At 46.8% G+C, this 71,733-nt stretch overlaps 1 protein-coding gene and 1 long non-coding RNA gene across 3 annotated transcripts; both read right to left on the bottom strand.

Annotated features, from left to right (window-relative positions):
• Positions 1 to 21,130: 21,130 nt before the first annotated feature.
• Positions 21,131 to 28,663, bottom strand: LOC101967701 (bone morphogenetic protein 15). Its single transcript, XM_005337499.3, has 2 exons — positions 28,336 to 28,663; positions 21,131 to 23,100 (listed from the first exon to the last, which is right to left on the bottom strand). The coding sequence occupies exons 1-2, from the start codon at positions 28,661 to 28,663 to the stop codon at positions 22,235 to 22,237; spliced, it is 1,194 nt and encodes a 397-aa protein (XP_005337556.2). The 3' UTR covers positions 21,131 to 22,234.
• A 16,975-nt stretch (positions 28,664 to 45,638) lies between these two features.
• Positions 45,639 to 64,231, bottom strand: LOC144371730 (uncharacterized). Of its 2 annotated transcripts, none has more exons than XR_013431815.1 (3): positions 63,626 to 64,231; positions 58,604 to 58,710; positions 45,639 to 46,579 (listed from the first exon to the last, which is right to left on the bottom strand). It is a non-coding gene; the product is annotated as an uncharacterized LOC144371730 (long non-coding RNA). The 2 variants fall into 2 exon arrangements; XR_013431814.1 differs by having other exon boundaries at positions 45,639 to 47,326.
• Positions 64,232 to 71,733: the final 7,502 nt, after the last annotated feature.

The following is a 71,733-nucleotide window of genomic DNA, read 5'->3' on the forward strand; positions in this document are numbered from 1 at the left end:
CATCCAGCTTTGGGTGGCTGCTGACATTTCTAAGCTTGTGGCCAGATGACTCCAATCTCTGCCATCATCTTCATATGGCCTTCTTCTCTTCTGTGTGTCCAATATTCATTCTCCTCCTCCTCCTCCTCCTCCTCCTCCTCCTTCTCTCTCTCTCTCTCTCTCTCTCTCTTCTGTCTCTGTCTCTGTCTCTGTCTCTGTCTCTGTCTCTCTCTCTCTCTCTCTCTCTCTCTCTCTCTCTCTCCCTCCCTCCCTCCAGGGATTGAACTCAAGAACACTTAACCACTGAACCACATCCCCAGCCCTTTTTTAATGCTTTATTTAGAGACAGGGTCTTGCTGAGTTGCTTAGGGCCTCACTAAGTTGCTGAGACTGGCTTTGAATTTGTGATCCTCCTGCCTCAGCCTCCTGAGCTGCTGGATTTTCTCTTACAAGGACACTAGTTTTGGTGATAATGGAGATAAGAAGGAAAAGAAAAAAATGGGAGAAAGCACTCTCAAGTAAGACAGTGGGTCCTCTCAGAGAGGAGAGCAAAGACTCACTTATTCATGTCCCCATTTTTATTGGCTTAAGAGGGAGAGTGTTAGAAAGTCCTGCCCAAGTATCACCTCTTGACTCTGATTTGACAGACTACATTAGCTAAAAACCTAAGGGCTACTCTTAGTTATCTTGGCCTTGCTGACAGGTCCAAGTTGGAACTGGTTTCACAGAATTTATGGTTTGTGGGCTCCAGTCTTAATCATCTTGTTTACCTAGGTCTGAGAATCTCTTGTCTGTTGCTTGTATAGAGTCTTGCTTAAGATGTTTTAGCAATTAGGCCTTTCTTGAGCAAATGTATCTTTGCTCTTTGATTCTTACCTTCTGAATTTATCTATCTTCCTTCTGTTGTAAGAGGAGTAGTTTATAGGGCTGAGATCAGGCAAGGGTCCTGAAATAGCTATTTTATCAGACCTCATGGTGCCACTGAGGCAGGGCTGTTCTTTAACTGATTTGTTCTGTCTGTGCTAAGTGTTTTCTTAAACTCCTCTTTGCTACCTAACATTGACATTTAGGGTCTGTTATGGTTTGGATCTGGGATATCCTTTAAAGTTTCATGTGTTCAGAGGTGGGGCATTTGGGAAGAGATTGGACCATGAGATCTCTGACCTCATCAGTGTATTTAATCCATGGATGGCTGAATGGACTAGTGGGAGGTCTGTGGACCATCACCCCTTCCTGGATGCCATTTGTGCCCTGATGTTCTGACTCACCTCAGGCCCAGAGTAATAGAGTTGGCTGACTATGGACTGGGTCCTCCGAAAATGTGAGCACAAATAAACTTTTCTTTCTTGTTTATGTCAGGTTATTTTGTCAGGTATTTTGGTCACAGTGACACAAACCTAACTAATATAGTCTACTCAGAAAATTCAGATTTTTGCCTATGATAAGATACTTAATCAACATTTGCAAAGATCCTTTTTCCAAACAGGGTGATATTCATTAGTACCAGAAATTTGATGTAGATATCTTCTGGGACCTACTATTGTCTCTGTTCTTTATTATCCTTTAATTGTTGGTCATTAGCATGTGATTGGATTGCCAACCAGTGTAGACTGAATGGATAGGATGCAGGAGTTGAGTTTTGAATTTGGGTGTGAGAGGGTGATAGGAAAGGAAAGTCTATAGAGTATCAACTTTTTTTAGGGATGGCTGGTTAGGGTGGGGTAGTACAGTAGGAGACCCTGGGCAGTCATGAGGCAACACAGAGGACCCTGGAGACATGGAGGGGAGGAGAGGAAAGGGCAAGAAAGAGGTGGGAAGCCAAGATAAACTTTTGCCTATTTAACAAACTGAATGTGAATGGTCTTCAACCTCAAAACCCTTTATGCAAATAAGAAAATAAGGAAATGTGCACTCTCAAACATTCCTAGCAAGATTGGGAGTTGAGAGTGCACAATTATATATGAACAATTCTTCATATATATCATACACTTGTATTCAGTAATTCTACCTCTGGAAATCTATTTTTAAGGAATAATTCAAATACAAAAAGTTTCATTCACATAGAAGTTCCTCACAGACTTTTTAAATAGTGCTATAGTTTGTTGAAAACAAGTCAAATGTCTATTTAATATTTGTTGAGTGAATTATGGTTCATCTATATGATAAAATATTTTTTAATATTAATTTTTTGGTTATAGGTGGACACAATGTCCCCATTTTACATTTATGTGGTGCTGAGGATTGAACCCAATGCCTTGTACATGCTAGGCAAGCGCTCTACCACTGAGCCACGACCCCAGCCCTGATAGAATATTTTATAGTCATGAAAAAGTACATTTATGATGAGTATACAATAAAATGAAAAATGCTTTTATGTGAGATGTTAAGTGAAAAATGGGAATTAGAAATAAAAATATATAGACCTTCACAAATATTTATTCTAAGTTAATTTAAAATATATGACAGGCATAGTGGCACATAGTGGCACATGTCTATAATCATAGTGTCTCAGGAGGCTGGATTTTGAAACAGTGAAATCCTGTCTCAAAATAAAAAGGGCTGGGGATGCAGCTCAGTGGTAAAGTGCCCCTAGCTTCAATCCACAGTACTAAAAAAAGAAAAAAAAGGAACACTAATACACACGAATGAATGAATTAACTAATGAAAATAAAAATGTATATGTATGACTTCTTTATATCCATAAATGTAAAATGAGCTCTTACTATTTGTGCATATGTGTTTCTAGCATAAAACTTCTTGCAGAGCATAAATACTTTCATATTTCTTTATCTTTGATTTCACCTATCTCTGTAAAATCTTGTCTCCTAAAGGGGAATATTGTTTCCATCTTTCTTTTTTGGGGGGTACTGGGGATTGAATTCAGGGGCACTCAACCACTGAGCCACATCCCCAGCCTTATTTTGTATTTTATTTAGAAACAGGGTCTCACTGAGTTGCTTAGTGCCCCACCTTTGCTGAGCCTGGCTTTGAACTCATGATCCTCCTGCCTCAGCCTCAAAGCCACTGGGATTACAGGCGTGTGCCACCGCACTATTATTTCCATCTTAATTCATCTTTTGCTCCCAAGTAGTTATGCTTAAAGACTAGTAGATATTCAATGAATCTGTGATACACACTGGATTACTATAGGACTTGTAGCTGTGACTTGAGCAAATGTTTTAATGGCATCGGGCTTAGAGGCTATGAAAGGATTTGGAGAGAATTTGATAGAGTAGCAGCTCTGTAATTGATCCTGGAGCTCTTTTAGTTCAGAAAGATGAGCCTTCCCAATGAAACATTTTGTTTACTACTCTGAAGGGCTTAAAATGAATTAACAGTGGAAACCTCATGAAAAGGTCAACATAGATGTTTGATATGATATGAATATGTCTCCCCAAAGTTCATATTGTAGGTGGGGCTTTAGGGAAGTAATTAGCATTAGGTGAAGTCATGAGGGTGGGGTCCACTGTGATGGCATTGGTAGGTTTATCAGAGGAGCTTTATCAGAAGAAGAGAGACCTGAATTAGCAGGATTGTTCTGTCTGGCTTTGCGATTCCCTCTGCCATGTTATGATGGCAAGAAGACCCTCTCCAGATGCTCAGTACATGCTGATGCCTTGATCTTGGACTTCCCACCCTTCAGAACTGTGAGCCAAATAAGCTTCTATTCTTTATAAATTATCCATTCTTGGGTGTTCTGTTATAGCAACAGAAAATAGACTAAGACAATATTCTTGTATATTTTTCCCTTTGCAATTGCAGGATATTTGTTTCAGGACCTAGCAGATACCAAAGCCTGTGGAGATGCTGAAATTTCTTATATAAAATCGTGTGGATAAAATGTGGTAGAGAATTTGCCTAACAAGGCAAGGCTCTGGGTCACTGGAATTATAACCATGTGCTACTATACCCAACTTCTCATAGATTTTTACCTGATTAAGTCAGGTCAACCCAATATAATCATCCCTTTGATTAACTCCAAATGATTAATTTGAGACCTTAAGTACATCTTCAAAATCCCTTTACCTTTACCATACACCTAACTTAATCATGGGTATCACATTCTATCACCCATGCCATATTCTAAGAGCTAGAAGCAAGGTACAGGTCCGATCCACACACATGGTCATAAATATCAGGGGTGGGGGAGCGGTGGGTCATTAGGTCTGTTCTCCATATTACCTATAGTAGTCCATTTTTTTTCTTTTAAAAAATGGATTTTTTTCTCACATATTCATACTTTATATAACAACGAGGGTCTCCTTCCACCATCCATGCAATTCTTTCTCCCTCCCTTTCCCTTCCACCCCTCTTCCCTATGTAGAGGTAATCTTCTTCCCATGTTCTTCCTCTCTTCCCCATTTAAGTAGAGAGAAGTGGTGGGAGGGGAGGGAAGGGGTTGGGGAGATAGGAAGGATAGTAGAATGAAACAGACATTATTATTAGTGTGTGTATATATGTGACTGCATGACCAATGTGATTCTGCAACCTGTATACTCAGAAAATGAGAAATTATATCCCATCTGATTTAAATGTATGATATGTCAAGGTCATTGTACTGTCATGTGTAACCAAGTAAAACAAAAAAAAGGTATTGTGTCCAACTACATCTAAAAAATAAATATATTTTTAAAAATCCATAAAAATCACTTAACGTTTGGAGAGCATGCAAGTATCCATGTGTCAGGAATGTCAGGAATGTAGTGTGTCCTAAATCATGGTGTCAAAAGCTCTTGTGTTTAGGACTCTTCCATAATTTATCCTATGTACCTCATCTGGCTGCTTATTAGTAAGTAACCTTTAAAATAAACTAGTGATAGCAAGTAAAAAAATGGAATTTTAAGTCAGATGTGGTGGCACATGGAACAATTGGGGATGTGGCTCATCAGTAAAGCACCCCTGGGTTCAATCCTTAGTAACACAAAACAAACAAACAAACAAACAAAAGTCCATGAGAAGACTGAAGTGAAGAGACTCTGTTAATTTCTTCCTCTGAAGAAGTGAGTTGCCATGTTGTGAGAGTGCCACATGGCAGGGAACTGCAAGGGGCCTCTGGTAACTGAGTGACTTCCCAGCCCACAGCCAGAAATAAACAGGGGCCTCAGTTTTATAAATGAAATAAGATGAATTCTACCAACATCTCGGGAAAGCTTCCAAGTAGATATCTCCCCAGCTGAACGTCTGATGAGACTACAGTCCTGGCTGACATCCAGATTACAGTGTGTTAAGATTTTGAAGTAGACAATACAACTAAACTGTGCCTGATCTTCTTACCTATAGAAACTGTGAGTTAATCCACATATGTTTGAGATAATGCATATTTTTAAAAATATTTTTTTTTCAATTGTAGATGGATACAATACCTTTATTTGATTTGCTGATTTTTATGTGGTGCCAGGAATTGAACCTAGAGCCTCAGGTATGCTAGGCAAGCACTCTGCCACTGAGCTACAGCTACAGCCCTAATAAGTGTTGTTTTAAACTGTTAAATTTGTGGTAACTTGTTAGGCAGCATAGAAAACTAATACAGACCTAATTACAAAAATGTGTGAGGATTTGTAATTGTTAATAGGAGTCATCTTGGGAGGTAAGAATTCAGGGTTCTACTTTTTGCAATCTACGTTTCTGTTATTTAAAAAAAACATTTTAGTGATAGAGTGCTTGCCTAATATGTATGAGGCCTGGGTTCAATATCCAGTACTATTAAAAAAAGGCTCCTAAAACACATCTATAAAGGGTTTGCTATCCTTCCACAGAGGTAGAAGAGGAAAATAACCTTAGAATCCTTTAGCTGGCCTTGAAACGTTGAAGAATAAACTAGTATCTTCACAGATTAACCTGTAGCAAATATTGCTTCTGTAATCAGTATATAAAATATACAAATAAATATACATACAAAAAAAGAGAAGTAAGAGCTTGAAATCTGGACCATTATGCAGTTACCTGTTTCCTTTTGAAGGCCCATTATCACAGTAACTGCAACCTCACAGCCAGGTTGGGCTGCTGGGAAAGTCTTTCCACAGGGCAACTTGGCACCAGTATAAATTCCTGGTCACCAACCTCAACTGGGTCTTAACTCTACTCAACAATCATAACTTCTTTCTTTGGTTAATTCATTCTTTAATATCTCACAAATTCTTTTCACTTTCCTCAAATAGCTAATCCTGCCATTTTCCCCATTGCCACCCTCAGTAAATGACTTATTTTGCAGAGTAAATATCAATTGAGCATTATTTCAACTTTGTCCTACCATGCAATGTACAAATCTACACCCATCCTCACCTCCCTCCATCCTATTAAAATAGAGGTAGTTGCTCCTTCTTTGGCGAGCTTGTGTTATACCATTCAATAAATATCAATTAGGAAGCTTAGCTGAGCTGGGAGTTTGTAGTGGTTCTTCTGGGTTTTCATTCAATCTGTGTTTGTCTCAAGAAATATCAGAGGAGGAAGAGGCAATACCAAACAGCCACTAGACTAAGTTATTTTTAAGGCAGGGACTACTTTTAATTCGTCTTGGTATCCTTCCCCAGCCCTGCACTGTGCTTGGTAACTGTTCAAACAAGAAGGCATAAAACAGGCTGGGGTTGTGGCTCAGTGGTAGAGCACTCACCTCTCACATGTGAGACCCTGGATTGGATTCTCAGCACCACATAAAAAGAAATAAACAAAATAAAGGTATTGTTCCCATGTATAACTAAAAAGACTATTTAAAAAGGCATAAAACAATGAAGGACTACCACATAACCTGTGTTTTGCTGCTGCTGCCAAATCCATATGGCTTGAGAATCTTTGTTATGTCAAAAAGAAGTCTCACAAGGCAAATTACCTCATCTTTTCTCATTTTCACAAGGAGCACAAGATTGGTTCTGTTGCCACATGAATGATTAAAACCTGGAGGCCACCAGCTACAACAAGATCAGCTCTGTGCTTCTTTTGAGAGAGGAGAGCACATGTGCCTGTACCCCCACCACACCCCTATTACCACCACCACCAATAACCCTACCTCACAATGCTAAGGAGGAAAATGGGATGTTGTGAAAATTTAACAGGGAAAGCAAACTGCCCTCCTATCTCTTGTGGAAAGATCAAGTTGTGGGCATTGAAAAAAGGACATGAGGGGGAAGGGCGAAAGATCATATCTATTCCTCTGTTGTTAGGGAATCATTTACCAAATGTTCTCTTTCGCTCCAACACAAGTCTTTCTTCTCCTTCTCCTTAGTACTTAGGATTGAACCCAGGAGCATTGTAACACTACATCCCCAGCCTATTTATTTTTTATTTTGAGACAGGGTCTCACTAAGTTGCTTAGGACCTTGCTAAGTTGCTGAGGTTGCCCTCAAACTTGCCATCCTCCTGCCTCAGCTTCCTAAGTCTCTGGGATTATAGGCATGTGCCACTGTGCCTGGTTCGACACAGGTATTTTCTAAAAGACATGGCTCTGCTGTCTCAAAAATGGAACAGAGTATAAATGAATATTTTTAGTTGGTAAGAAAAATACAACTAGTAAGAGCAGAAAAATTAGCAGAAGGTGTGAAAAGGCTTGTGACAAAACCACAAATGCAAAGGCTCAGTAATTGCACATGAAAATATTTTACTCAAATACTCTTGTAAATAAAAATAAAAATGAGATATAATTTTTTGGGCAGCAGAGAATGATCCCAAGGGTGCTTAATCACTGAGCCACACCCCCAGTACTTTGATTTTTTAAAATTTTTTTACTTTGAGACAGGGTCTCACTGAGTTGCTTAGGAGCTTGCTAAGTTGCTAAGACTGGCTTTGAATTCATGATCCTCCTGCCTCAGCTTTACAAGCCACTAGGATCATAGGCATGCGCCACCTCATCCAAAGAAATTTTTAAATTTTATTGTGGAAATATACATAATGCAAAATTTACTATTTTTAATCATTTATTTATTTTCTTTTTTTCTGATTGTGAATGATTTGTTAGGATCCAATTATAAGGGTAACTGCTGAGGTTGAGGCAAAGAAATATTAGAGTCCTCTTTCTAAATGACTGCAGCAAATATGAGATTTATTACCTTCATCATATCTGTCATTTAATAGTTTAATGAAACCCAGGCAGTCCATTCAAACTAAGATGGACTGATTTGGTTACTTTACTTACAGTCTACTCATTTTACCTCTTTATATTCCTGCATTAACAGGAGCTTTTGGGGAACACCTCATATCCAAATCATAGCAAACACTATGAAAATATAGGCTGGCTTTTATTATTGTTTTCTGTAGCAGCATCCTAGGCTGAGCCCTCTGCAAAGTCTGAACTCAGCAAGTTTGTATTCAAGGACGTTTTTGATATTTGCCTGTTTTGTGAGCTCCAGTGGTCTACAGGCAGCTTGTAGGGCCTTAGCTCCACTCTGTCATATCAACATCAGCCACCCCCGATAAGTATATCAGCATAATGAGATCAGGGTGGTGGCCACATTAAAACAGTACAAGAATTTTCCCTAGCTTCTTCCTATCTCCTTGTGCTCCTTCTACCACATTACCAGCCTCTTATAAAGTCTGGAGTCTCTAAAGCTGGCCTCCCAATGTCTGTACATTACTTGCATTAACAGGACCTCTCCTCATAAAAGCTCCGTGATTAACACTATCCCCAGAAAATGGAGGCCCAGAGAGTTAGAGATTTGCCCAAAGGCACATAATTAATAAAGAAGAACAGGGACTTGAACCCAGATATATAGGATTCTGAGCTCATATTCCATCCAGTATACAAGGTGAACTCATCCTAAGGTGCTCATAGTTTCAAATGTTTTAACTTTTCTTTCTTAAAGAATTTGCATTTCAAAAGGGGAATCATGTGGATGCAAAAAGCATGACTCTAAAGAAAGGGATTCCTTTTCCTTAAAAGGTGACTTGACAAGGATATGGAAAGAAGCATGATGAAGATAGATTTAAGAAACTGAAAAAAAGGATGCCTTGAAGAATTTGACATTTGTCCTTATCTTTATCATTAAACAATTTTAGCATATGTTCTTGGGTAACATTATACAGAAATTGATTCATAAAGGTGGAATGTTTAGGCCATGTGGCAAGGCAGTGGAGAAGAGCTTTGGAAGCAGGAGGTCTTTCAGGACACCCTAGGAGGATACCATTGTATAAAGTCTAGGCCTTTAATTTAAGGTGGTCATCTTAATGACAAGCCAACTCGGATGGAAGCAGAACATGAGGGAAGTGGTAGCAAAGACTGCTGGAAAGCCTAGTGTCAAGTTTGGTTCTGTTATGTTCTCTTATCTTCAGGCATGCCCTCTGCCAGCCTGCAAAGAACTTGAGAGCACTTGGATTACTTTGGGGCTTGTCATATCTCAGCTAAGCTGTCAATGTGGAAAATCACAAAGTGATTACAAGTGCTTTCACTGTCCTTCTAAATTAGGCAATAAATAGGATGAGTCACTGAATGAGACATCAGTCATTTCCAAGCTGTGTAGTATGCTGAAAAAGGAAATTATTGAGTGAAAATCAAGAGCCACCCAAGCAGAGGTAGCCTCAAGGAATGTGTCCAAAAGGGGGGAGTTTTATGATACATACTACTTTCAATTTGTGGTCATTTTACAGTTCAAGAAAGGTTGCAATAAATTCTAATTTAATGACTGCAAATACAACGATTAAAAAGTGTCTCAAAACTACCCTTTGTTGCCTTCCTCAAACACAACTTCTTGGGGAGCCTTTGAAGATATTGAGTGTTCCAAAAAGAACCTACCTACTTGTCTTAGTCACCTCTGACTGCCATAAAAAATAACATAGACTAGAGGCTAACACATCAGACGTCCATTTTCTTACAGTTGTGGAAGCTGGAAATCTGAGAACAGAATTTCTAGATGGTTGAATTCGTGGTGAGGACTCTCTTTCTGGCTTGCAGGTGGCCTGTCTTCTGTGTTTTTTTCTGTCTTTTTCTGTCCCTCTGTCCCCTCTTCTCATAAAATCACTAATCCCACAATGATTTCTCTACCCCCCATGACCTATTCTAACTTCTCAAAGGCTCCATCTCCAAATACCATCACAATGGGGTTTAGGTCTTCAACATATGAATTTGGGAACAACAAAATATTCACTTCATAACATTATTTTTCTCACTTATCAGAACAAAAGCACTACCCAAAATGACAGTGTTGAACAGGTGGGTGTTTCCCTTTGCAGTGAAAAATATATGTGTGTGCAAACATCATTTTTTCATACTCTCTTCCTGCTCATAAACTTAAAATGGCTCCCTTTGCTGGCTAACTCAAGTCTAAGTTCTACAATTCCTCAACTTTGGTAATGAGATGTTTCATGATCTTTTCCAGTCCTGTTTCCTATCTGAAAAAAGTCTCTTTAGGGGATTCATTATCTTTCTATGGAGTTGAAACTTAACACTTTTGGATTCAACACTTGCAATTTTAACTGTATAAGTACAATGCCAATGTTCTACTTCAGGTGATATTTTGCAATTTTGCTCAATCACAGATTTCAATTAGCATCACTGTGGAAGCTGTTGTGCTGTCCCCAGATTCATAGCTAGTCAGATATCTCATTTGCCCTCTAGCATCCACACCATGATATAGCTCTACTGCTCTCCCCAAAATGACATAAATATTGCCATCCCTGTGTTACTAATGAGGCAATTGAAGAAATTAAATGTGATGCATTCATTTAACAACCATTTACAGAGTCCCTGTCCTGGAAATTGAGGATATAGACAGGAATAAAACACCAATTCTGGAGCTTGCATTCTCTAAGGGAAAGGATGACAATAATCAAGTAATCTAATAAGCCAGATGTTTGCAGTGAAGAAGTGCTTATGAAGATAATATATAAAAATTTTAAAAGAAACAAAAGAATGAGAAAATGGCAAGGCAAATCAAGACAAAACTATAATTTCAGCACAAAGCAAATCAGACGTCAGAGGAACTACCAGAAGGGAGACCCCTCCAACCTGGGTGTCAGGGGGGGAGCTCCCCATACCACCACACCCAGGGTAGAGGGCACTCCCCCTTCTAGGGAGGAAACCCCTCCAACGTGGGTGTCAGGGGGAAGATCCATATACCACCACACCCAGGTTCGAGGGGACTCTACCCTCTGTGAGGGAGGCCCCTCAAACCTGGGTGTTGGGGGGAGCTCCAGATACCACTGCACCCAGGACAGAGGGGACTACAATCTCCAGGGGAGGCGACCCCTCAAACATGGGTGTCGGGGGAGCTCCCCATACCATGGCACCCAGGGCAGAGTGGACTCCCCCTTGGGGGGTGCGATGCCTGGAACCTGGGTGTCGGGGGAGCTCCACATAACACTGCACCCAGGGCAGAGGGGACTCCCCGCTCTGGGAGTGGGGGCAACGCCTCTAACCTGGGTTTTGAGGGGAGCTCTGTATACTACCGCACCCAGGGCAGATTGACTACCTGCTCGGGGGGCGGGGGCGAGCCATGGAAACTCACGTCGGGGAAGCTCCCAATACCACAGCACCCAGGCCAGAATGGACTCTCCCCTCTGGGGGTGGGGGGCGGCGATGACTCTAACCCTCGAACCTGGGTGTCGGGAGAGCTTCTTATAGCACAGTACCCAGGGTAGAGGGGACTCCCCACGATGAGGGGGTGGGCGATGACTCTAACCTGGGTTTTGAAGGGAGCTCTGCATACCACTGCACCCAGGGCAGACGGGACTACCTCCTGGGGGGTGGGCGACCACTCGAACATGGTTGTTGTGGGGAGCTCAACATACCACCACACCAAGGGCAGAGGGAACTCCTCTCTGAGAGGAGGCGAACCCACGAACCTGGATGTCAGGGGAAGCACCGCATAACACAGCAACCAGGGCAGAAGGAACTCCCCCCTCCGGGGAGGGGCGATCCCTAGAACCACACCCGGCATAGGAGGGACTTTCCCCTCCTGGGGGGAGTCCTCTCTAACCTGGGTGCCGGGGGAGCCCCGTGCACCACCGCACTCAGGGTAGAAGGGACTCGCCCCTCCAGGGTGGAGACCCATCTAACCTGGGTGCCGGGGAGAGCCCCGGTACTCTCCTCTCCAGGGCAGAGACCCCTCTGACCTGGGTACCAGGGGGAGCCCTGTACACCACTGGTACTCCCTTCTCCATGGCGGAGACCCTCTGACCTGGGTCTTGGGAGGAGCCCAGTACTCCACTGCACTCAGGGTGGAGGGGACTCTCCCCCCCAGGGGCAAGACGCCTCGAGCCCGGGTGTCAGGAGAGGGGGAGCTCTGTACACCGTCACACCCAGGGTAGAGGGGACTCCCCCACCCTGACACCCAGGGCGGAGACCCCTCTAACCTGGGTGTCAGGGAAAGCTTTCCACCACACCCAGGGAAGATGGGACTCCCCCCTCCAAGGGCGAGAAGCCTCGAATCCTGGTGTTGGGGGGGGGGTCTGTACACCACAGTACCCAGGGTAGAAGGGACTCCTCCCTCCAGGCACAAGACGCCTCGAGCCCGGGGGTCAGGGGGGAGCTTGTTCACCATTGCACCCAGGGCAGAGGGGACTCCCCCATCGGGGGGGTGAGACACCTCGAGCCCAGGTGTCTGGGGAGCTCTGTACACCATCGCACTGAGGGCAGAGGGGACTCCCCCGTTAAGAGGATAGACACCTCAAGCCCAGATGTGTGTATATGGGAGCTCCGTACAGCGTTGCACACAGGGTAGAGTGGACTCCCCCCTCTAGGGGCAAAACACCTCGAGACCGGATGTTGTGGGGAAGCTCTGTACACCATCGCAGCCAGGGTAGAGGGGACTCCCCCAACCAGGGGGGAGACACATCGAGCCTGGGTGTCCAGAGGGGAGCTCTGTACACCACAGCACTGAGGGCAGACGGGACTCTCCCCTCAGTGAGCCAGACGCCTCCAGATCGGGTGTGTGGTGGGAGCTCTGTACACAACCGCACCAGAGCAGAGGGGACTCACCGCTCTGGGGTCGAGACGCCTTGAGCCCAGGTGTCAGGGGGGAACTCTGTATACCACCGCACCCAGGGCAGAGGGAACTGCCCCCTCCAGGGGCGAGATGCCTCAAGCCCCGGTGTCAGGGGAGCTCTGTATACCACTGCACAAAGGGCAGAGGGGACTCCCCCCCTCTGGGGGCAAGACGCCTTGAGACCGGGTGTCTGGAGGGACCTCTGTACACCACCTGACCAATGGCAGAGAAGACTCCCACCTCAGGGGGGCGAGATACCTGGATCCCGGGTGTCGGGGGGAGCTCTGTACACCATCACACCTAGGGTAGGTGGGACTCCCCTCTCCAGGGGTGAGATGCCTCAAGTCCTGTTGGTGGGGGGAGCTTTGTACACCACCACATCCAGGGCAGAGGGGACTCCCCTCCCCACCTGGGGTGAGACGCCTGGAGTCCGAGTCTGGGTGTCTGGGAGGAGCTCTGTACAAAACTGCACCGAGGGCAGAGGGGCCTCTCCCCTCAGGGTGCGAAATGCCTCGAGCCTGGGGGGAGCTCTGTACACCATGGCACCCAGGGTAGAGGGGTTGCCCCCTCAAGGTGCAAGATGCCTTGAGCCTGAGTGTCGGGGGGAGCTCTGTACACCATTGCACCCAGGGTAGAGGGGACTCCCCCATCCAGGGGGGAGAAGTCTCAAGCTCAGGTGTCAGGGGGGAGCTCTGTACAACCTTGCATCCAGGGTAGAGGGGACTTTCTCCTCCAGGGCCAGATGTCAGGAGCCCAGGTGTCAGGGGGGAGCTTTGCACACCGTGGTACCCAGTGTAGAGGGGACTCTTTCTAACAGAGGCAAGAATCCTTAAGCCCTGGTGTTGGGGAGAGCTCGGTACACCATAGCACTCAGGGTAGAGGGGAATCCCCCTCCATGGGCCAGATGCCTCCAGCGCAGTGTTGGGAGGGGGAGCTCTGTACACAATCACACCCAGGGTAGAGGGGACTCACCCCTCCTGGGGCAAGACACCTGGAACCCAGGTGTCTGGAGAAAGGTCTCTACACCAACGCACTCAGGATAGAGGGGACTCACCCCACCAGGGGAGGAGAAGCCTCGAGCCCCAGTGTGTGTATGGGGGAGGGACTCTGTACACCATCTCACCCAGGGTAGAGGGGATGACCCTATCCAGGGGCGAGATATCTGGAACCCTGATGTCCAGGGGGGGCTCTGTATACCATTGCAACCCGGGGTAGAGGGGACTCCCCACTCCGGGGGCGAGACACCTCGAGCCCAGGTGTGTGGGGGGGAGCATTGTACACCAACGCACTCAAGGTAGTGGGGACTCCCACCTCCGGGGGCTAGATGTCTGGAGCCCAGGTGTCAGTGGGGAGCTCTGTACACCATGGCACCCAGGGTAGAGGGGACTCCCCCCTCCGGGGGAGAGATGCCTGGAGCCCAGTGTCTGGAGAAAGCTCTGTACACCATCACACCCAGGGTAGAGGGGTTCCCCCAATGGGGGGGGGGAGAGACGCCTCAAGCCCGAGTGTGTGTGTGTGGGTGTCTCTGTACACCATAGCTCCCAAGGTAGAGTTTACTCCCACCTCCAGGGGCGAGATGCCTCGAGCTAGGGTGTGTGTGTGTGGGGGGGGTAGCAGGACTCCTGGAACCCAGATGTCTGGGTGGGGGAGCTCTGTACACCATCTCACCCAGGATAAAGGGGACTACCCCTTACAGTGGGGAGATGCATGGAATCAGGTGTTGGGTGGGAGCTCTGTACACCATTGCACCCAGGGTATAGGGGACTCTCCCCTCCTGGGGCTAGACGCCTCAAGCTTGGCATATCATCACACTTAGTGTAGAGGGGACTGCTCCCTCCGTGGGGGATACCTTGCGAACCAGGGTGTCAGGGAGAGCTCCTCATACCTCTGCAACCAGGGTAGAGGGGACTCCCCTCTCCAGGGAGAGACCCCTCACACGTGGGTATCAGGTGGAGCTCTGTATACCATCGCCCCCCAGGGTAGAGGGGACTCCCCCCTCTTGGGGGAAGACCCCTTGAACCTGGTTGTCAGGTGGAGCTCTGGATATCATCACCCCCAGGGTAGAGGGGACTCCCATCTCCAGAGGGAGACCCCTCGAACCTGGTTGTCGGGGGTGGGGAGCTCTGTATACCATTTCTCATTTTTCTGGTTTTACATGATGTAGAATCTCACCGTTTTGTTTTTATATATTTTCATAGGGGTAGTAAATGTCTGATTCATTCTACTATTCCTCCTACCCCATTGCCCCTCCCCTCCCTTTTCTCCCCTCTACCAAATCTAAAGTAACAGTAACTATTCTTCTGTAGCTCCCGGCATTGTAAATTAGCATGGGTATATCAAAGAAAAGATTGTACCTGTTTTTAAAGTCATAAATGATTACTTTATAACTCTTCAGTTATAACAATATAGTTGACACCCTAAATATATGTGACTAAGTGTATGTATGCATCTGAGAAGTATATCTGTCTAAGCCTTGTCTATGTGTTATGTAAAAGTTTACAAAATGAAAGTTTTTGCAAGTTTACCAGCAAGATAACCAATAAGTGCTCTTTTATACATTGTATCTTACATAGAAGGGCCACACTGTCATTTGAGGACCTGTCTTATATCTGTTTGCTGTAACTAAGTCAATTTCTGATCATTAACAGTGTTTCCTAAGTGTATAAGATTTCAGGCTATCCTTTGAGTTTTGTTAATCCATGCAGACCTGTGATTCTTGTTACCATACACTCTGAACTCTAAATTGTACTTAAAAAAGTTAAACTTAGGTAAAGTAAAGCTTAGGGCAGCCCTTTGCAAAGATGGTGCCATCTAAACTAAAATTATTTATAGAAAAATCTTGGATTTGAATAGAAATAACAAATTTGATTGGTATCTATTCATGTTGTTTGATGTTTTATAGCTGGATGAAGTTACTTGTTGTCAATAATTATATATAAAATTTTGTGTTACTCTTCATACTGGAATTGGAATTAAAATCCATTTTTGGAAGATAATGATTGTCTGATCTGTTTAAAGGTGACACTGTAAACATGGAAGCATTCTGTACTTTTTCCACAAAAAGAAAGTGAAAAGCTCTTAGCCTGTCCTTGATTCATGTGTCAGATGTAATATTGTATTGTTATATGTGAAGAGCCATGCCTTAACCTGAGCAAAAACTCTGCCTTTGACCTTACTACATGTTAGAATGGCTCCAAACTAGGCTAGACTTCAGCCCATTTAAAGTTGTGCCCAAAATATTAATTTTTTGTTGTAAAGATTACTGTGATCTCAAACAGGGGATATAATATATAACTAAGTCAAGGTTCAAGATTATAAAACAGTAATTTTTCTTGGTTCATAGCTATTATACAAACTGAATGTGTTTTTGCTTTTAATTTCATTTTGTATTTTCCTTGTAAAATTTATAATTGTTGCTCATTAGTGCTTTTCAGGGGGCACTTCTTAAAACAACAACAACAACACAATTTGAGATATAAGCCATCCATTACAAGACAGAAAGTATAAAATGTTGACTTCTGGTACTAAATACTAACTCCAATTAAATAAAAGGTGTAACTGTAAAATTATAGATATTGAAGTTATAACCTGTAACTCCCTCTAAGATTGGTGAAACTGGCTTGCTGGGTGTTTTAAACCAAAAACTTGGAGACCAATGTCAGGAATAAAAGTGCCAAGGAAAAAGCAGCCAACATTTCGACCCTTGTCCTCTAAGGTCATCCAGGACCCAGAGAATGATGGGACCTCTCTCTGGGCCCTGCAACTCTGATAAGTCACCAAAGCTGCTGATTGTGAGATCCAGGGGACCCTAAGAACAGGAAGCCAACCAGTGCAAATTCTGCCAAGAGGAGCAGCATTGGAGACCAAAATGTCCCTGATGCTGCCAAGAGAAGCCATATATGGTCAGCCAGACCCCAACCCATCCTGGCAGGTGGTACCACTGGTAAAGGAAAGCTGAAGGAGCCAGGAGGCTTCACACATGTCCCCAAGAGTGATCTGAGGAATCTCAGCTGACTCTTGATAGGAAAAAGGTCAGTTTTGACCAACTTGGTCCTAAATACCTGGTGCGAAAGTATAGCTTAAGCATAGTCTTACATTTACTAAATATTTTTTTAATGTAACTTAAGATGTACACGTGTGTCAGCCCTACCAAAAGTAAAGCTGGAGGCTCTAAAGGAAGGTCCTTGTGAGAGTGCCTGATAATGATCATAAAGGACTCTAGAGTCGCAATTTTGTCCTGAGTTAATTTGAGCCTGATCTCATAGACCTACAAACCTTCCTAACCTCCTACATTGGCAAACTTGATCTGTTTCCCTCTGATATGAATTACTGTCTTCATGGTTTTCAGAGATTGGCTGAAACACTAATTGCATTTGTGCCAATTGTTTATATAAAAAAAGTAATGCTTTGCTGTCTCATTATTGTTGTCTTAGCATGATCCCTGCCTTATGTATGTCTTGTCCAGTCAACTGCTATCTGCCACCATTGACCTCTGGACTGCTCTGATGCTGAATACCTTTAAGTTTCCACACCCCACCTGTAGAGAACAAGGGCTTTGGTTTATTCCCTCAACTTTGCCCCCTTTTAGCTAGAATCAGTTTGGAGATGTTGTCACCCATTTTTCCATAGAAACGGAATGTAGAAGTTGACTGTGGGGAAATGTAGCAGTTGCCCACTTTATGCTTTGAATGTAGCCCTTGCTGCTCTGCCACTGCAAATGATTTTTAAAATGGACCTGTTTCTCTCTCTTACTCTCTCCCTGTTCCTCCCTAATCTCTTCCCCTCTCTAATCTCAGGGGAAACAGGATTACTTTTCTTCCCCATTTTTGGCAGAATTATGTGTCCCTCAGCACCCACCCACTATAGGAATGAAGTATTCCAGACTTTGGGGATGGTACCTGAAGATCTCAAAAATGACTATCTCGCAAATTAACAAGTGAATTACACCTCCAATGGAGAACAGGTAGAATGCAGCCTTTGAATCACCTCTTTAAAATCTCCCTCCTATTCCTGCTGATGGGCAGAATCATAGCCTTTGGTACAGGAGTCCCCTGTGTTTTTCCTTTGCTAGCAAAGCAAGTAATCTTTCTCCTTTTTCTCAAAACCATGTCCTCATTATTGGATTGGCATCACAGACAAGGACTGATCTTTCAGGAACATCCATACTACCCAAAACATAGATTCAATGCAATATCTGTCAAAATTCTAATGGCATTATTTCACAAAAATATAAAAATAGTCATAATTTTTTTATGGAACAAAAGGCCCTAAATAAATAGATTGTCATTATACAAAAGGAACAAAGCTAAGGGCATCACATTTCTGACTTTGAAATATACGACAAAGCTATAGGAACCAAAACAATATGGTGCTGGTATAAAAACAGACACACAGATCAATACAACAGAATAGAGAGCCTCTCTATCCACATGTTTAGAGAAAACTGCTTTTTGACAAAGGTGCCCCAAACACCCAAAGATAAAAGGATAGTCTCCTCAAGAAGTTGTGTCAGGATAAGTGAATAATCACACACTTAAGAATAAAACTAGAATCTTATCGCATACCATACTAAAGTCCTAAGGCCTGAAACTAAAATTACCATGAGAAACTCTGGGTAAAGCTCCATGATATTCATCTGGATAATGAATTCTTGGATATGATCCCCAAAGCACAGACTACAAAAACAAAAATTGATAAATGAGGTTACATTAAAAAGTTCCTGTTCAGGGCTGGGGTTGTGGCTCAGTGGTAGAGAACTCACCTGGCACACATGAGACACTGGGTTTGATCTTCAGCACCACATAAAAATAAAGGTATCATGTCCACCTAAACTAAAAAAGTATATTAAAAAAGCTTCTGTGCAGCAAAGATATCAACAGAATTAAGCTCCTATGGGGTGCCAGGTGTGATGGTACATGCCTGTAATCCCAGCTATGATTATATTTGCATGACTCTGAATATTCTAAAAACTCAACTGTATACCTAATGTGGCCACTTTTATGCTATATGAAATTTAGCTCAGTGAAACTTTTTAAATGGGGCTAGTATCTCTTGTTCCATAGTACTATTGAGAGAATTAACTGAAGACATGTGAAATCTTGTTTAATAAGATTAAGTGCCCACTTACTTGGTGGAATGGAAGATAAGTTTTTGCCCGATTCCTCAATTTTGCCTCAAGATTCTAGGGCGAGAAGCAAGTTTAAATGCTTGCTCCTTTTGCTTCCATATATCGAATGATATTCAGTCCTATTCACTGAGCTTGTTGGATTTTGCTTCCTACTTTCCTTCTCTGGACTAAGTCTCTGTGGACAGACAGATCCCCCACAGTATGCATGCACACATACACACACTCCACTACTACATGTATGTCTCCTTCCTCTCAGAGGAAGGTTTAAAGTAGAGATCTCTTCAGATTTGAGAAACAATGCTGAGCTAAAGTCATATTTCAAAAAAAAAAAAAAGAATCCATCACATCAGTCACAACTTACCCCATTCTGCCAGTATCTTAGTGAGCTTTTTTGCCACTCTCGCTGAAAGAACAGGCAAGAACAATTTTAGAGGAGGAAAAGTTTATTTGGGGGCTCAGAGAGCCAGCTATGTTCCTCAGAGCTCAAGGACAACTGAACATCACCATGAAAGTGTGGCAGAAGGAAGCGGCTCAAGCCATCCCTCCAGAAAGCAGAAGAGAGTGAGTTCTGCTCATCAAGGACAAAATAGATATCCCAAAGGCATGCCCCAGGGACCCACCTCCTCTAGCCACAAGCCTACCAGCCTATGGTTGTCATTCCGTTAACCCCTAAGGCTCTTCTAACCCAATCATTTCTCCTCTAAACCCAAACATTTCTCTTCTAAATCTCATCTTACACATGAGATTTTGCGGGACACCTCAACTAAACTAACAGCCAGTGATTTCTTTGGGAGTTTTGACGAGTCTGGGCTTAATGGATAACAGGGCCAATTAACTGAGTACTCCATAAACAGATTGCTCCACAGGTATTCAGGACTTTCCGCAAATCCCAAAGAACCAAGAGACTAAACTCAGGATCTGGTCCTATAACCAAGGTTTATCTTCAGGCCTGTTATGTATTTGTGCATAATCTAGGCAGATTGGGAAAATGACTAGACTAAAAGCCCATATCTCCTCTCAGTTCAAAATGAGGTACATATGATTTCACAAACTGCCTTGTTCAGTAACAAAACTGTCACATTCTACTGATATTTGTAGCATGCTTTTGAAATGAGGCACAGATATTAATCATCTTAATTTATGTACAAAGTATGTGCATAAGTTACACTTATTCCACTGAAAAAAATTACTGAACTATGCAAATATTGAATTATTGTATCAGGAAGAACTCATCCCCCACAAAAACGTCACTGTTGGGTGGGGTATAAAGCTCAGGGGTAGGCTACTTGTCTAGCAGGTATGAGGCCCTGGGTTGAATTTTCCACTCTAACAAGTATTGTTAGTGTTCTGTGTTTGTTTTAATGTCTTACTAGGTACTGGGGCCTGGCAATAGAGAACAGGGGTATGACATGGTAACACCCCTCAAAATGAGCTCCACCCTTTTTGCAATAAACAGTTACACTAGTGTATACTGAGGGAGAGCATGTAATGCTATGTGAACACAAAGTGGATACCTACCTGAGTCTGGAGGGGCATGAGAGCTACTGACATTTTAAAAAAACAAAAACAAAACACCTTAGCTGATTCCTAAAGCTGCAGTAGGTAGATGGACAAAGCAATATTAAGGAACAATTCCTTAAAGGGAAGAATAGCATTTACGTATGCACAGACTTGTGAGATATTCACTCGCAGCATATTTAGTCTAGTTAGAATTAACTGTTGAGAAGGGAGTGGTAAAAATGAGTTGATTTATGATGGATAAGAAAGAAAGGGATTAACATTTGCAAACACATGTACCCACCCTTAATCAATCCCATCTCCAGGAAGAGTTGGGCAGAGGGAAAGACTTACCAGGCTTCCCCAATAGGGCATGTCCGTGAGTTCGGTTCACCAGCAGTATGCCTTTAAGAAAGCAGAATTCTGAAGAGCCTGAAGACCTGCCCCATAGGGACTAGAGATGAGATTATAATCATAGCTAAAAGCCAAGAAAGGAAACAAATTCCTTCCACCTGTTCTCCCAATTCCCCAAATATTCATGATCTTCTTGAACAAAAAAGAATTTTAATTATTATTAATGCATTATGATTCTACACTGTTATATTTCTATACACGCACAATATATTTTAACAATTTCATCTTCTCATATTTTACTTTTCCCTCAGGGTATTTGTAACACATCCCCATCCCATCACTTAAATACAACCTAGGAATATAGAACAGCACAAGCATCAGTTAGCCCACAACTGAGTTCCATTCATCCCCATCTCCCCAAGTCTAATGTCCAGAGCCCAAATGGATACTTGAAACAGGCAAGCCCAGAATGAAGGCAGTTCCAGGCCTCTGCATGGCTCACTCTCCTCTCCACCAAAACAGTCCTCTCCTCCCCCAAACAGGCCTCCTGATCTCTGAGCCACCAAGGAACTTTCTTTGGGTGTGATTGCAGGATTTTAAATGTTATGTAGCATAATGAAACATCCTGTGAAAGTTTGAAATATCTCTCTCATCCTAATCAGCAATGACAGCTCTTCTCCTCTTTACCACAAATGCTGGTTGTGTTGAAGCAAACTGCCATCTCAGACAACTCCATGGTGATGCTTCCCTGCGGTCCTTTTCCCAGCAGCAGAGGCCAAGAGGAAAAGCCCTACATGTTTACATGAAGATTCCTATAAAGACGGTTACCTACAAAGTTCTCCAGTCCAAGAATTAGAAGGTGGAAGGAGCATAGAAGCAGGCAGTCTGGATAGGAGACATTAATTTACAAGAGACAGGAGGGGAGGAAGAGGGTACAAAAATCTTAAGCTACTAATACCACTCCAAATCTTCCAGAGCCTTAGAAGCTGAACACTAGCAAAAGTCCACCTTTCCCAGGCTTTGGTGGGATACTTTATAAACTTCTATCAGCTTCCAATGACTTGAAAAAGTCACAATAAAAATGACAAAATAGAACATCTCCAAAGGACCATCTTACCCAAGCAGTAAGGGCTCTAACTGGTGATCAAGTTGTGCTGACCAATAGTAGTGGTCAGATTTGTTCTAGTGACCACATTTGACTAGGTCAAATGGGTATCAGCACAGTTATCAACTGAGTATATTATAAATGGGGGAAGAGACTAAAGAAACAATACTTAGGGCAAGGGATAGGACCTATAGATTTAAGATCATGTACATTTTTCACATTCTCCAATTACATGGGCAACCTGAGCTAGCTGTTCCCGTGTGATTATCTACATGTACAAGACTGAGCAATCATACCCTCAAACTCCTTATACTGAATATTTCCAGTTTCCTCAATCAGAAGGATGCTCATGGGAGCATACTGATAAGGGACACAGGAGGGCTGGGGGACATTCTTGTCCACCAGCTCATTGACAAGGTTTTGAATGATTGCATGATTGGGGGAATTGAGACCACGGTGTAGTACCCGAGGACAGGATCCCTTACAGTAGTTTGGGGTATAGTGATGAGGAGCAATGATCCAATGATCCCAGCCAAGCTGCTGGAAGGTGACTTTAAAAGAATGAAGGGAACACTGATTATTTGCAGACTGATTATTTGCAGACCCGTATTGTTTCTGGGAAGAGTCAGAAACCCTAGGCAGGATGCTGCCTGCTTGCCGGACCCTCCTTAAAAGAGAAGATCCCCCTTCTAATATTTCCTCTAGTCCACTGGGAAGTTTAGCCTTCTGGCCACTTTTATGAGTGTCATTAAAATAGAGTAGCAAAAAGGCAGTGTCCAAAGGTGAAGTGCCATTCCATTGGATCCCAGGAACCATGCTACCTTTTTGTTGCCGACACATAAAGTGAAGTCTTAGGACCCTGTGATGCTTGTGATTCCAGAGTGTCTGCAGAATGTGTTGTGTGATGTCCATCTCTGAAAAGGCTTTAGACATCAGAGAAGGCTTTGAGGAATTTCTTCCTGAAGGAAAGTGGTTGCTTGGGCTTTGTGGGGCCCAGGGCTCTACATGGCAGGATAAATTAAAGTGAGCTAGGTGGAGTTGTTGACGATAAACCACAGTGGCTCTGACTAGTTGGTACACTTCCTGCTTTGCTCCGAGAGGAAAGTCCAGGGTTTGCATATGCCAGGAACCTGCACACATAAGACAGAACAGGGTCAGGGAATTAGTGTCTTACCTGGATATTGAGCCTGAAAATCCTTTACAAAACTGTTCAAGAGAAACACAGCTGTAATCAGCCCCGAAATTAACTCAAGGTAATAATATCTATCATTTGTTGAACACTTATGAATATATAAGATGCTTTATATTTATCAAACTCTTGAATCCTCAATGGTCTTATGAGATAATTATTATTCCCATTTTGCAGACAAGGAAATTGAGGCTCACAGAAGCTATGTCAAAGGACACACACCCAAGTGCTGGATGTATCTCAGTGGTGAGAGCACTTTTGCCTAGCATATGTAAGGCCCTGGGTTCAATCCCAGCACCACAGAAACCAAAACCATGAAGGATACACAGCTAGTATATGGTAAAGTTAAAATGTGAACTCAAGCTAGTTGCCATTAAGAAAAGAAACTGTACCAGTGGCCAAGAAGTTGGTCAAGGGAGGGAGAAGGTAAGGGAAAAGGAAGTACTGTGAATGAAATTGATCAAATTATGTCATGTCCATGTAAAATGTGTCATGATGAATCTATTATGTATAACTATAGTGCACCAATACAAATTAAAACACTAAAGAAATTAATTTTGTCTCACTTTTAGATCACTTTACAGTTCTAGACTCAGGGGAAAAACTCAAGCATAGAAGAGTTTAGAAGATCAATTATATTTTTGACTACTAAAGGTGACTAAAAGACATGTTGAAACATACATGGATTAAGGGTCCTTATTTCAGAGAGAACATGTGGTCTTTCGTTTCTTGGGATTGGCTCCGATTGCTAACCCATGGGGAGGTTGGGGAGGGGAACAATAGAAATCCATTGGATTCAACAAAGGGGAAGGAAGCGGAGGGGGGAGGGAATAGGAAAGACAGTAGAAACTTGGTCCTAACTTTCCTAGCCTTGTATTTTTACACATGACCAGGAAAACTCCACACAAGAGTGGGATCCTAAATAGAATAAGTTATACTTCATGTATGTATATTCTGCCAAAACATAGTCTACTGTCATGTGTAACTAAAGATAATAAAAGAGTTTAAAATATTTTAAAAGGAGTCCTTATTTCACATCACTATACAGATGCAGGTTTGGGGCAACAATTCAGTATTGGGTGCTATTCTGTCATTGTTTTAAATCTGGGACCAAGGCACCACAGAATAATTATATCACTAGTGGGGGCAGGTATTGTTGCCATTTCTGTCTTTCAACAACTTCAAGAATTGCTTCTTGGGCTGGGGCTGTAGCTCAGTGGCAGAGTGTTTGCCTAGCACTTGAGAGACACTGGGTTTGAACCTCAGCACCACATAAAAATAAATAAGATAAAGGCATTCTGTCCATTTACAACGACAAGTAGTTTTTTTGAGTATCTTTTGGCCATTTCTCCTTTAACTCCCCATCTCTCCCTTTTCCATTCCTTTCTAGAAATGGCTCTCCATTTTCCCCATTCATTTTACCTCACTTCTCTAAATACCATCTCAACAAGGCCTTGATCACCAATATTTTGTTTGCTGGCTAATCTATTAAAAACTACATGCCCCTTAGCAATTGAGAGATTTAATCCAAACTGTTGTGCTGACACCCAGTGGCCAAAGGAAAGGAAGGCTGGGCCTGCAGAGTTCCCAATTTGTGCTCCCCCTTCTGGTAAAGGTCAAGAGCAAAAACTACAAAACCAGTCATCTCAGGAAAAGGTCTTCTCTCTCCTTTACAAACATCTTAGTAAGTATTTCCACATTAATCTATGTATTATTCATCTAACCTTGCTCCTCCACTGAATCCACAAGCCTGGGATTGTAATAGTGCTGGGGATTAAACATAACTCTTTAATATTTTGATGTTCCAGAATACTTCTAAAAGTTTATATTCTAACTCATGCTAAACACACCCTCAGGATTGGGGCACTCACTAGCCATCATTCACACAGGCCCAAGTCAGACCTGTGTTTGCTTTCTTATGTTATTCCACACTCCCATTTTACAATAATCTTTCCTAAAGGCCCACCCATACACCTGTTCCACCCTGCCTGAAAAGGAACTCAACCCAAACCTCTAGCAGGCTGTCTAGTGAGGAACTGCCCTTTCCTTTCAGACCTTGACCTCACAAATTTCGTGAAGCAGGGTAGGGTTGCTGAGGATCAGAGCCAGGAAGGGTCTGCTCAGAACTTTTCAGGGAAAGGAAGGACTCATACATCCTGTGTGACTGAATCTGTCGTCTGCTTCTGGATCCTTTCCAGAGTCTCTAAGATACCAGTATGCTTCATAATCGGCTGGGATTTATGCCTAATTGTAGGCATCCTCCTTTTCAGCCTCACAGCGTTAGTACAAACTTGACCTGGTCTGCTTTGTGCTGCAGTTAGGAAAGGAATCTGGGGCCCTCCTCAGGGCCTCTGAGACCCCATCTCTCACCAGCCTCATATCCTGCCATTCTCTGCAGTGCTCTCTAGACTCTAGCCAGAACCTCCTAGAAATCAGGGAAGTAGTTATTTGCCCACATTTACTCAACCCAGATATAGTGCCTAGTGCTCAATTAAATTCTTTTGGGAATTCTTCCCTCTAGGCCTTTCTTTGCACATGTTGTTCCTTAAACCTAAGTCAGGTGTCTCTCCACTCTTCTCATGTCTCTCTTCTTAACAGACCTCAGCTCACACGTTACCTCTTCAAAGATTCCTTCACATAACCCCACGGAAAGAGATGACTTTTTGCTTTTCTCAATCATAACTTACTTCATCATTTGATAGCATTTGCAAGCATTTGCCACAAATTGCAACTTAACTGTTTGCACGTTTATCTCCCCACCAGAACACGTGCTCCAAGCCAGTAGCTTTGCCTGTCTTAATCACATTTGCATGCTTAGCCCTCAGTAGGTGCTGAATACAATATTTGTTGAATGAATTTCCACCCACACCAAGTTATTTTCTCTTTCCTAAATCAGGATGAACTTCTCTGAAAATGTAATCTTCTCCTTACTCCTCCTTTCCCAAGTTCCAGCTTAAATATTACCTTCTCAATGAGGCCTTCCAACATTCTCTCTGCTTCTCTTTCTCTGCTCCAAATAGTGAGCTGTTTGTGTGTGTGTGTGTGTGTGTGTGTGTGTGTGTGTGTGTGTGTGGTGTTGGGGATTGAATCCAGAGCCTTGTGCATGTGAGGCAAGCACTCTACCAACTGCGCTATATCCCCAGGCCTGAACCATTTCTTCTCTGGAGTCCTGGGATCCCAATTGCTCATCCTCTTCTAAGCACTTATAACATTATGTGATTATTTATCTACCCATTCTATTATTCCAGAACCTCCTAGAAATCAAGGAAGCAGTTATTTGCCTGCATATACTCAACCCAGATATAGTGCCTAGTGCTCAATTAAAATTTCTTGGGAATTCAGCATATCATGTTGATTAAAAGCACAGGCTCTGGGACCTGAGAGCCTAGATTTGACCCCTAACAATTACTAGCTGTGTGACATTGGTGAAGTTACTGAGCCTCAGTTTCTTCATCTATAAAATGTTTATTAACCAACCTCATCTGGTAATGGCAAGGATTAAGGGTGGTAGTTTTGTACAGCATCTTCTGCAATGCTTGACACACAAAAAGCCCATGGTAAGAGATAGCTAGGAGAGTATTGGTTGTTTTACTTGGAAGATGAGTGTGAATTCTGTCCGTTGTCATTGGAGACTAGTGGAAAAAAAAAACCCAGATTAATCTCATAAGGTTCTCAAGAGTTCCTTGAAGTTGATGGCTGCCTACATTCCCTGGAGAATGCTGCACACCTGCTGCTGTCCTGGAAGAGTGTCTAATGCAGATGTTTGAAGCAGAATTGAGCAAGATGGGGACAAAGAAAATCTGAAAGCATATTTGTTGCCAAAATATCAAGGTCACAGCATGGCCCAAATAGGAGAACTTCTTGGCCTGTTGGGATACTGCCCTTAAAGGTTTAAAAAGTTATAGACAGATTTTAGAATCAGACTTGAGCTCAAACTCCATCTCTGCCACCCATTGTTTGACATTTGCCAGTTGCTTTCTCTCTCCATGCCATAGTTTTCTTGTCTCTAAAGTTGTCAATTGCCCCACAACTACAAGTGGTACTGGCTTTTATTAAATACTGTCAAGATGCTCGCATATCCTCAGGTGTTAGCTTTTCTCATCTTTCTGAGGGCTTATAAGTCTCCCCAACACAGCATCCTGTACTACTTGCCTTCTAAGAGCAAAACACCACATAAACAACCCTCCAAAAATGTAGCTCAATTACAGTTTTCACAGATAACAAGGTATAAGATTTTTTTGAAAGAAAGTGGCTAACACATTACTCAGTCGTTGTGGGGAATGGAAAAGATTTTTCAGTAGGCCCCAGGCTAATCTGTTCTTAAGCTGGGGCCCTAAAAGAAAATAGGCTTGGAGCTAACTTTCCTGAGCTTGCTGTCCTTTCAAAACCAGGGCATGGTGGTACATATCTGTAATCCCAGTGACTCAACAGGCAGAGGCAGGAGACTCACAAGTTTGATGCCAGCCCCAGCCATTTAGCAAGACCCTCAGCAAATTAGTAAAACCCTTTCTCAAAATTTAAAAATCAGCCAGGTGTGGTAGTGCATGTCTGTCATTGTACAGCTCCACAGCCATTGTACTCTCCATTGTACAGCTCCTTTTTGGGGTTGGAGGACTGCAAGTTCAAAGCCAGCTTCAGCAACTTAGCAAGGCCCTAAGCAATTCAGCAAGACCCTGTCTCTAAATAAAGCATGAAAAAGGGCTGGATGTGGCTCAGTGGTTAACTACCCCTGGGTTCAATCCCCAGTACTAATAAACAAATTAATTAATTGAAAAGGACTGGGGCCGGGCATGGTGGTGTACACTTGTAAACCCAGAAGTTAGGGAAGCTGAGGCAGGAGGATTGCAAGTTCAATGCCAGCAATGGCAAGGTGCTGAGAAACTCAATGAGACCTTGTCTCTGAATAAAATACAAAATAGGGCTGGGGAAGTGGCTCAGTGGTTGAGTGCCCCTGAGTTCATTCCCTAGTACCACCCATCCCCCCAAAATGACTGGAGACTGATTTGGTTGTAGAGCACCCTGGGTTCAATCTCCAGCACCAAAAAGAAAAAGAAATGAAGCCATGCCTACATGCACCAGGCAATGAGGCCTGACAGTAAACCCACAGATTCCTTGTTCTTTACACTCTTCTGCCCTTCTCCCAACTCTAGGGTAGAATGGGGACACGAGAACTCACCTCTTTTAGGTCTTGCTACATAGGCCAAAGGCCTCACCAGCCTCACCATGGTGGCTCTGATGGTGCGATTCTTCCTAGGACGTCCATCGGGATCAACTGAACGCTGGTACAACTCCAGCATGTACTGTAGAGGATATACTCCAAGCTGTGGCTCCCTCTGCTGATTTTGTGGTTCTTCTTCTACCAGCTCATGATACTGTGGCGAGGTAGGGAATTCCATGGGCAGGGGGATGATAGAGGGATGGTTTAGCTTTTCCATTTGGACTCCATGTTTCAGGGAGAGCACCAGTCCCCAAAGAAGTATTCTAAGAGTGTTGGGAAAGACCATCTCGACAGGCTTAGTGTTCAGACCAAGAGTTCCAGACCAAGCCCCAAAAGTGTCACTCTTATCCCTTTGTTTCACTCAAGTAACCACATCCAGTCTCCAGGACCAAGAATGGGACAAGGAATGAAAGAAAGGCAGGCTCTATATTGTTTCCCAAGAGAACCTTCTAGGCCAAAGTAGGTCTCCTATAACTTGAGCTCTCAGCATCAAAGGAGCAGAAAGAGGAGATGAGTAAGGCAGGATGCCCTTCCCACTCTCTTTTTAAGAGGCCTAAGTCAATGAGCAGGACCGCCTCTCTCACCTCATCCAGAAGGAGAAAGAAAAGAGTAGGGAACCTGCTCTGCCTCACAGCTGTTGTAAATGCCATCCCTCAATCAGACCTTAAAGGGCCAGAGTCCTCCTGCTTCCATCTCACTCCCATGCCTCTAAAGGCAGCATTTCCCAAATGTGGCCTACTGCTGACTCAAAGTGAAAATATCTGAGATGACTGTTAAGAATGCAGATTCCTGGGTCCAGACTCAAATATAGACTCTCTGGGGTAGTAGGTTGAGTGAGTTTTTCTGAGGATTTTCTATGGCTACTCAAATGTGCAAATCATTGTGAGCATGGATGCTGGAGCTTAAAGAAGATGACTTCCCAGGGGTTCTCAATCCTGAGTGTAAAACGGAATCACCAGGGGAGCTTTAACTATTCTGGGTGTTTGGTATCATCCCCAGCCATCCTGACATAATGGGTCCAAGGTGTTCCCAGGGATTTTGGATTGTTTTCTAAATTTGCAGGTGATTTGAGAACTCCAACTTTGAATTTTCTGGTTACCATGAGAAGTGTTGAATGGACTTCATCAGAGAAACCTGAGGGAGTGGATGATGAATCTATGGGAGTTCTTCTACTCTAACCAATTTAATAGGATCCTCCAGGGCTGGGCCTGTGGTTAAGGCTGCCCCAGGCCAAGATTCTGCAGATAGATGGTAGGAGTAGACTTGATATTGCCCAAGTTTGTTGGTGCTCTGGAGAAATGGTAGAATGGGAGGTCAAGACTGGGCATTAAGAGTTGATCAGTCTGGCCTGATTTGTGGGAGGCCTTTACCTCCAAACAAGAATATCTATGGACAGGCAACATGATTATGGAACAGCATAGACTTTGGTTTGGAGATTTAAAAATATTTTTTTGATAGTGGAGGCTGGGTGGTCATTTGTTGTTGTTGTTGTTTTGATACTGGGGATGAACCTGGGCCTCTTAACCACTGAGCCACATCCCCAGCCCTTTTTGATATTTTATTTTGAGACAGGGCCTCACTAGGTTACTGAGGCTGGATCTAAACTTGAGATCCTCCTGCTTTAGCCTACTGAGCCACTGGGATTACAGGCATGTACCACCAGGCATGGAGGTTTTTTTTTTTTTTTTTTTTTTTTTACAGACCAGAGGTCTTATTTTTTTTTAAACCTATTATGCCGTGCCCTTCATTTTCAAAACACTAGAAAAACTAGGGATAACAGGAAAATATCTCAACATTGTAAAAGCTATCTATCCTAAGCCCGAGGCCAACATCATTCTAAAGGGAGAATGATTGAAAGCATTCCCTCTAAAAACTGGAACAAGTCAAAGACGCCAGAACTGCCATCTTGCAATAATATGCCAAAATGACAAATGCAAAGAGGAAGAGGAGAGGCACCTAAGGGATGTGTGTTCTCTAGACCTTTTAGAAAATGCAGACTCGCCAAATTCTTTTTCTGCATCTATTGAGATGATCATATGGTTCTTATCTTTAAGTCTATTGATGTGATGAATTATATTTATTGATTTCTGTATGTGGAACCAACATTGCATCCTTGGGATGAACTCCACTTCGATTGTGGTGCATTATCTTTTTGATACATTTTTGTATTCAATTTGCCAGAATTTTATTGAGAACTTTTGCACCTATGTTCATTAGAGATATTAGTCTGAAGTTTTCTTTCTTTGATGTATCTTTGCCTGGTTTTGGAATCAGGCTGATATTGGCCTCAGAGAATGAGTTTGAAAGTGCTTCCTCTTTTTCTATTTCCTGAAATAAATTGAAGAGTACTGGTATTAGTTCTTCTTTAAAGGTCTTGGAGAACTCAGCTGTGTATCCATCCCATCCTGGGCTTTTCTTGGTAGGATCTGATGGCGTCTCCTATCTCATTTCTTGAAATAGATTTGTTTAAATTGTGTATACCATGATGTTTCAATTTGGGCAAATCATATAACTCTAGAAATTTGTCAATGCCTTTTGATATTTTCTATTTTATTGGAGTACAAGTTTTCAAATTAATTGCTAATTATCTCCTGTATTTTTGTAGTGTCCATTGTGATATTTCCTTTTTCATCATGTATGTTAGTAATTTGAGTTTTCTCTCTCCTTTTCTTCATTAGCATGGCTAAAGGTCTGTCAATTTTATTTACTTTTTCCACTGCCTTCATAGTGTCCCAGAGACTTTGACACGTTGTATCTGTGTTCTCTTTCACCTTTAATAATTTTTTGATCACCTTCTTGATGTCTTTTGCAACCCATTGTTCATTCAGTAGCATATTATTTAGTCTCCAGGTGTTGGAATAGGTTTTATTTTTATTTTATCATTGATTTATAACTTTATTCCATATCATCTGATAGAATGCAGGGTAGTATCTGTACTATTTTATATTTGCTAAGAGTAGCTTTGTGGCATAATATATGATATATTTTAGATAAGGATCCATGTGGTGCTGAGAAGAAATTGTATTTGCTCATTGAAGAAAGAAATATTTTTATATATGTCAGTTAAGTCTAAGTTATTGATTGAACTATTGAGCTCTATAGTTTCTTTTTTTTTTTTTTAGATTTTGTTTGGAAGACCTATCCAGTGGTGAAAGAAGTGTGTTAAAGTCACCCAGAATTATTGTGTGGTCATCTATTTGACTCTTGAACTTGAGAAGAGTTTGTTTGATGAACAAAGATGCTCCATTGTTTGGGGAATATAAATTTATTACTGTTATGTCTTGTTGGTAAATGATTCCTTTAAGCAGTATGCAATATCCTTCTTTATCCCTTTTGATTTACTTTGGCTTGAAGTTTACTTTATTTGATATGAGGGTGAAAACCCCTGCTTGCTTCTGCAGTCCTTGTGAGTGGTATGATTTTTCCCAACACTTCACCTTCAGTATGTGGATGTCTTTTTCTATGAGAGGAGTCTCTTGGAGGCAGCATATTGTTGGGTTTTTTTACAAAAATCCAATCTGCCAGTGTATGTCTTTTGATTGGTGAGTTTAGATCATTAACATTCAGGGTTATTATTGAGACATGATTTGTATTCCCAACCATGTTTGTCTATTTTTGGTATTTAACTTGACTTGGTTTCTCCTTTGATTAGCTTTTCCTTTAGTGTAATACCTCCTTGTGCTGATTTTCATTATTGTTTTTCAATTCCTCTTCATGGGATACTTTGCTGAGGACTTTCTGTAGTGCAGGCTTTCAAGTTGAAAATCTTTTAACTTCTGTTTATCATAGAAGGTTTTTATTTCACCATTAAATCTAAAGCTTAATTTTGCTGGATATAAGACTATTGGTTGGCATTCATTTTCTTTCAGAGCTTGATATATGTGGTTGCAGGATCTTGTAGGTTTCAGAGTCTGGGTTGAAAAATCTGCACATAATCTAATTGGTTTCCCTCTATATGTAATCTGATTCCTTTCTCTCATGGCTTTTAATATTCTCTCCTAATTCTATATATTAGGCATTTTCATTATAATGTGACTTGGTGTGGATCTGTTGTAATTTTGTATATTTGTTGTCCTGTAAGCCTCTTGAATTTGGTCTTCCAATTCATTCTTCATGTTTGGAAATTTTTCTAATATTATTTCATTGAATAGATTGCTCATTCCTTTGGTTTTGGACTCTATACCTTCCTCTATCTAAATAAGTTTTAATTTAGTCTTTTTATGCTATCCCATATTTCTTGAATGGCTTGATCATAGTTCCTTACCATTTTCACTGTGTGGTCTATGTTCTTTTCAAGATTAAATATTTTATCTTCATTGTCTGAGGTCTTGTCTTCTAAGTGGTCTAATCTGTTGGTGATGCTTTCAACTGAGATTTTAATTTGGTTTATTGTTTCTTTAATTCCAAGGATTTCTGTTTTTTTTAGAACCTCTATCTCCCTATTTTGCTCCCTGTTTTTATTTATGTAGCTCTTTGCCAAAATAATCTTTCACTGCCTGTATTTGTTTTCTTATATCATCCTCAATTTGCAGAACATTTTAATTATATACATCCTGAATGCCTCCTCTGTCATTTCTTCTGCTGTGCTGTCCATGGACTCTAATAATGTGACATCTTGATTTGTTTGTGCACATTCTTCCCTTGTCTTTTCATATTGCTTGTATGTCTTCCCTTCCAGCACTGTGGATCTGAGGTGTTACTGTTTTTACCCTATAGGCTTATAGTGCCCCTGTAGAGTTTCAATACCTCTCCTTTGAGGTGAAGGACAATGTTAACAGATCATAGTATAAACAATACATACCCTAAAAACAAATGTTTGCTATTAAGACTTTTACAATTTGGTCACAACCTACAGAAATGGTGAATTCAATTATTATCTACAATATACTCAGTAGGCTTGTAAAAGGATTTACAGTTTCTGATGGTGAACAAAGAACCAGGGGTTGAGGAGTAGGATGATGTGCTGAGCAAACAGGAGGTGAGAATATAGAGTTATTATATGTTAGGAAGTGTGAAAGAGAAATCTAAAGAGGAAGATTAGTAGCAGGAGAAGAGAGAGGAAGTAATTTGGGGTGGATAAGTAAGTGGGAAGACAGTAGAGTACTGAAAACAAACACAAATATGTATTAAGAAAAATAAAAAGGATATAAGACTATTGGTTGGCATTAGTAGAAATTGGTGGAAAAAAAGAAAGGACAACAAACAAACAAACAAACAATAACATACAACACAACTGTAATATACTATTCAGATGTACCAGTCCTCACAATCCTAATTCATGCAAAGTACTTGGTTTCACATATGTTGGGGATGTGAGGGTGGGAGAATAGAGGGAGAAAAAAAATTTAGGGCAGAAACAGGGATTGATTTGGTTGGAGATCTGTAACTTTCCTGCTTCACCTCTCATCTAATAGGTGGGGGTCATCTGTTGTTAGCTGGTATCTCTGCCCTCAGGATGGTGAAGGTAACCCGGGCATCACTGTGCTGGGCTAGTGGCTGCTAGGGAGAGGGGGCAGTTAGAAACTGGGTACCTGGCCAGCCGAAATTTCAAACTTGGAGTTGCCCCCCCACCCAAGATGGTGATGAAGGTGGCCCAAAATGGAAGTGCCTGCTTTCAGCGGTGGGGTGTCTGGTCAGGGTGGGGGGAGTCTGGCGATGGTGTTGGACAACAAGTTCAGAGGAGTCCTGTGGCATGCAGTGTGTGGCTGCTGGCTGGCTTCAGAGCCTGTGTGATGTTCTCAGGTGCAGGCAGGCAACTGCTTATAGGGTCCTATCTGCGCTACTGTAGAGTCCCAAGATGGCGGTGACCGGAGGAGCTCCACGTTAGTAGATGGGGGTCTACTTGGGAATGGCAGCTGGAGATGCTGCATGTGAGAAGCTGCCATGACTCTTGTGTGGGAGCAGTGTCTGTGATTCCTCCTCAGGTGGGTGGCTGAAGGTTCTGCGCAGGTGCTGCTGCCAGTGGTTCCAATTGGGCACCCAAGCACCCAGTAGTCCTGCTTAGGTGAGTAGTTGGGAGACCTACTCTGATGCTGAAGCCTGGAGCTCTAATTGGGCACAGTGACATGATTCCTGCACAGGAGCAGGAACATCGCTCATAGAGAAGCAGGATTCTCACTACTTGAGTCCCAGGTCACAGAGTGACACAGAATGCTGCCTACCTCTGGCCTGCCATCTTGGATCCGGCAAGCATAGTCTTTGAAATTCGATAGAACTGTGCTTGGCTGTAAGCCTATCTCTAATCAGCAGTAATTTCACCTTTCCAAGGCAATTTTCTTGGCTTCTTTGGGGAGTGAGTCCCCTTACCTATAAAATGGAGAAAATCCATTTTACCTCACAGATGGTTGTAAGGACATAAGGAAATATTCTATGCTAATTGTATAAAGTCTAATTAGACACATGACTTATGGTTACATGTTTGAAACTATTTTTTCCTTTCTCTTTTTTAAATTGATCTTAGGCCCTGACACATACTGTAAAACAATAGCCAGGGGTTTATGGTGCCTCTAGATCTGGACTCAAATACTAGCTCAACAAACCATTAGCTGGGTGACTTTCAGCAAGGTTTCTCCCAGCCTTCTTCACCTATATAGCTGGCTTCTTCAGAGAGTTGTTGTGAAGATTGTATTGTACACATTGTTATTATAAAAATTATATAACACACACACAAGTAAGGAATAAGATGATTCACAGTGGGCAAACCCTGAATAGCAAAAATTGTATAAATATATAATAAAAATCAGAAAAAAATGCAATTGAAAATCATACGATATGATTCCATATCTACTGGATTGGCAGTACAATAAAAGTCTGACTATTAAATTTAGAGTGAGACAGAACATCTGTAATTATCTTATACTGCTGGCAGGGATGTAATTTGGAACAATTGTTTTAAAGAGCACTTTTTGCATTGTCTCTAGTAAGGTTGAAAGTGTTCCATTCAGCAAAGCTATGTGTAGAGTAACACTTTTTAGATGTTTTTGTCAGTGACTCACCCAAATGAATACATTTTGCATTGCATCTCAGAACAAACAGAAGCACATGCACACACATATATACCTAAAGTAAATGTTTTCTGAAAAAATACTGATAACATATTAGGAGAAACAATATATCACCATGTGTGAGAATATAGTTCTGGAGCTAGAATCCTAAATTTAAATTCCAGCTCCATTATTTGTTAACTTGACCTTGGGCAATTCACTCAATTTCTTTGTGCCCCAGTTTCTTCATCAGTAAAGCAGAAATCATAGCCTAACTCTGCTTCAATTTTCTAACAGGTAAAATGAGATTTTTGTGGGGATTAACTGAGTTAATTCATAGAAAGCACTCAAAAGTATGCCTGGCATAATGTAAGTATTAGATGTAGGTTAGTTTTGATTACATTGGATCCAAGCTGCATGCCCCACAAAGCTAAGTCTCAGCCTGATGCGATAGTTTCAGCCTTGTGAGCTGTGGAGGGGCAGCCAAGAAGCTCTTCTGTCCTCAGTATCCACACCATTCCTCCTTTCCATCTGAACCCCTTCTCTGACTCACTGACATTTCTTTGTCATTTGACCTCTGCCTTTTACCCACTTAAGCATCCTATCTTTCTATTCAACATAAATGATAAAAGAATAGGTTGTCAGGACAACTAATAAGGAGTCTGTAGGGTTTTGAGCATGGTTTTTGTCCATTTCAGTGGTTTTGAATAGGGGTTGCATCTGTCAGGAATATTTCCCTTTAAATAGCCATGTCTTTAAGTAGCAGGCATCTAATATAAAGTACAAAGATAAAACATATCACAAAGTAAAGAGCAGGATTTTGGGTTTAATTCCTGGTTCTACTGAGACCAGAGATGATACTGGTGTTGAAAGTCATGTCCGAATGCTGTTTCTGGTGTGGAAAATTGAACACCTGAGAAATGCTGAGGCAAGAGCAAAAAGTTTTATTTAAAGAATAGAACATCCTCTGCAGAGGAGGTGGTCCAAGTTGGTGCCTGAGGGAATGGAGGTGTCCTGGCTCTTTTATAGATTTTAGATTTTCTTTATTCTCATCCTCCTCCACATCCTGCATCCTGCCATGTGACCCAAAAGGTGGAGTGAATCCAAGGTCCAAAGGAAGCCACCTAGGGGCTACTCATTAACAACCCCTTGCTGGGAGGAACAAGTCCCTGGAGGCAGGTAACTTTGGCTACAGACTGGAGGAGGGGGAAGTGCTCTAGAAATATTAGCATTTTATTTCCTTTGAATCAGCCCCCATCTTCCTGGCCCAATCATTTGTTATCTACATTGTCTGTTCTTTGGCCCAGCCTCATTACTATTTTGGAACTGTTGATATGGGTTTTAATTCCTGGTTCTACCATTTTGAGACTGTTGCTTTTTATATCTCCATTTTCTTAAGTGTAAATTGGGTATATTACTTTTCAGGATTATGATGATATCCAAATGAGGTAATGTATATAATGTATACCAATGTGTCTGGTATCTCGATAATCTTCAATGAATGGTGTTAGCTTTTCATCACTGTAACCAAAATACCTGTCAAAAACAATTTGAAGAAGACATTTATTTTGACTCACAGATTCAGAAATTTTAGCCAGTTCCATAGCTGTGGGCCTAAGGTGAGATGGAACATCTAGGCAGAAGGGAATGGCAGAGGAAGGCTGTTCAGCTCCTGGCAGCCAGGAAGAAAAGACAGAGAGAGGAAGGGGAAAGAGACAAGCTATAGTCCCCAAGGGCAAGTCCCCAGTGACCTCCTTTCTCAACTAAGCCCACCTGCATGCAAATTCTACCCCCTTACAGTAGTCCATTCAGCTATGAATAGATTAACCACTGATAAGATCAGAGCTCTCACAGTGCAAGCACTTCCCAGAAATATTAGCATTTTATTTCCTTTGAATCAGCCCTTGTCTTCCTGACCCAATCATTTGTTATTTACATTGACTGTTCTTTGGCCCAGCCTCATTGATTTGCGAGGTAGAGGAGGTCCCCCCACACCCAGGTGGGAGGGGTCTCCCGCTTAGAGGGGCAAGTCCTCTTTACCCTGGCTGAAGCAGTATACAAGCCTCCCCCCCCACACCCAGGACATTGCTGTATTGGTGACCAAGCCTTCAACACATGAGATTTTAGAGGACATTTCAGCTTAAGCATAGTCCTACATTTACTAAATATTTTTAAAATGTAACTTAAGATATACACTTGTGTCAGCCCTACCAAAAGTAAGTAAAGGTGGAGGCTATAAAGGAAGGTCCTTGTGTGAGAGTGCCTCATAATGATCATAAAGAACTCTAGAGTCACAATCAGGAGGCGAGAGTCCCCTCTACCATGCCTGCAACAGAAAAGGAGCTCCTCAGGACACCCAGGTGGAATGGGTCACCTTCTGAAGGGTAGAGTTCCCTCTACTCCTCCTGCAGCGGTATAGGAGGTCCCCCTACACCTAGGTGGGAGGGGTCTCTCGCATAGAGGGGCAGTTCCCCTCTACCCTGGCTGCAGCAGTATAAGAGCTCCCCCCCCACCCAGTTGGGAGGGGTCTCCCTCTGGGAATGGCGAGTCTCCTTTACCCTGGCTAGGGCAGTATAGGATTCACCCCACCTGACAACCAGGTTGGAGGGGTCCCCCGCCTGGAAGGGCGAGTCCCTCTACTGTGGCTGCTGTGGTATATGAGCTCCCGCTGACACCCAGGTGAAAGGGGTATCCCGCCTGGGGGGGTGAGTCCGCTCTACCCTGGCTGCAGCGATATGAGCCCCTCCCCATACCCAAGTGGGAGGGTTCTCACACAAGGAGGAGCGAGTCCCCTCTACCCTGGCTGCTGCGGTATATGAGTTCCCCCTGACACCCTGATCGGAGGGATCTCCCACCTGAAGTGAAAAGTACCCTCTAAGCTGGTTGCAGCTGTAGGAGATTTCCCCCTGACACCCAGGTGGGAGGAGTCTCCTGCCTGGAGGGGCGAGTCCCCACTACCCTGGCTGCAGCGGTATAGGAGCTTCCCCACCCACACCCAGGTGGGAGGGTCATCTGCCTGAAGGGGCAAATCCCCTCAACCCTGGGTATGGGGGTATAAGAGCCCCCTCCTACCCCCAGGAGGGAGGGGTCTCCTGCCTCGCAGGGCTATTCCAGCTGCAGCTGTATAGGAACCCCCCCTCGCCAGACACCCATGTGGGAGGGGTCTTCCTCCTGGAGGGGCGAGTCCCCTCTACCCTGGCTAAGGCGGTATAGGAGTTACCCCCATTCCCAGGTGGGAGGTGTCTCTCATTTGGAGGTCCAGTCACCTCTACCCTGGCTGCTGTGGTATATGAGCTCCACCTGACACCCAGGTGGGAGTGGTATTCCGCCTGGAGGGGCGAGTCCCCTCTTCCCTGGCTGCAACCCTATAGGATCTCCCCTGACAACCATGTGGGAGGGGTCTCCCGCCTGGAGGGGCGAGTCTCCTCTACCCTGCCTGTGGCAGTATATGAGCTCCCCTGACAACCAAGTGGGAGGGGGCTCCCGCCTGGAGGGGCGAGTCCACTCTCCCCTGGCTGAGTCGGTATAGGAGTTCCCCAGACACCCAGATTAGAGGGTCTTCCGACTGGTGGGGTGATTCCTTCTACCCTGGCTTCAGCGGAATATGAGCTCCCCGCCCCACACCCAGGAGGAAGGATTCTTCAGCCTGGAGAGGGGAGTCCCCTCTAGCCTGGATGCAGCGGTATAGAAGCTCCCCCACTACACCCAGGAGGGAGGAATCTCCTGCCTGGAGGGTCGAGTCCCCTGTACCCTGGCTGCGGGGGTATAAGAGCCCCCTCTGACACCCAGGAGGGAGGGGGTCTTTCGCCTGGAGGGGCAAGTTCACTCTACACTGTTTGCAGCAGTACAGGTGCTCCTCTGACACCCAGATGAGAGGAGTCTGCCGCCTGGAGGGTAGAGTCTCCTCTACCCTGCTTGCGGTGCTATAGGAGTTCCCCCCCTCCAATGCCCAGGTGGAAAGGGTCTTTCACCTAGAGGGGTGAGTCCTCTCTAGCCTGTCTGTGCCTGTTTCCAGCACACCCCAACACACAGGTTTGAGGGTTCTCCCTCCTGGAGGGGAGAGTCCTCTCTCCCTGGCTGTGGCCATAAAGAATCTCCCCCCCTACACCCAGGTGGAGTGGCAAGTTCCCTCTACCCTGCCTGTGGCGGTATATGAGCTCCCCTGAGAACCAGCTGGGAGGGGTCTTTTGCCTGGAAGTGCCAGTACCCTCTACCCTGGCTTCGGCGTTATAGGAGCTCCCGCCGACACCCAGGTGAAAGGGGTCTCCTGCCTGGAAGGACGAGTCCCCTCTACCATGGCTAGGGTGTTATAGGAGCCCCCCCCACCTGATACCTAGGTGGGCGGGGTCTCCCACCATTAGGGGCGAGTCCCCTCTACTCTGGCCGTGGTGGTATAGGAGCTCCCCTCCAACATCCAGGTGGGAGGGGTTGTCTGCCTTGAGGGGCAAGTCCCCTCTATCCTCTCTAAGGTGGTATACAAGTTTCCATGACACACAGGTGCAAGGGGTCTCCCGCCTTCAGGGGGCGAGTCCCCTCTATCCTGGCTGCAGCATTATACAACTCCCCCATGACACCCAGGTGGAAGGTGTCTCCCGTCTGGAGGGGTGAGTCCCATCTACCCTGGCTAAGGCAGAATACAAGCTCCCCCCAACACCCAGTTGGGAGGGGTCTCCTGTCTGGAGGTGCGAGTCCCCACTACCCTGGCTGCTGCTGTATAGGAGCTCCCACGATAACCAGGTGTGGAGTCAGCCGCCTGCAGGGTAGTGTCCCCTCTACCCTGCCTGCAGTGGTATAAGAGCTCCCCCGAAAACCCAGGTGGAAGGGGGTCTCTTGCCAGGAGGGGCATCTGTGGTTGTTTCAAGCTCCCCCGACACCCAGGTGGGAGGGGTCTCCCCCCTGGAGGGGCAGATCCCCACTACCCTAGCTGTGGCGGTATATTAGTTCCCCCTAACACCCAGGTGGGAAGGTTCTCCCGCCTGGAGCAGGGAGTCCCTGCTACCCTGGCTGTGGAGTTATACAAGCTACCTCAGACACCCAGGTGGGAGGGCTCTCCCAAATGGAGGAGCGAGTCTCCTCTACTTTGGCTATTGCCATATAAGAGCTCCCAGGACACCCTGGTGGGTGGGGTCTCCTGCCTGCAGGGGCAAGTCCACTCTACCCTGGCTGTGGCAGTATGAGAGCTCCCCCTGACACCCAGGTGGGAGGGGTCTGCCGCCTCTAGGGGCGAGTCCCCTCTACTTTGGCTGCGGTGGTATATGAGCCCCCCATGACACTCAGGTGGGCAGGGCCTCTCACCTGGAAGGGCGAGTCCTCTCTACTATGGCTGCGGTGGTATATGAGCTCCCCCAGACACCCAGGTGGGAGGGGTCTTTGGACTGGAGAGGCGAGATCCCTCTAGCCTGGCTGTAGCAGTATACAAGCTCCTCTCCCACACCCAGGTAGGAGGGGTCTCCCGCCTGGAGGGGCGAGTCCCCTCTATCCTGGCGGTGGGGGTATAAGAGCCCCCTCTGACACGCAAGAGGTAGGGGTCTCCCGCCTGGAGGGGCAAATTCCCTCTACCCTGGCTGCAGCGGTATAGGAGCCTGCCCACCCGACACTTGGTGGGGAGGGGTCTCCCGCCTGGAGGGGTGAATCCTCTCTACACTGGTTGCTGCAGTATAGGAGCTCCCCGGACACCCAGGTGAGGAGCCTTGTGCCTGGAGAGGTGAGTCCCCCCTACCCTGGCTGCTTGGTAAAAGCGCTCCCCCATACCCTCAGGTGGAAGAGGTCACCGGCCTGGAAGGGCGAGTCCCTTCTACTCTGGCTAGAGCAGGGTATGAGCCCACCTCCCACCTGACACCTAGGTGGGAGTGATCTTCCACCTGGAGGGGCGAGTCCCTTCTACCCTGGCTGTGGCGGTAAAGGAGCTCCCCCTGACACAAAGGTGGAAGGGGTCTCCTGCCTAGAGGAACTAGTCCCCACTACCCTGGCTGCAGCGGTATAGGAGCTCCCCCCCACACCCAGGGGGGAGGGTTCTCCCGCATGGAGAGGCGAGTCCCCTCTACCCTGGCTTCAGCGGGATAAGAGCTTCCCCTGACACCCAGGTGAAAGTGGTCTCTGTCTTGAGGGGAGAGTCCCCCTCTACCCTTGCTGCGGAGGTATAAGAGCTCCCCCTGACACCCAGGTGGGATGGATCTCCCGCCTAGAAGGGTGAGTCCCCTATACTCTGGCTGCTGCAGTATAGGAGCTCCTCCCACCAACACCCAGGTGGGAGGGGTCTACCGCCTTGAGGGCAGAGTCCCCTCCTGGCTGCTGTGGTATTTTCCCCTTACACCAGGTCGGGGGAGTCTTTTGCCTGGAGAGGCGAGTCCCCTCTACCCTGGCTGCAGTGGTAGACAAGCTCTCCCATACATGCAGGTGGGAGGGGCCTCCCACATGGAGGGGCGAGTCCCCTCTACCTTTTCTGCTGGGGTATACAAGCTCCCCTTGACACCCTGCTGGGAGGAGTCTCCTGCCTGGAGGAGCAGGTACCCTCTACCCTAGCTGCAGTGGTATATGAGCTCTCCTGGACAACCTGGTGGGAGGGGTCTCCCACCTAGAGGGTCCAGTCCTCTCTACCCTGGCTAAGGTGGTATACAAGCTCCCCATGACACCCAGGACTGAGGGGTCTCCTGCCTGGAGGGGCGAGTCCCCACTACCCTGGCTGCAGCAGTTTAAGAGCTCACCACCCCCTCCCCACACACCCAGGGGGGAGGGGTCTCCTGCCTAGAAGGGCGAGTCCCCTCTACCCTGGCTGTGACAGTGTAGGAGCTTCCCCAGACACCCAGGTGGGAGGGGTCTCCCGCATGGAGGGGCGAGTCCCCTCTCTCCTGGCTAAGGTGGTATACCAGCTCCCCACAAAACCCAGGTGGGAGGGGTCTCCTGCCTGGAAAGAGGAATCCCCACTTCCCTGGGTGCAGATGTATAGGAGCTCCAACCCACACCCAGGAGGGAGGGGTCTCCTGCCTGGAGGGACGAGTCCCTGTTACCCTGGCTGCAGCTGTATAGGAGCCCCCCCCCACCAACGCACACCCACGTGGGAGGAGTTTCTTGCCTGGAGGGGTGAGTCCCAGCTACTCTGGCTGCAGGTGTACGGGAGCCACCCCATAGCCCCCCACAGGGCACCCAGGTGGGAGGGATCTCATGCCTGGAGGGGCGAGTTTCCTCTACAGGGGCTGAGGCAGAATACCAGCTAGCCAGGACACCAAGGTGGGAGGGGTCTCTCCCCTGGAGGAGCCAGTCTGCTCTACCCTGACTGCAGCAATATAAGAGCTCCCCCAGACAACCACATCCCTTTTCATTCACCCAGGCCCAGGTGATAGCACTTGGCTCTCCATTACTGGACCTGGCTCCTTGCTTGAGCCCCTGGCTGCCCTTCTCGAGGACCCTGTCCCTGTCCCTTGGTTTCAGGCCCTTTTACCAGCCCCTTCCTGTGACTCCCCTCTGTTCCCCTTAGCTGTGGTATGCTGGCACTGCCCAGACCCTCTGCACCCCCTGCTTCTTTCTAGCCTGGGCTCCTCAAATGGGTCCTGGCTGCCCACCAACCCCACCCCGAACTCTGCACCACAGGCATGCCCTCACAGTGCCCGCTTTTGCCCCTCCTTTGATTCAGGACCCTCTCTGAGGATCTACACACCTAGGGAAGAGGAGCTGAATTAGCTGGCCTGTGCACCCTGATTGCTCCCAGTGGAAAACAGCCCTGCCACTCGCCTGTGTCCCCTTCGCCACCTGAACCTTGATGCCTGGCAGTTAACATGTGACTTGCTCCAACCCAGCCCTGAGATATCCCCTCCCTTCCCTCCAGTGCCCTCTTGCCTTTCATGCTGCCCCTACCCCAACCCAGCCTTCCCTAATCCTGGTCCTTTGCGCTCCAGTCCCAGGGACTGACTGCTCACCTGAGCCCCTGACACCGTTTCTCATGTCCTTTAGTGTAGCATGGAGTCTCTTTGTGTTGGGTCTGTCCTGGGAGCCTCTTGCTTGTGCCCGCCAGCAGCTCCCCTATGTGCCCCTTGCACTTTACTCTGTCTTCTGGTCCTCATGCAACCCTTCTTCACCTTCCCCTCGCAAATTCCACTGGCGTTTGTGGGTCTCCTTCTCCTTGGGTCTCTCATCCATGGTTGTTTCCTGGGCTCCTGGCTTGGGACCTGGGTCTTGCCCCTCTGAGCACCCACCGTGACCCCCCCCCGCCGTGCCTCCCGTAGCCCCCCTCTTGTCCCCCTTCCCTTGCCAGGCCTCCTTTGCCAGGTCCCTGGCCCTGGATTCTAATCTGAGCCAGAGCACCTTATGAGAAACAGAGTTCTGCCCCTCACCTGGGCTCCTTGCTCTCCCTGGGTGCTTGGTCCTGCACCCGGAACCCTGACACCTGTCAGTGGCCTTGGGCCTGTACCTGCCTGCCCCTGTTGGATCCCCTGCCTTCCCACCCAAGTCTTGTCCACTGTCCTGAGCCCCCTTCCCCAGCCCCAGCCCTTGGCTCTCCATTCCCTGTCCTGGCTCCTTGCTTGAGCCTCTGGTGGCCCTTGTTGCTGAGAGCATGCCTGGGCATTGACTGTGGGCCCCTCTTGGGCTGCTTCCCCACTCCCCTTGGTGTTCCTGCACTGCAGTCCACTAGTACCACCTGCCTTCCCATCCCTGCCCTTCCCTGTTCTCCCCTGGTGTGGGCTCTCCACTAGGTCCCTAACCTGGGCTCCTTACTGGGGTCCAGGCCCTACCCCACCAGCACCTGTCCTACGACCCTTCTCATTGTGCCCTATTTGGCCTTCCTTTTGTTCCTGTCCCTGTGAAACCCCCTTTCCTGATCCCTTTCCCAGGATTCACCCCAGACCAGGGGAGTGGACCTGGCCTCTTGGCCTCTTGGCCCTCCTGGCTCCTTAGGGGAAAAAGTAGAGCTGCCCCTTGCCTGGGCCCTTTGGCCTCCTTCAGCACGGGTCCTGCTCCCCAACCCTGACACCTAGTCGTAGACCTGGGCCTTGAACCTTCCTCCCTGTGTGCCACCAGCTCCTCTCTCTCCTCTTCCTAACTTCCTAGCCCTGCTCTGGTCCAGGTGCCTCCCTGACAATCTTCTTACCTGGGGCCTAGGAGTGGATTGGCTGGCCTCTGTGCCCTAAAGGCTCCTATGGGAAACAGAGCCCTGCCCCTCGCCTGGGCCCCTTGCTCTTCCTGGGTGCTTGGTTCTGCACCAGGTGACCCTGGGCCTGGAGCCTGCCTGCACACTGCTGGATCCCCAGCCTTTCCTCCCAAGTCTTGTCCACTGTCCTGAGCCCCCTGCCCAAGCCCTGGCCCTTGGCTCTCTGTCCCCTGACCTGGCTCCTCACTTGAGCCTCTGGTGGTCCTTCTTGATCCTTGTTTTCTGGGCATTGTCTGAGGGCCCCTCTCTGGGGCCGCTTCCCTGCTCCCCTTGACTTCCCTGTACTGCAGTACCCTAGTGCAGCCCCGCCAGCCCTGCCCTACCCTGCTCTCCCCTGGCCTATGACCTCCTCTAGGTCTCTTGCCTGGGCCCCTTATTGTGGTCCTGGCCCCACCCCACCCACACCTGTCCTGCGGCCCTTCAGGCTATACCCTCCTTTGGCCCTCCTGTAGTTTCTGTGTCTGCTAGGCCTGCTTTCCTGATCCCCTTCCCAGGATGCTCACCCTGGCCAGGGTACCTGACCTGGCCTCTTGGCCCTGCGGGCTCCCAATTTGGGAAAACGTAGCCCAGCCTCTGGCCTCTGACCTTTGGCTTCCCTCAGCCCGGGCCCTGTTCCCGAACCGTGACACCCTGCAGTGGACCTGAGCCTTGGGCATTCCTCCCACTGCGCCACCTGCTCTGCTTTCTTTCCTCCCTCCCCTCCCCATCCATGTCCCTTTACATTTACCCAGGACCAGGTACTAGCACTAGGCTCTCCATTACTGGGCCAGGCTCCTTTCTTGAGCCCCTTGTTGCTCTTCTCGAGGACCTTTTCTCTTCTGTTGGTTTCAGGCCTTTGTAAAAGGCCCCATCCTGTGCCTACCCTCTGTTCCACTGGTGCTGTGGTATCCTGGCACTGCTGGGACCCTTCACTTTCCCTGCTTCTCCCTAGCCTGGGCTCCTCGAATGGGAGTGACATGAGGAATGCTGTCAGGGGCTCAGGTGAGTGCCCAGGTCCCCTTGCTTAGGACTGCCAGCGGGCTGCCCTAGTTGCCCCTTGTGCTTTTCTCTGTCTCCTGGTCCTCATGCAGCCCTTCATCCCCTTCCCCTTGTGCTATAGTCCGGCTGGGCAAAATAACCGAGAGGTGACAAGCAACTTAAAGGTTGAAATGGGAACTACTTTATTGCAAGTGAACTCAGCGGGAACTGAGCGAGAACTCAAAGTAGTGGGCACCCAAGGTAGCAGGAGCCACTTCTCTGCTGGACTGCAGAGGTATATATGCTTAACTAATTACACACAGCTTAACTTAATTAACATCATCTAGATACAGCAGTCAGCCAATAAGGAATCCTCATCATCTTAATGGCTCCCTGGCATTGCTTCACAAATCACTCCTCCTGGCAAAGTGCCAGGCACCATCTTGACTTGATTTGCATCCCCAACATCTCCTCCCTTTTGTTTTATTAAACAACAAGTATGTGGCTTAGGGACCGAGCCTGTTTTAGGTTGTCCAATACCACATATGGTCCTTACCCGTCATTGGATGGTCTGACCTCAAATCGTCAGCCTCCTGTCTTAGGTTGGTACCATTGTAATTGGATCTTACCTGTCTTTGACTACCGGCCCAACACACTTAGCCATACTTGTGGATAACGACCATAGTGGTTTTTACACAAACACCATAAACAATTTGCTACAAGCAGAAGGAGGAGGATATAAAATGCCACGATATCAAGCCATTGACGGCTCCAAGTAAGAAGCCCTTGGAAAAATTGTACCACTGATGACACTGTCAGCAAAGATACCCTGGTACTTTTATAATTTGTTGTATCAGTTCATAATGCATATAAGTGATACACAGTCCAGGTAAGTTCCACAAGCTGCTTAAAGCAAAGGAATCCATTAATATGTCTATTTCTTCTTGAAGTAAATATTGATGCAACAGTTTGTACAGTTTGTGTGATAGCTGTCACAGAAGTTGTAGGAGTAGCAGCAGAAACAGCAACAGCTGTGATGATGGTAGCTGTAATTCCAAAGTCTCATTTGGTTTTTCAGTAATACTGGAAATTCTTCTATTTTTGTCTTAAGGTAGGAATTCTGGCAATAATGGATAAAGAAAATTATGTAGCATTCTAGCAGGCACTAAGAAAACAATTTTCTGAACAATTTAGTACATTGTTCTGAACAGAATTATTAGATATAATGAAAAGGAAAGGTGAAAGTAAACAAACAGATCTGTTAACCTCCTTTTTTGTTCACATATATAAACAATACCCAATTTAAATTAAACTATTTAAATCACATGAATAAAAGATATTTGGATCCAATTTTTTCATGAGCACTCCTGATATATAGACATACAACACATAACACAAGTGTGCACACATAACACAATAGTAATAAAGGCCTTGTAGCTTTTCACAGGTTAAATGTCCATTGCAATGTTTAAAAACTCCATAGTTGATTAAAAAAAATAAAACTGATCAGAAAAACATTAACCTAGGTCTGAATGAGCTCAAAAAATAAAATAGAGAAAAGCATCCTGGCTACCACCTGGTTTTGACTCTTCTTTTGACATCCATCCTTGTTCCTGTATCTTGCATATGGGTTTGAAGGTATTCCCACAAGTAGGCCTCAAGGTTTTTTACATTTGAAATAAACCTTAATGGTGCTCATTATTCATTAGCCTCCAGGTTTAGGAGAACCATTATTGCAGATGTAAGGATGGCTAAACTGGAGTTCTGGATATCAGCTGTTATGGATTTGAGCCAAATCATCTTCTTTTTGGTCTGTATAAATCACTTTAGTTAGTCTCTCTGGAATCCAAATCAGCTGCTGTTCTCCCTGTGGAAACACACAAACAGACCCCTGACTCCAGACAATCACTGGGTCAGGACCTTTCCATTGTCCAGTTAGAATATCCTTCCAAAGTACCTTTGGCTTATGTACATTTTTTGGACACATGTGCCTTTCCATAGCACTAAGTCCTGATGAATCCAAATTTAAAAAGTTTAGCATCAAAAGGGTTATGTTAAGTTTATCTTTGGGGGATTTATATCCCTTCCCAATTCCCTCTTTTTTTTTTTTTAGTAAGTACATTTTAATAGTTTGATGAGCTCTTTCAACTATGCCTTGTCCCTGTGGATTATACAAGATTCCTGTTATGTGAGTAGTGCCAAATGATGACCAAAATTGCTTGAAAGAAGCAGAAGTATAGCCAGGGCCATTATCTATTTTTAATTGTTTTGGAATGCCCACAGTGGCAAAATTTTGTAAACAATGAGATATAATTTCTTTAGTTTTCTCTCTGGTATGAAGGGAGCCCATTAAATATCCGGAAGAAGTATCAACTGTAACATGTAGATATTTTAATTTTCCAAATTCTGGCATGTGTGTGACATCCATTTGCCATATATGATTAGGTATCAGTCCTCTAGGATTGATTCCAAGGTTAACTTGTGGTAAAAAGGTCACACAATTTTGACATTGTTTTATTATATGTCTAGCTTGTTCCTTAGTTATTTTAAAATGCTTTTGCAAGGTATTAGCATTGAAATGGAAGGATTTGTGAAAATTTGTAGCTTTTTCTAATATAGAAAAAATATGTATGTCATGTGTGGTTTTATCATTGCCCAAACTAAGGGCACCAGGCAATCCTGTGTGTGCCCTGATATGTCCTATAAAGAATGGACCTTTTCTGTCCCAGATTAAACTTTGTATAGCATAAAACAAAGAGAAAACAGTAGAGGAAGGGGAAATCCTACCAGCATCTTCAAGGGAATTTATAACATTAACTATATACAAACTATCAGAAAATAAATTAAATATGGAATTTTAAACATCACAAAAACTTTTAATACTGAATTAAGCTCTACCTTTTGAGCTGATTGTTTGGGTACTAAAAATGTAAAAGCTTGATCAGGAGTAATTACTGCTGCTGTACCATTATTTGACCCATCAGTGAATATATTTGGAGCATTCATGATAGGTGTTTTTCTTGTCATTTTTGGAAAAACTACAGGATGTGAGGACCAAAAAGACAACAAAGGATTAGGTGGTAAGTGGTTATCAAATGAACAAATAGATTTGCACATAATTATTGCCCAAGTATTTAACTCATTAGCTAACTCGTTAATTTGATCCATAGTATATGGAGTGATAATTTAGTTAGGAGAAATTCCAAACACTCCGTTTGCTGCTTTTATTCCTTTGAGTATTAGTTGTCCTACAGCCTCAGGATAAGTAAGAATAGTGTTAGGAGAATAAGATAAATGCACCCATAATAATGGACCTTCTTGCCAAAATACTCCTGTAGGAATATTTTTTTTGGTAGTACAATAAATAATAAAGGCAAACTTATATCAATTCTATCCAAATGCATATTTTCCATATATGTTTCAATGAGTTTTAATGTCTTTCTTGCTTCAGGTATTAACATGTGGGGTGAATTTGGATCCAATGGACCTTTTAGGATATCAAATACAGGTCTCAACTCTCCTGTTGGTATGCCTAGATAAGGCCTTATCCAATTTATGTCTCCTAACAACTTTTGAAAGTCGTTAAGTGATTTAAGTTGATCTACTCGTATTTGAATTTTTGGTGGATGGATCATGGTTGAGGATAATAGAACTCCTAAATAATTAATTGGAAAATTTAATTGTACTTTATCTATTGCTATCTCTGGATTATAAGTTTTTAATAAATTTGTAAGGGTGGCATAACATTCTAGCAGCGTGTTTTTATCTTTGTGTGCTAATAATACATCGTCCATATAGTGAAATACTTGTCGTTCAGGATTTTGATTTCTAAGTGGCTGGATTGCTTTGTTAACATAAATTTGACACATAGTTGGGCTGTTAGCCATCCATTGAGGGAGTACTTTCCATTCATATCTCTGATCAGGACCTTCATGATTCAGTGCAGGGACAGTAGATGCGAAACGTGGACTATCCTCAGGATGAATTGGAATTGAAAAAAAAAACAATCTTTAATATCTATAACTAAAACATACCAAGTTTTTGGCAAAGCAGAATTGAGGAATTCCCAATCGAGCAGGTCCCATGATAACCATCTCATTATTAATAGCTCTTAAATCTTGCAATAATCTCCATTTACCAGATTTCTTTTTGATGACAATAATGGGAGTATTATGGAGAGATACAGAAGGTTGTATATGTACTTCCACTAATTGTGGTTTGACCAGGTCATGGGCTGCTTGTATCTTTTCTTTAGTCAGGGGCCACTGAGGAACCCATACTGGCCTTTCTGATTTTCAAGTAATTTTTATTGTCTCAGTGACCCCCTCCTGAAAACCCAATCCATATCTATCTGTTTTTTGATCTATTTGTATTGGTGCCACTATACCTTGTCCTTGTTCTCCTAATCCTTTTTCTTTCCTAAAACCTTGTCTAGCCATAATAGTGGGTGCATTTGAATTGATGTTATTTGTTAATGTCAATCCTAATTGATCTAGAACATCTCATCCCCATAAATTTATAGGAAGATGATCCAATACATATGGCTGTATAGTTCCTTCACATCCTTCAGGATCCTTCCAATCTAATACCATCACACTTCTATGGGGATTAGTCACCACTCCTAGGCCCCGAAGCGTTTGAGTGGCTTGTTGTAACAGCCAATTTTTTGGCCATTCTTGGTGAGAGATGATGCTAAGGTTTTCCCCATGTATACAGTAGCCCATTAAATTCATGCCCTTGAATATTTAATTTTAGCATGGGCCAAGAATCTAAATTTAAAGAAAGCATAGCCCAATCTATACCTGTGGAGCCTAATCCCCTGGAACCTCTTCCTACAGTATGACTGGAAAATTTATCACGTAGGCTGGGTATTATTAATAACTGTGCTATTCTATCTCCTGGTGAAATTACTGATATACCCCTTGGAGAACTGGCTATAATTTTTATTTCCCCTTCAAAATCAGGATCAATTACCCCAGGACTTATCATAAGTCCTTTTAGAGTAGAAGAACTGCATCATAATAATAAGCCTACTGTTCCTTGGGGAAGAGGTCCTTTTACCCCTGTGGGAATGATTTGAACTCCCATTTCTGGAGTTAGTACTGCTCTGGCAGAGGCGCAGATGTCCAACCCTGCGCTCCCTCTGGTTTGTCTAATGAGGGATCTAATGGATAAAGTGTCCTGGGCACTACCCTGATGGTGTTGCTGGGTTCCTTCAATGCTACGTATATTTGTGGTCGTGGGCCCTGGAGCATTGGGGCCCCCTGTTCGTTTTTTGGCAATGGAGTCCAATGTTTTTGTCCATGATATTATGGGTAAACACCTGGTTCTTGTCCATTTCTTGACAATGGAGCACCCTCTACAGTAGTCTGAAATGGCACTCATAAGCCCAATGTCTCCCTCTATGGCATCGTGGGCAAATACCTAGTATTCTATCTCTTTGGTACCCAGTTTTGTTAAACCCTCCTCCTATGGGGCAATTCCTTTTAAAATGTCCTGTTTGTCCACAATTGTAGCAAGCTTTTGGCCTGGCACCTAAAGCCAGTTGTACTGCAGCTGCCAAGACTTGCCCCTGTTCATTAATGTCTCTGCATAATTTAATATGTGTGTTTAAGTCTCTATGTTTCCATGGTCTAATGGCCTCCCTACACCATTTATTGGCTTGTTTGTAGGCTAGCTGTTTCACCAATGGCATCACTTGTTCTGCATCCCCAACGACTCTGGTAGCTGTTTGTATAAGCCTATCTACAAATTCAGCGTAAGGTTCATTAGTTCCTGTATTACCTTAGATAATTGACCTTGTAAAGTTTTCCGTTCCTTAACTGCAGCTGAAGCAATTTGTGAATATATGGCCAGATCATATTGAATTTGTTGCTGCTGACCCTCATAAGGTCCCTCTCCTAGCAACATCTCTAGATTTCTCTGAGAATAACAAGCTGCTGCATTTCGCTTAGCTGTCTCCATACAAAATTCCTGATTGGCAACCTTCCACAACAAAAATTGTCCTCCATTTAGCACAGCTTTGCACATGCTAGCCCAATCTGCTGGCGTCATGTTCAATGGATTTGACCATACTTACAGTGAAAGGGGCTTGAGGACCACAGGTTGTTACAGCCTCTTTCAGCTGCTTCACTGTTTTGAAATCTAAAGTATGGTGAATTTGCTTCCCTCCTGCCTCCTCAAATACAGGGCATGCTAATCTTTGAGGTCCTGTCTCAGGATCCCATCTATCAACTATGGGGCTTGGGGGCCACCCAGCATATGTTGTCTCCATATGTGGAGCTGTTGGTTGAATACTTAGCCCTCTGGTGATAGAAAGGGGTTAGTAGCAACCTCCTGTTGTAACTTTTCCCCTGATAGCCCTTTCTCCTCTAAACTTTCTTCTCTTTTTTGACTAACTTGAGAGACTTCCTCTTTTACTTGATCTAAAATGTCTTCTCCTTGACTAACAAGATTGTATCAACGTCCATAATGGCAATGTGCCAACTGGCAGAGTTCCTGGGCTTTCCTTTTTTTATCTTTTTAAAATCTTCACCATGATGATTCCATTGTGATATGTTTAACAACTCCTCCTTAAGAAGCCATGGGCTACATTTCTGTATTGTATCAACGTATGCCCTAACTGTTCTTGGTTTTACTGGGGTGCCTCCTTCCTCTAGAAATTTACTTAATACTCTTTCTGTTTGTTTTTTACTAGTTTCTGATCCCATATTTCTGCTGCAAAGATAATGCAACCCAAGAAGATAACACAAAACAAAACCGAAACAAAACGAGACAAAAATGGAACAAAAATTCATTGTATCAATTTTTCTATCTTGACATGTGCATCCGTGGTCTATCTCTCTCTCTTCCTCAGGGGCAAACAACTTTTCTCCCATCCTATTTATTTCTAGGGATAGGCAGCTTGAAACAAAAACAAAACAAAAAGAAAGAAGAATCTTGAAATGGTCACTCATCCTCTCGCCCTGCCCTCAGGGGCGAGCAGTTTACCTTGTCATTTACCCCCAAGCTTCAGGCATTCCCTGTACTGGCCACCATATGCCGTAGTCTGGCTGGGCAAAATAACCGAGAGGTGACAAGCAACTTGAAGGTTGAAACAGGAACTACTTTATTGCGAGTGAACTCAGCGGGAACTGAGTGAGAACTCAAAGTAGCGGGCACCCAAAGTAGCAGGAGCCACTTCTCTGCTGGACAGCAGAGGTATATATGCTTAACTAATTACGCACAGCTTAACTTAATTAACATCATCTAGATACAGCAGTCAGCCAATAAGGAATCCTCATCAGCTTAATGGCTCCCTGGCATTGCTTCACAAATCACTCTTCTCGGCAAAGTGCCAGGCACCATCTTGACTTGATTTGCATCCCCAACACCCTTGTGCTTTCCCCTGGCACTTGTAGGTCTTCTGCTTCTTGGATCCCTCATCATAGTCGGTTAGGTAGGTTCTTTGCCTGGGCATCTGGCTTGGGTCCTGGATCTTGGGTCCTGGTTCATGCTTCCCACGCACTCAATGAGACCCCCCCCTGCCATTCCCTCCCATCGCCCTCCTCCTGGCCCCCTTTACTTTCCAGGCCTCCTTTTCCAGGTCCCTGTCCCTGGATTCTCATCTGGGCCAGAGCGCCTTATGGGAAACTGAGCCCTGCCCCTCACCTGGGCTCCTTGCTCTCTCTGGGCCTTTGGTCCTGCACCCGCAACCCTTACACCTAGCAGTGATTGTGGGCCAGGAGCCTGCTTGTCCTCTGCCAGATCCCCTACTATCCCTCCAAAGTCCATTGTCCTGAGCTCCCTGCCCAAGCCCTGGCCCTTGGCTTTCTGTTCCTTTCCCTGCCTCCTCACTTGAGCCTCTGGGGGCCCTTCTTGCTCCGTGCTTCCCTGGGCTTGGACTGTGGGCCTTGCTGGGGTCAGTACCCTGCTCCACTTGGCTTCCCTGAATCTCAGAACCCTACTGCTGCCCTCCTGCCCCGCCACACCCTTCCCTGCCCTCCCCTGGCCTGGGCCCTCCTGTAGGTCCCTAGCCTGGGCTCCTTTTTGGAGTGGTGGCCTGCATTCCATCAACACCCTTCCTCTGGCCCTTCACGCTGTACCCTCCTTCATCCCCCCTGTTGTCCCTGTCCCTTCTGGGTACCTTTTCCAGATCCATTTCCCAGGATGTTCAACAGGTCTAGGAGACTAGAACTGGGTGTTTGGCTCTGAGATCTCCCTTTGGAAAAATGTACCTGTGCCCCTTGCCAGGGAATGGGATAGGGATGGGCTGGAGGGGAGAAAGGGGAGCGGGTGGAACATAGGGAGGGAGGCTTAAGTCCATGTTTCTTTTCATTCACTAAGGCCCAGGTGCTAGCACTTGGCTCTCCATTACTGGGCCTGGCTCCTTGCTTGAGCCCATGGCCACCCTTCTTGAGGACCCTGTCCCTGTCCCTTGGTTTCAGGCCTCTGCTGCTACACCCTCCTGTGCCTCCCCTCTGTTCCCCTCATGCTGTGGTATTCTGGCACTGCCTGGACCCTCTGCTCCCCTGCTTCACCCTAGCCTAGGCTCCTCAAATGGATCCTGCAGCCCAATGACCCCCACAACCTCCGCATGCCAGGTATCCCCTCATAGTACCTTATTTTGCCCCTCTTTGGTCCAGGTCCCTCTCTGAGGATCTACTCACCTGGGGCAGAGAAGCAGAACTGGCTGGTCTCAGTGCCCTGAATGCTCCCTATGGGAAACACAGCCCTGCCACTCGTCTGACTGCCTGACTGCCCCCTGCTGAATCCCCTGCCTTCCCTCCCAAATCTTGTCAACTGTCCTGAGCCCCCTGCCAATCCCTGGCCCTTGCCTCTCCTCTCCATTCCCTGGCCTGGCTCCTCACTTGAGCCTCTGTTGGCCCTTTTTGCTCTGTGATTTTCTGGGCTTTGTCTGAGGGCCCCACACGGGAGCCCCTGTCCTGCTCCCCTTGACATGCCTGTGCTGCAGTACCCTAGTGCAGCCCCGCCTTCCAGGTCCAGTATTCCCTGCTCTCACCTGGCCTGGGCCATCCTCTAGGTTGCTTACCTGGGCTTCTTGTTGGGGTCCTGGCCCCCACACCACTCATACCAGTCCTGTGGCACTTCTGGCTGTGCTATCCTTCAGCCCTCCTGTCATTTCTGTCTCTGCCAGGCCTGCTTTCCTGATCCCCTTCCCAGGATGCTCACCTGGGCCAGGGGACTTGGTCTGGCCTCTTGGCCCTGTGGGCTCCCTTTGGGAAAACATAGCCCTGTGCCTTGCCTGGGCCCTTTGGCCTCCCTCAGCCTGGGCCCTGCTCCCAAACCCTGACACCCTGCAGTGGACCTGAGACTTGAGCCCCCTCTCCATATGCCATAGGCTCCCCTTTCTCCCCTCCCACCCATTTTTATCCATTTTTCTTTTCATTCACCCAGGCCCAGGTGCTAGCACTTGGCTCTCCATTACTGAGCCCGGATCCTTGCTTGAGCCCCTGGCCACACTTCTTGAGGATCCTGTCCCTGTCCCATGGTTTCAGGCCTCTACTGCTAGCCCCCTCCTGTGCCTCCCCTCTGTTCCCCTCATGCTGTGGTATCCTGGCTCTGCCAGGACCCTCTGCTCCCCCTGCTTTACCCTAGCCTAGGCCTCTCAAATGTGTCATGCAGCCCAGAGACTCCCTCCCAACCTCCGCATGCCACGTATCCCCTCACAGTACTCTCTTTTGCCCCTCTTTGGTCCAGGTCCCTCTCTGAGGATCTACTTACCTGGGGAAGAGGAGAAGAACTGGCTGGTCTCTGCGCCCTGAATGCTTCCTATGGGAAACACAGCCCTGCCACTCGCCTGAGTCCCCTTCACCGCCTGAACCTTGAGGCCCGGCATTTAACATGGGACTTGCTCCAACCCATCCCTGAGCATTCCTCTCCCTTTCCTTCCCTGCCTGCTAGTTTTGCATTCTGCCACAACCCCACCCCAGCCCTCCCTAACCCTGACCATTTGTGCTCCTGTCTCTGGGCCTGGGTGCTCACCTGAGCCCCTGAACACGTTCCTCATGTTCCTTGGCATAGCATGGAGTCTCTTTGTGTTGGGTCTGACCTGGGGGCCCCTTGTTTGGGCCCCCCAGTGGGTTCCTCTAGGTGCCTCTTGAGCTTCCCTCTGTCTCCTGGTCCTCACAGAGCCCCTACCTCCCTTCCATTTGCGTTTTTTCCTGGCCTCGGCGTGTCTCCTGCTCATTGTGTCCCTCATCACCATCGGTAATGTGGGTCCCTTGCTGGATGCCTGTCTTGGGTCCTGGCTCTCGCCCCTTAATGCACCCACCGGGACCCACACTGTACCCTCCCGTCGCCCTCCTCCTGGCCCCTTCCCTTGTCTGGCCTCATTTGTCAGGTCCCTCGCTCTAGATTCATATCAGAGCCAGGGTGACTTATGGGAAAGAGAGCCCTGCCACTCACCTGGGCCGCTTGTTCTCCCTGGGTGCTTGGTTCTGTACCAGGAACACTGAATCCTGGAGATGGCCCTGGGCCTGGAGCCTGACTGCCCCCTGCTGGATCCCCTGCCTTCCCTCCCAAATCTTTTCCACTCTCCTGAGCCCCCTGCCCAAGCCCTGGCCCTTGCCTCTCTTCTCCATTCCCTGGCCTGGCTCCTCACTTGAGCCTCTGGTGGCCCTTCTTGCTCCATAATTTTCTGGGCTTTGTCTGAGAGCCACACATAGGAGCCCCTTCCCTGCTCCACTGGGCTTCCCTGTACTGCAGCACCCTAGTGCAGCCCCGCCTTCCAGGCCCAGTATTCCCTGCTCTCCCCTGGCCTGGGCCATCCTCTAGGTTGCTTACCTGGGCTTCTTGTTGGGATCCTGGCCCCCACACCACTCACACCGTTCCTGTGGCCCTTCTGGCTGTGCTATCCTTCGGCCCTCCTGTCATTTCTGTCTCTGCCAGGCCTGCTTTCCTGATCCCCTTCTCAGGATGCTCACCTGGGCCAGGGGACTTTATCTGGCCTCTTGGCCCTGTGAGCTCCCTTTGGGAAAACAGCCCTGCCCCTTGCCTGGGCCCTTTGTCCCCCCTCAGCCTGGGCCCTGCTCCCAAATCCTGACACCCAGCAGTGGACCTGGGTATTGAGCCTTCTTCTCCCTGGATCATCCACTCCCCTTGCTCCACTTTCTTCCCTCCAATCCCTGGTCTGATTTCATAGGACCCATGACTGGGTCCTGGCACTTGGCTCTCCATTCTTGGGCTTGTCTCCTTGCTAGAGCCCCTGGTTGCCCTTCTGATGATCCTGTCCCTGTTCCTTGATTTCAGGCCCCTTGCTTGGACCCCTTCCTGTGTCTCTCCTCTGTTCCCCTTGTACTGGGGTATTTTGTCATTGACAGGACACTCCCCTCCCCCTGCTTCTCCCTAGCCTTATCTCCTCCAATAGTTGCTGGCTCCCCACTGACACTCCCCCAAATCGAGACCAAAGGTAACCCTCACATTGCCTTCCTTTGGTCCTGGATTCTCTCTGAGGATCTACTTATCTGGGGCAGAGAAGTGGAATTGGCTGGCCTCTGGGCCCTGAAGGCTCCCTATGGGAAACACAGCCCTGCCACTCACCTGGGCCCCCATTGCCACCCAAACTTGACACCTGGCAGTGGACTTGGGCCTAGCGATGACCTTGCTTATGGCGATCCCCTCCCTTTCCTCTCCTGCCTTTTACCTTGCAAGTTGCCCCTAAGCCAACCCAGCCCTCTCTCACCCTGAACCTTCACCCTACAGTTCCAGGTCCTGGCTGCAAGTCTGAGCCCATTACTGCTTCCCTCGTGTCATGTTGATTTGCTTGATGTCTCTTTGTGTCTAACCTTGCTTTGGCCCCCTAGGGTGCTCCCCTCTGTGCCCTATGTACTGCCCTCTGTCTCCTCATCCTGGCGCCACCCCTTTCTCTCTTTTCCCTAGCACTTTTTCCTGGAGTGTGGGCCTCCCGCTCATTGGGCCACTAATAACTTTTGGTGGGGTCAGTCCCTTGCCTGGGCTCCTTGATTGGGTCCTTGCTCTTACCTCTCTCTGCTCCCACCGTGACCCCCAACTGTGCTCTCCCATCACACTCCTCCTGGCCTCCATCCCTTGCCAGGATCCCTTGGCCTGGGCCCTGGCCCTTGATTCTCATCTGCCCCAGGATGCCTTATGGGAAAAAAACCCCTGAACCTCGACTAAACTTGCTTTCCCTGGGCCCTTGGGGGTAGCACCCAGAACCCTGACACTTGGCAGTGGTGCCGGGCCTCAAGCCTGCCTGACCCCTGCTGGATCCCCTGCCTTCCCACCTCAGCCTTGTCCACTGTCCTTAGCCCCCTCCCCAAGCCCTGGCCCTTGGCTTTCCATTCCCCAGCCTGTCTTCTCTCTTTGGCCTCTTGGGGGGGGCGCTTCTTGCTCCATGCTTCCTTGGGCTAGGACTGTGGGCCTCTCCCCTTGGTGTTCCTGCACCTCAGAATGCTAGTGCTGCCCACCTGCCTGGTACCACGCTTCCCTGCTCTCCCCTAGCCTAGGCCCTCCTCTAGGTTCCTAGTCTGGGCTCCTGGCCCCCACCCCACCCACACCCATCCTATGGCCCTTCAGTGTGTGACCTCCTTTGGCCCTCCTGTCGTTTCTGTCTCTGCCAGGCCTGCTTTCCTGATCCCCTTCCCAGGATGGTCACCCGGGGCCAAGGGACTTGACCTGGCCTCTTGGCCCTGCGGACTCTCTTTGGGCCCTTTGGCCTCCCTCAGTGGGGCCCTACTCCTGAACCCTGACACCCTGCAGTGGACCTGAGACTTGAGCCCCCCTCCCACTATCCCATCCGCTCCCCTTTATCTCCTCCCTCCCTCCCCATCCATGTTTCTTTTCATTCACCCAGGCCTAGGTGCTTGCACTTGGCTCTCCATTACTGGGCCCGGCTCCTTGCTTGAACCCCTGGCTGCCCTTCTCGAGGACCCTTTCCCAATACCTTGGTTTCAGGCCCCTTTTACCAGCCCCCTCCTGTGACTCCCCTCGGTTCCCCTTATGCTGTGGTATCCTGGCACTGTCCAGACCATCTGCTCCCCCTGCTTCTTTCTAGCCTATGCTCCTCCAGTGGGTCATGGCAGCCCACTTACCCCACTCCGCAAACTCTGCATGCCATGAATCTCCTCATAGTACCCTCTTTTGCCCTTCCTTTGGTCTAGGTCCTCTATGAGGATCTACTCACCTGGGGAAGAGGAGTGCAATTGGCTGGACTCTGGGCCCGGAAGACTCCCTATGGGAAACACAGCGCTGCCCCTTGCCTGGTCCGCCATCGTAGCCCAAACTTGACACCTGGCAGTGGATGTGGGCCGAGTGATGACCTTTCCCTGGGCAATCTCCTGCCTTCCCTCCCCTGCCTTCTAGCCTTGCAAGATGCCCCAATGCCAACCCAGCCCTCCCACACCCTGACCCTTCAACCCACATTCCCCAGGCCTGGCTGCAAGCCTGAGCCCTTTACTGCATTCCTTGTGTCTTGTTACTTTGAGTGGTGTCTCTTTGTGTCGGGTCTGACCTGGGGTCCCTTTGCTTTGGCCCCCTAGCCTGCTTCCCCTCTGTGCCCTTTGTACCACCCTCTCTCTCCTTATCCTAGTGCCTCCTCTTCCTCTTCTTTCCCTAGTGCTTTTTCCTGGAGCACGGGCCTCCTACTCATTGGCTCCCTAATACCTTTTATTGGGGTTAGTACCTTGCCTGGGTACATTGGTGGGTTCTGGCTCTTGCCCCTCTCTGCATCCACTGCGACCCCCACTCTGCCCTCCCATCACAGTCCTCCTGGCCATCATCCCTTGACAGGACCCCTTGGCATGGTCCCTGGCCCTTGATTCTCATCTGGGCCAGAGCTTCTTATGCAAAACAGAGCCCTGCTTCTGGCCTGGGCCCTTTGCTCCCCCTGGGCCCATGGTCCTTCCCCCAGAACCCTGACACCTGGCAGTGGCCCTGGGCTTGGAGCTTGCCTACCCTGCTGGATTCCTTGCCTTTCCTCTCCAGCCCTGTCCACTTCCCTGAGACCCCTGCCCAAGCCCTGGCTCTTGGCTCTCTGGTCCCTGGCCTGGCTTCTTGCTTGAACCTCTGTTGGCCCTTCTTGTTCATTGTGTCCCTGGGCTTTGTCTGCAGGCCCCTCACTGGGGCTGCTTGCCTGCTCCCCTTGGCTTCCCTGTACTGCAGTACCCTAGTGCAGCCCAATCTTCATGGCCCTGCCCTTCACTGGTCTTCCCTGGCATGGATCCTTCTCTAGGTCCCTAACCTGGTTTCCTTCCTTGGGTCCTGGGACAGACCCCACACTCCCCATTCCTCTGGCCTTTAATGCTGTGCCATTTTGGGCCCTCCTGTCATCCTTGTGCCTTCTGTGCCCCTTTTCCTAATCTCTTTCCAAGGATGCTCACCAGGGCCAGAGGACTGAACCTGGCCTCTTGGCCTGTGGGCTTTCTTAAGGAAAATGTAGCCCTGCCCCTTGCCTGGGCCCTTTGGCCTCCCTCAGCCCGGGCCCTGCTCCCTGACTCTGACACCCTCCAGTGGGCCTGGGCCTTGAGCCTCCCTCCTTTGCTCTACCAGCTCCCTCCCTTCCCTCCTTCCCGTCAGCAGTCCTGTACGTTTTCATGTACTCCTGGCCCCAGCCCTTGCACTTGACTCTGCGTTCCTGGGCCTGGCTCCTTGCTTAAGTCCCTGGCTGCCCTGCTCGAGGACCCTGCTCATGTTCCTTGATTTCAGGCCCCTTACTGGGGGCACTAATATGCCTCACCTCTGTTTTCCTTGTGCTGTGGTAACCTGGCACTGGCTGGACCCTCCCCTCCCACACCTTCTCCAGAGACTGGGTTCCTTAATTGTGTCCTTGTGCCCCACCAATACCCCCACATCCAGATGAAAGTTATTTTATCACAGTCCCCTCCTTTGTTTCTGGTCCCTCTGTAAGAATCTACTCACTTGGGGCAGACTACTGGAATTGACTGGCCTCTACATCCTGAAATCTCCCTATGGAAACAGCGCCCTTCCCCTGGCCGGGGTCACCCTCGCTGCCAGAACCCTGACACCTGGCAGTGGAAGTGTGCTTTACGCTGGCCATGCACTGCGTCATTTTCTCCTTTCCCTCCCCTGACTTCTGGCCTTCCATGCTGCCGCAAACCCATCCCAGCGCTCCCTGACCCTGACCCTTTGCCTGAGCCCCTGATCATGTTCCCAAGTCGTGTGGCATCATTTGGCTTTGCCTGGTGTCATTCCATTTTGGGCACTCTAGTGTGCTCCGATTGGTTTGCCCTGTGCTTCCAGCTGACTCCTTCTTCTCATGCTGCCCCCTTTACCCCATCCACTTGTGCTATACCTGGGCGTGCCCAGGAGCAGCCTGCTCATTGAGTCTCTCATTTTTGGTCACTCCGGTGGGATCCTTACCTGGAATCCTTGCTTGGTTCCTGGCTCTCGCCCCTCTCCACACCCAGCAGGGCCCCGCACCATGCCCTCCCATTGCCCTCCTCCTGGGCTCCATCCCTTACCAGGCCCCCTTTGCCCATTCCCTGACCCTGGTTTCTCATCTGGGCCAGAGCACCTTATGGGAAACAGCGCTTCCTCTCACTTGAGCTACTTGCTCTTATTTGGCCCTTGGTCCTGCACACGGAACCCTGACACCTGGCAGTGGCCCTGGGCCTCATGCCTGCCTGTCACCTGTCGGATCCCCTGCCTTCCCTTCCTGGCCTTGTGTACTGTCCTGGGCCCCCTGCCCCAGCCTTGGCCCTCGGCTCTCCATTCCCTGGCCTGGCTCCTCCTTGGAGCTTCCGGTGACCCTTCTTGTTGCCTGCATTTCTAGGCTTTGACTTTGCGCCCCTCGCTTGAGCCAATTCCCTTGGCTCCCCTCCCCTGCAGAACCCTAGTGCTGCCCACCTGCCCACCATACCTTCTATGCCCTTGCATGGGACCTCATCTAGGTTCCTACCCTGGTCTCCATTTGGGGGTCCTGGCCCCCACCCCAACAACACCCGTACTCTGGTCCTTTCCACTGTGCCCTCCTTTGGATCTCCTGTTGTCCCTATTCCTGCCATGCCCCTTTTCTGGATCCCTTTACTAGGATGCACACAATGGCCAGGGAACTTGACCTGGCATTTTGGCTCTGGGGGTTCCCTTTGGGAAAATGTTGCTGTGCCCCTTGCCTGGGCCCTTTGGCCTCCCTCAGCCCAGCCCTGCTCCCCAAACCTGACACACAGCAGTGGACCTGGTCTTTGAGCCCTCCTCTCACTGTACCACCCGCTCCATTTTATATTCTCCCTCCCCTCCCAGTTCAGTTAGTTTTCATGAGGCACTGGCCAAGGCCCTGCCCATTGGCTCTCCATTCCTTGGCCTTGTCCCTTGCTTGACCTCTGGCCGCCCTTCTCGAGGACTCTATCCCTGTCCTGTGATTTCAGGCCCATTTTTCCGGCCTCCTCCTGGGCCTCCTCTCTGTTCCCCTTTGAACTGTGGTTCCCTGGCATTGCCAGGACCCTCCCCTCCCCCTGTTTCTCCCCAACCTGGGCTCCTCGAAAGGGTCCTGGCTCCCCACAAACCCTCGCCCCCAATTCCGGATGCAAGGTAACCCCTCACAGTGCCCACCTTTGGCCCTTTTTTGGTCCTGGTCCCTCTATGCAATTCTAATCACTTGAGGCAGAGGAGTGGAATTGACTGACCTCTGCACCCTGAAGACTCCCTATGGGATACATAGCCCTGCCCCTCACCTGGGCCCTGTTCGCCTTCCAAACATTGATACCTGGCAGTGAACTTGGGTTGTTCACTGTCCTTGCCCTGCACAATCTTCTCCCTTCCCTCCCCTACCATCTAGCCTTGCATGTTGCCCCTACCCCAACCTAGCCCTCCCTAACCCTGAAATTTTACACTCCAGTTTCAGGGCCTGGCTGCTTGCCTGAGCTCTGGACCATGTTCCTTTCATTGCATCATGTTGTGAGGTGTCACTTCACATGCGTATGACCTGGGGGCCCCCTTGCCTGGGCCCCTTAGTGCGCTCTACTGGGTGCCCTTGGTGCTGCCCTCTGTCTCCACATCCTAGCGCCAATCCTTCCTCTCCTTCTACTAGCACCTTTCCCTGGAGTGATGGCCTCCTGCTTCTTGGGTTTCTAATGATCTGTGGGTGGGATAAGTCAATTGCCTGGGATCCTGTCTTGGGTCCTGGCTCTTGCCCCACTCTGCACCCACCGAGACCCCACGCAATGAACTCCTATAGCCTTCTTCTGGGTCCCCGTCCCTTGCCAGGACCCTTGGCCTAGTCCCTGGCCCTTGATTCTCATTTGGGCCAGGGCACCTCATGGAAAAGAGAGCCCTGCTCCTCACCTGGGCCCCTTGCTCTCTCTGGGTGCTTGGTCCTGCACCCGGAACACTGAGATCTGGTAGTGGCCCTGGGCCTGAAGCCTGACTCTCCACTGCCAGATCCCTGCCTTCCCCCCTCAGCCATTTCCACAGTCCTAAGCCCTTGCCACAGCCCTGGCCCTTGTCTCTCCATTCCCTGGCCTGTCTCCTCACTTGAGCCTATGGTGGTCCTTCTTGCTCCATGTGTCCCTGGGCTTGGACTGCAGGCCACTTGATTGGGCTGCTTCCCTACTCCCCTTGGCTTCCCTGCATTGCAGAACCCTAGTGCTTCTCACCTGCCCAGCCCCTCCCTTCCCTACTCTTTCAGGATGGGGCCCACCTCTAGGTTCCCTAGCCTGGTATCCTTGCTGGGGTCCTGTCCCCCAACCCACCAACAGGCATTCTCTGGCACTATCTACGGTGCCCTCCTTGGGATCTCTGTCTCTGTCTCTGCTGTGCCCCTTTTCCTGATCCCTTCATGAGTATGCTCACCTGTGCCAGAGGACTGGACCTTGACTTTTGGCCCTTTGGGCTCTTTTTGGGAAAATGTTAGCCCTTCCCCTTTTTCTAGACTTTTGCCACCCTCAGCCCAGGCTCTAATCCCAAAACCTGACACCAATCAGTGAACCTGGGCCTTGAGCCATCCTCTCCTTGTGCCACCTGCTCCCCATTCTCTGTCTGCTCCTCTCCAAAGCCCTGTTTTCATGGGACCCCTTCCAGGGACACCATTCTTCACTCTCCATTCCTGGGCCTGGCTCCTTGCTTGAAGCTGCCCTTCTCCAGGACCCTGTCCCTTTCCCTTGATTTCAATCCCCTTTATCAGGCCCCCTCCTGTGCCTCCCCTCTGTTCTTGTATTGAAGTGGCACCCCTTTCTCCACAAAAAAGTCTTACCTGGGCTTCTCCAGAAGTCTTCACCATGGCTGATTTTAGGACTGTCAGCAAGAGTTCAACGTAGATAAACTTCCTCTTTTCCTGTCACCCTGTTTTACTTGGCCACTGGCCGAGAAGATAAAAGCACTCCAGATGCTGGCCACCCCCTTACAAGTTTTTCACAAATATATTCAGTATAGTAGTTTGTAGAAATGTGCAAACAAGACATCTGACCTTGAGATGGGCTTCACAGAGATGTCTACATTTTTAAGATAAGTTACCAACTGGACTCCATGGTAACAACTGGCAGGGAGAGGAATAAAGGGGAAAAGAAGCTCTCCCCTTCTCAGGAGTTGTCCTTGAAGAGTTAACTTGCCCAAAACAGTGAAATAAACAGCTGCTTTTATGTGAACTTCTGCAGACTGTGAACTTCTGAGCCCCTCCCCTTACATGCTGGGTATAAAATTCTGACTGCCTGAAATCGGGATTCAGGAGATTAATTGATTACAGCAAAAGCTGTGCTCTCTGAACCTGGCTGCAGCCAAATAAAACTGTTTCCTGCTGTGTTCGGTTCCTTGCCTCATTTGACCCAAAAACAGTACTGTTTGTATCCTGGCACTGGCTGGACTCTCCCCACTCCCTCTGCTTCTCCCTAGCCTGGGCTAGAAAGAGTGGGTCATGGCTAGAATGGGTCATGGACACCACCGACCCTGCCAATTCTGGAAAAATGTTATCTCCTCACAGTGCCCTCCTTTGATCCTGGGTCCAGGCCCAGGTGTGAGGACTTGGCTCTCCATTACTGGGCCAGGATCTTGCTTGAGCCCCTGGCCACACTTCTCAAGGACCCTGTTGCTATCCCTTGGTTTCACACCCCTGTTTCCAGCCCCCTCCAGTGCCTCCCCTGTGTCCCCTCATGCTGTGATATCCTGACACTGCCGGGACCCTCCACTCCCCCTGCTTCTCACTAGCCAAGGCTCCTTGAATGGGGCATGGCAGCCCACTGACCCCCCACCTCTTCACACCAAGTATCCCCTCATAGTACCTGTGAGCTCAAGCATGCAAACAGTTAAATTTTGTTGTGCTTAGCAAAACAAGGAGTTCTGTGAGAAAGTATGAACTCTTTGAACTGTGTCCTTGTTGCTGTCTTAAGAAGATAGGAGAAAAGAATGTTCTGCCAAGTGTAAACTTTGTGTGTGTGTGTGTGTGTGTGTGTGTGTGTGTGTGTGTGTGTTTGCCTGGGAATAACTAACCACAAGTTAATTGATAAGAAATATGGAGCACTGTGACCATAAACAAAGTTTTCCTGAGAATTTTTATCCATGCTTGTAAGGATTAAGCTGACGAAAGGATGTTTTTTCTTTCCCCTTGTTTTAATTAACAATGCTGTATAAAAGGAGAGAAAAAGTAAAGACCATGCTCATTTTCTATTCATTGCATGTGTGTGTGTGTCTTTCTTAAGCATCTCTGCTGTACCAGGAATTACAGATTGTCAGCGGGTCTGACAAGTACCCTCTTTTGCCCCTCCTTTGGTCCAGTTCCCTCTCTGAGGATCTACTCAGCTGGAGCAGAGGATGGGAATTGGCTGGTCTCTGCACCCTGAATGCTCCCTATGGGAAACAGCCCTGCCACTCACCTGAGTCCCCTTCACGGCCTGAACTTTGAGGCCTGGAAGTTAACATGGGATGTGCTCCAACCAAGCCCTGAGCGATCCTCTCCCTTTCCTCCCCTGCCTTCTGGCCTTGTATGCTGCCCCTTCTCCAATCCAGCCCTCCCTAACCCTGACCTTTACTCTCCAGTCCCTGGGACTGGGCACTTGCCTGAGCCCCTGACTGCGTTCTTTTGGTGGCTTACCATGGGGTATCTTGGTGTGGGGTCTGACCTGGGAGCCCCTTGATTGGGCCACCTAGTGTGCTACCCTCCTTGCCCTTTTCACTGCCCTCTGTCTCCTCTTCCTAGTACCTCCCTTTCCTCTACTTCCCCTAGCACTTTTCCCTGGCGGACAGGCCTCCTGCTTTTTGGGTTTCTAATCCTCTTTGGGTCGGGTGGTCCCTTGCCTGGAATCCTTGCTTGGGTCCTGGCTCTTGCCCCTCTTTGCACCCACTGCGATCCTGTGCCATGCCCTCCCATGACCATCTTCTGGGAACTTGTCCATTGCCAGGACCCCTTGGACCAGTCCCTGGCCCTTGATTCTCATCTGGGTCAAGGCACCTTGTGGGAAACAGAGCGAGATCCAACATGGCGGCGGGCGCGGAGAGATCAAGTCTCTGACCTCTTCAGCTGCGCGGGCATAGGGAGTCGTAAACCATCTAAATGCTGTTTGATCAGGATCACTAGGCAATGCTGAGCTGACATGGATCTGGGGGGAACAGTCTGGGCCTCTCAGAACACACACCGAGCCTGGATTGGCTGAATTCAAGCTCCCGTTCACCTGCTTCTCAAAAACAAACTGCTGTGACTCAACACTAAAGGATCCCACTGAAACAACTGGTCGGCTCTTCTGATCCTACGGAGGTTAATGCCAGCCGAGCCTTCATAGGAAGTGGCCACAGGATTGAAACGGGGCTTAGGAGAGACAGTCAGGACCCACCCGTTGCATTGGTCACCTGGTAAAGGGAAACGAACTGTCGCCATTTGCATGGGATTCCACCATGGCAGAGGACTGACGTCACCAGAATGTGGTGGAGGAGATAACTTCATTGAAACCAGCGGCTACAGGTGTGTAATCCCCTAGCCTTCCCTCTCCACAAAGTGGGGAAACCTTAAGGGCCCCTCCCAGCTCTCCCATAAGGGCCCCTCCCAGCTCTTCCGTGAGCGCGATAGCCAGACGGAGGGAATCAGGAGTTCCTGTGGTGCGGAACTCCCGGCTACCACTCCCACCAGTGCTGACAACAGAGGTCTTTTTCACCAGCTACTGGGGGCATGGCTACCAGAAGCTAAGCAAAATTCGCTGAGGATTCTCAGCCCCAAGCTCTACAAACTTAGGGTCTGAGGGAATGGCAAACAGGGAGGGTGTGCCCAGGCGTTCATGAAAACAGGGCTCCCAGAAGCAGCAGACCTGGAGTGTAGCCAGTATTGTGGTGAGCATCACCGGTGAGCGGGGCCTGACTTGAGGAAAAGTGGGGAAGCGAATAGACACAAGAGAAGGCCCTAGGCACTCAGGATTGAAGACTGGCCCAGTCTGGGAGGAAGAGCTGCTGCACAGTGATTGGGTCCCGTGTATTGAGAAGAGAAGCTTGGCCCGGTGGGAGCAGCTCCACCTACTGGAAGAGAAGTTAATCAAACTCTGAGACTGCATTTATTAATTTTTTTTAAAATTTGGGTTCCTTTTTATTTTCATTTTTTTGGTTGCCTTTTAATTTATTAAAAAAATTTTTAATTTTTTTCTATTTTTTTAAATTTTAATTTTAATTTTTTATTATCATTATTTTTATTTTTTATTTTCTATTTTTTTTTGTCTTTTCATTTCTTTTCAATTTTCTTATTCCCCCTTCCTTGAATTCTACCTGCTTTCTCTCATTCTCTTTAATGACTTCTTCCCTTCCATTTTAATACCTTTCATCCCAAGCATCAAATAAATTTATACGAGTAAACAGTAACTTAGCAGTCAAACAGAACAAGAAATAACATGAGCAGCATGAAAAAGCAAGGAAGAAAAGGAGTACAAACAATACAGAACAGTCTAAATATTCAGGAGGACCTAGAGTCATCAGAAAAATTGTCATATAAAGAACTCAAGGAATACCTTAGACAGATGGAATGGAATCTTAAAGAGGATATGAGACAGCAAATTCAAACAGTGAAAGAATACATTGAAAATGAATTACATAAACAGATAAAAGAAGAAGTTAAGCATCTTTATCAGGAGATAGAGATCATATAAAAAATCAAACAATAATTCTAGAAATGAAGGAAACTATAAACCAAATAAAAAACTCAAATGAGAATACCACTAACAGAGTTGGAGCAAGTAGAAGCCAGAACGACAGATAATGAAGACAAAATATATCATCTTGAAAAGAGTCTAGCCAACTCATAAAGGCTGGTAAAAATCATGAGAAAAACATCCAAGAGATATGGGATAACATAAAAAACCAAACTTAAGAGTCATCGGGATAGAGGAAGGTATAGAGATTAAAACCAAGGGAATGAGTAACCTGCTGAATGAAATAATTACAGAAAACTTTCCAGAAATGAAAAAGGAAACGGATATACAAATTGTAGATGCATACAGGACACCGAGCATACAAAATCACAGTAGACCAATGCCAAGACACATTGTTATGAAGATATCCAATATACAGAACAAAGAGAAAATATTAAAAGCTACAAGAGAAAGGAGGCGGATTACATTCAGGGGTAAACCAATAAGGTTAACAACGGATTTTTCATCACAGACACTGAAAGCGAGAAGATCCTGGAACAACGTATTTCAAATACTGAAAGACAATGGATGCCAACCAAGAACTCTGTATCCAGCAAAATTAAGCTTCAGGTACAACAACAAAATAAAAATGTTTCATGATAAACAAAAGTTAAAAGAGAGTCTGCGGTGCGTGCGGGGAAAGCGGCGAGGTGCCGGAGCGGGGGTGCAGCGATACGGATTCTGGGGGCTCCCTCCAGCGGTACAATGGCCATGCTTAGTGCTGAGTTCCGGCTTTGAGACAGAGGAGAGAAGCGGTCCAGTTCGGTTCCGGACACAAGTCGGACCACGAAGGAGGACAGCAGCCGCCATCTTGGAGAGATTATGTAATCATCTCTGTTTTCTACTGATCTCAGCGCATTCAGCATCGGAACAGGTGATTTCAGACTGGTATTAGCCTGCATCTAGCAGACAGATCACTCAGGCTTGGGAATTGAGAACCGGTGGAGAGTACTCCTGGGGGCTCGTATCTGGCAAGGCGGGCGCCGGGCTCTGAGCGGCCGGATTCTGGTCCCGGGGCCTGCCTTGGCCCAGGGTTGGGGAATCGGCGGAGACTGCATGTGGAGGCCAGCTCCAAGTGGAGCGTGTGCTGAGCTTGGGGCGGCTGGGTTCTGACTCCCAGAACAGTTTTGGCCCGGGGCTGGGGAGCCCGCGGGGACTGTGTCTTTGAGCCTGCGCCCAGAGGAGTGTGCACCGAGTTTGGAGAGCTTGGAGTGGCTGGGCTCTGGCTCCTGGAACTGCTTTGGCCTGGGGCTGGGTAACCCGCAGGGGGGGGGCGCTTCTTGGAGCCAGCCCCCAGCAGAGCATGCATTGGGATCAGAGAGGCCAGGTTTGGGCTCCCGAAACTGCCTTGACCCAGGGCTGGGGAACCTGTAGTGACTGCTTCTCGGTCAGGGTCCTGCTGGGTGCTGTGGGGGCCGGGGGGCAGAGTGGAGCTGCCGCCTGCGCCCAGAGCAGGCCAAGTGACCCGCCGGCGTGGTATCACGACACCTCAACTGCAGCTGGGGCAGAAGTGAGTAGTTGCCCACTCCTAGAATAGGACCAGAGACCTGACGGCGCGGTAGCCAAGTAACTCTATTTGGAGTAGGAGCTGTGCAAATCCGTGGTCTGAGCCTGCAAGGTAGGCAGACCTGCAACCCACTTGCAGGACAGGCATGGTAGCCTGCCAGCGTGGGGGACACGTACCACCGAGGCAGTCACATCACACTGGTTGGAGTGCAGGCGGAGCAGGGCCGCTGCCCATGCCTGGAGGGGGCTCAGCGACCTGTTGGAGAGGCAGTCAGGTACCCCCATTGGGAGTGGGGGCTGTGTAGAACTGCCGCCCAAGCCCGCAGGGTGGGCAGACCTGCGACTCACCGGCGGAATAGGCCTAGAGGCCTGCCAGCGTGGTAGACACGTCACACCAATTGAGTGGGGATTGAGCAGAGCCGCCGCCCACATCTGGATCAGGACCAAGGACCCGAGGGTGTGGTAGTTACGTCACCACAATCGGAGTGGGGCAGAGCAGAGCTGCCACCCGCGCCTGCAGGGGGGGGGCAGACCTGCGACTGACCAGCGTGGTAGACAGACCACCCTAATTAGAGGAGGAGCACAGCCACTACTCGCCCTGCAAGGAAGACTTCCCAACTATTCAAGAGCAATATAAATAAATAGGGGGTAAATTTCAAAAGCACAACAGTTTCACCAAGCAGAAAGAAACACGAGCGGTATGAAAAGACAAGGAAAGAAAGGACCACAAGCAATGCAGGTCAACTCAATTTTAGAAGAGGTAATAGCTGCAACAGATGGAATGTCAGATAAAGGGTTCAGGATATACATGCTTCAGATGATCTGGAGTCTCAAGGAAGACATGAGACAGCAAAATCAGACAATGAAAGATCACATTGACAAGGGACTACATAAACAAATCCAGGAAGTAAAAGATCAATTTCACAGGGAGATAGAGGTAATAAAAAACAAACAAATAGAAATCCTAGAAATGCAGGAAGCAATAAACCAACTTAAAAACTCAATTGTGAATACTACCAGCAGAGTAGATCACTTAGAAGATAGAACATCAGACAATGAAGACAAAGTATTTCAAATAGAAAAGAACATAGACAGCTCAGCAAGTCTGCTAAGAAACCATGGGCAGAACATCCAAGAATTATGGGATAATATCAAAAGACCAAACTTAAGAGTCATTGGGATACAGGAAGGCACAGAGCTCCAAACCAAAGGAATAAACAATCTATTCAGTGAAATAATATGAGAAAACTTCCCAGACTTGAAGAATGAGACAGAATCCCAAATCCTAGAAGCCTACAGGACACTGAATATGCAAAATCATAAGAGATCCACACCTAGACACATTATAATGAAGATATCCAACATACAGAATAAGGAGAGAATTTTAAAAGCTACAAGAAAAAGGAAGCAAATTACATTTAGGGGTAAACCAATCAGGATAACAGCTGATATCTCAACACAGACTCTCAAAGCTAGAAGATCCTGGAATAACATATTTCAAACACTGAAAGAAAATGGGTTCCAACCAAGAATCATGTATCCGGCGAAATTAAGCTTCAGGATGGAAGATGAAATGAAAACCTTCCACGATAAACAAAAGTTAAAAGAATTCGCAGCTAGAAAACCATCTCTTCAAAAAATCCTTGGAAAAACATTACAGGAAGAGGAAATGGAAAATAACATTGAAAACCAACAGTAGGAGTTAGGACAGTAAAGGGAGGAAAGTAATCAAAGAGGAAAACTAATCAGGTTTAGTAACATTAATAAACAAATATGGCTGGAAGAACAAACCATATCTCAATAATCACCCTAAATGTGAATGGCTTAAACTCACCAATTAAGAGACACAGGCTAGTTGAATGGATCACAAAACAAGACCCAACAATATGCTGCCTACAGGAGACACACCTGATAGGAAAAGATATACATAGACTGAAGGTGAAAGGTTGGGAAAAATACCACTCATATGGACTGCGGAAACAAGCAGGAGTGTCCATACTCATATCTAAGAAAATAGATTTCAAGCCAAAGTTAATCAAAAGGGATAAAGAAGGACACTTCATACTGCTCAAGGGAACCATACACCAACAAGACATAACAATCATAAATATATATGCCCCAAATAATGGTGCAGGTATGTTCATCAAGCAAACTCTTCTCAAGTTCAAGAGTCTAATAGACCACCATACAATAATCATGGGAGACTTCAACACACCTCTCTCACCACTGGACAGATCTTCCAAACAAATGTTAAAAAAGGAAACTATAGAACTCAATAACACAATTAACAACCTAGACTTAATTGACATATATAGACTATACCACCCAACATCAAGTAGCTACACTTTTTTCTCAGCAGCACATGGAACCTTCTCAAAAATAGATCATATATTATGTCACAGGGCAACTCTTAGACAATATAAAGGAGTAGAGATAATACCATGCATCTTATCTGATCATAATGGAATGAAACTGATAATCAATGATAAAAGAAGGAAGGAAAAATCATGCGTCACTTGGAGAATGAACAATAGGTTACTGAATGATCAATGGGTTTTAGAAGACATCAAGGAGGAAATTAAAAACTTCTTAGAGTTAAATGAAAACACAGACACAACATATCGGAATCTATGGGACACATTGAAAGCAGTTCTAAGAGGAAAATTCATTGCTTGGAGTTCATTCCTCAAAAAAAGAAAAA

The sequence above is a fragment of the Ictidomys tridecemlineatus genome, chromosome X (genome assembly GCF_052094955.1).
Source record: "Ictidomys tridecemlineatus isolate mIctTri1 chromosome X, mIctTri1.hap1, whole genome shotgun sequence".
Lineage (NCBI taxonomy): Eukaryota > Metazoa > Chordata > Mammalia > Rodentia > Sciuridae > Ictidomys > Ictidomys tridecemlineatus.

Bases quoted from the DNA above. Each gene is read 5' to 3' on its own strand.
- LOC101967701 (XM_005337499.3), bottom strand. From the start codon at position 28,663: ATGGTCTTTCCCAACACTCTTAGAATACTTCTTTGGGGACTGGTGCTC. The intron at 23,101-28,335 runs GTGAGTTCTCGT...TTATGTGTGCAG, and splicing joins TGTAGCAAGACCTAAAAGAG to GTTCCTGGCATATGCAAACC.